The 72,089-nt window shown below is 42.1% G+C and overlaps 1 protein-coding gene across 1 annotated transcript; it reads left to right on the top strand.

The window, feature by feature from the left end:
• Nucleotides 1-1,519: 1,519 nt before the first annotated feature.
• cntn6 (contactin 6) lies at nucleotides 1,520-48,546 on the top strand (the record flags this gene model as incomplete). Its single annotated transcript, XM_080000432.1, is given in 23 exon segments — nucleotides 1,520-1,569; nucleotide 1,571; nucleotides 11,048-11,172; nucleotides 21,773-21,948; nucleotides 23,830-23,925; nucleotides 26,331-26,534; nucleotides 27,323-27,425; nucleotides 27,610-27,794; nucleotides 29,099-29,241; nucleotides 29,636-29,765; nucleotides 30,632-30,782; nucleotides 37,028-37,155; nucleotides 37,601-37,773; nucleotides 39,191-39,308; nucleotides 40,547-40,705; nucleotides 41,842-41,991; nucleotides 42,988-43,058; nucleotides 43,420-43,654; nucleotides 43,749-43,864; nucleotides 46,360-46,543; nucleotides 46,832-46,944; nucleotides 48,090-48,258; nucleotides 48,461-48,546. Coding segments are annotated over 23 exon segments (3,066 nt in total).
• Nucleotides 48,547-72,089: the final 23,543 nt, after the last annotated feature.

The raw sequence follows: 72,089 nt of genomic DNA on the forward strand, positions 1-72,089 counted from the left end.
CTCACCATGACAAATTCCTCGTACATGTAAATGCACCGAGCCGAACAAACTCATTTTGATTCTGATCAGAACAACCGAGTTTCTCACTGGAAGTGCATACTATTAGTAATGATGAAAGGTTCGGCTCTTTTTTGAGATTCGCTTCTTGGCGAGTCACTCAGTAAAGAGCTTAGTGTCGTTCAATTGGAACACTGACTCGCTCACCCCACTCTTTTGCTGGTTGACTCCCGAGTTGTTTGAAAAGATCAGTTCGATACGACCGAATCGTTCGCAAGTCTTATGTCACTTACTATTAGTAGGCCATAATAATAAGCACAGTTTGTGACGTTTTGTGACGTTTTTAGCGGTTAGCAGGATAGTAGTGTGTCGCGGGATTTAAATACTGTAGCAATATCCAAAGCTGGTCTCAATTTGTTTAAAATCCCTTTAAAGCGTCACTTCACGTGACTAATCGAGATGTTAATCGAGAGCCATATTTTCTCAAATACTAAAATGATAAATTGCTTTTGTTGTCCCGTGATGTCATAACCATCTCCTTTGCAGTGTAAAAAAACGTATTGCTTATTATTGTTTGCGTTGGGGAAGCCAGGTACAGCCACACCCTGTCATCGCTCAAGTTCGACACGCGCTAGTCTGGATCCCAGCCCCTCGTCTTAAAACACAACCATTTTGCATAATTGAAAAGAGCTCCGCGTTTGTTTCGTTGAGTTGATAAATTTACGGAGACAGCACTTATCTCGTCCCATCTTTCATCGTTCTTGGAAAGGGGGGGGGGGGGGGGCATACTGCACATACTGATTGATTCCTCTCTTTTGGGCTCAGTGTAATTCCATAGGCGGAGGGGATGGATGAATGAGTAATTTGTGCTCGTGCCTCCGCGTGCTTTGAGATCGTCCAAGCCGACGTCAATTTCATTTCATGACATTGTGCCATACAGTGAAGGAAAAAAAAAAATAATGATAAATACATCACAACACATCACCGTTTTCATTGGGACTGAATGTTGAACCAACATATTTAGAGGAAAGCTTAACATTGCCTTTGGCAGGAGCGCTGCGCTGTGTTCATCTGTTGCTGTAGGCCTCAAATCTCTGCGTGTGTGTGCCCCCCCCCCCCCACCCCACACACACACACACACCCTCCCTTGACTTGCTCCTGGGAGAAAATGTGTGTACACTAAATATCGGCTCCCTCAGATCGGCGATGAGGCCGGGCTCCAGCCCCAGGCACGGGAATCTCCGCCCTGCATTTTTGGATGAATGCATTTTTAATGGCTCACCAATTTCCCTCTCCGAGTTCCAGTCAGTTTTTTCTCCCTTCACACTCTCTCTCCTCACTGTAGGCAACCGAGCCACCTACCCACCCAATGTTCTCTCTCTCTTTCTTCCGCAGCCAAACCCTCCCCCCCCCCACCCCCCACACCCGAATTTACACCGAGATTTCCCAGGAAATATTCTCCACCGACTCCTTCGGCAACTCGGATGGGAAGAAAGAGAATCTTTGACCTTGAAAATTGAAGATGTTGCCATGGGAACTGTTAATCTTCCTGTCACTCAAAGAGTGCCTGGCTGGTAAGTCTCCTTTGATGACACACCTGATCTGCATACACACTCCACTTGGGGAAAACACATCACTCGCTTCCTCTACTCCTAGTTTTTGCAAAAATCCCATAAGGCCTTTCTCACAAACACACAAACAAACACGTTGAAAGACGCCGGAATAGAAAAATAACAGGAGACAGTGAGGTATTATCGCCATTAACTAGACCGGGGCTTCTCAACATGGGGGTCAGGGAGCCCCCAGAGGTCTTTCTAGGGTGTCCCCCAGAAAAATAATTAATATACTTCACTGTTGTTTAATTTAACTCCATTAGAAAATGTGCAATAATGACTGTGTTTTAACTCCCTATCCATAGTATAGACAGGTATTCCAAGTCCAACCCACTTTTTTAAATGACAAACCATCACAACCCAATTAACAATGGGCCTTACCATGAGCAGAGTAAATTTGTACCTACAATTGATATTCCTGAACATTTTTTCACTTACATAGTCATTTGAATGGGTACAATAAACCACGCTAAAATCACACGTTTGTTTAGTACTGGCTTAATTAATTCTGACAATAAAAGGATAAATAATTGATAAATGAGGCCTGGTAATTGCATTCTAGGGGTTTACTTGTTTTTGTTTTTTTTCTTATCATCACTAAAGCAAATGGTGTTTTATCACCAATCTTAACAGATTCTACCCTATGATTTCACAAAACATTTTGTGTATTAGCCTACTTCATAAATGGTATGGAGTAGGGTAGATAAAGTAGCCTGACATGAGTTCCTTCATGTGGCTTAAAGGTTTACTACAGTTAGAAATATAATTCTAAAAGACTAAGGATGTGTTGAATTTATTTTGGCAACCCAATTGAAATCTCCTTTTGTTTGAAAAACACCAGTCTGGCCAGTGAATTGCTCACCCAGCATATGTGGCCATAACAGCACCGAAAAATGCAGTTTCATGGGCTTAGATCACATCGTGAAATCATGAAAGATTATGAAAAGTGAAGCATGTTAACATGATAACGCAGTACTAAAGTAACAGTGTAACACATGTATTTCCTTATAGAACAGTGCTCAGACATTTACACCACTGTATATACTGTATGTATGACCGTATGTATACTGTATTTATGTGACAAATAATCTCTTGAACGTGGTTTTGGACTTGAACTTCATTGTGCCGCAGATGAAGAATAAGTGTGTTGGTCTGAATATCGTGTCTCATACATTTCCATAAAACTCCAACAACAACAATATCCGTTTTTATAAGCAACAGAGAATGAAAGTGACTACCTAGAGAAGTAGGTAGTGTGACCACATCCATATATTGTATATAAACATACTTCTAATGAGGCTTTCACCATGAAATAATCCCCACTTTTAACACTGTTTTGGCGCACAAGCTAAATTGTCATTTAATATAGTGACGTGACTGGCGGATGATCCGGTCATAGTAAACAAACCTTTGAAATGATTCCGGAGTCGGGAGTCAAATGCCAGACACACAGACAGGCATTCACTGAGAGTTTATCTTCTGATCACGAATGCAAAGTTATAATCAAACTAAATGAAATGAATGTGGAAAAGGATGAAGGCATTTGGCAGCATTCATATTGAATGTGACCGATTTACACTTTGCATTCCAACAACATTTTTACAGAATGAAATGATTCTTGGGAAAATTGAATGCACGACTCAGTGGAGAACCGATTATTCTGCGTCTTGTTCTACCGACTGAATTAAAAAAACATAGAGCGAAAATTGAACAAACCTTTTTGCGGCGTCACTCGTAAAGGTCAAAGGTCCAAAAAGGGACAAACTTATCATCGCTAACTGAAAAAATGGACTCATGATTCTCACTTTGGTTTGACATATTTTTGTTGCAAACACCATTATCATGGACACTACTGATTGTTTGAATCTTCTCTAAGATAGGGAAGACCGTGATTTTAATTGCAGTCAATTGCAACACCTCCAATATATTTATTTTCAGAAACCCAGAGAGGGATGAAAAGTGAGGCATTTCTGAATCCTCTTTAATGTCGACCCAAGAAAAGCACTTATCATTTAATCTCGGAAACCTTCCCATCAACACAGCTCACTGTAAAGCCGCTACAGCCGCTCTTAGAGTTAAGTTGTAGCAGTGGAAGAAGAACAGTAACTTCTTGTCATGCTCCTTGATTGCCTTTACATTTTATGAGCCAATTCTCTTGCTTTACACCCCTGTCGTACTCCATAACAAGCACCGCGGAAAACATTTCTGATAACTCCATTATCAGCAAATCTACGGTGAGGGAGGGACGTAAAAAAATAGAAATAACAGCAGTAATGGAGTGCAGCTGACAAATATTTGCACAGCTTCCGCACACCCTTGTTTGCGCGTGTATAGGCGGATGTCATCTTGATAAAGTTGGCTTGGCAGATATATCTTCAAATCAAGCCGTGACCATTTACAACTGGTGAGACGGATGTCTTTAAATTTATACAGTGTTCCGTGCCACAAGTCCCGACGTGCTGTTATTTATGCTTCTATTTCCATTGATTTAGCATTTCATGTCAAGTCAGCAGTTTAGTGGCAGGGGGTGAGCGGTTGGGAGACAGGTGGCGAGTTGGGGGGGGGGGGGGGGGGGGGGTTGCTTAAGCAACACTACAGCAACTCTTTTGGTATTTGGCACCACTACAGTTTGAGTGAAGTTTCACTTTAACACCACTGTCAAAAGACCCGGTCCGGTGTCCGAAAATTCTAATAGTTAATGTCACAAACACAGCTATAATGTACACCCAGGTTACAGTGCTCTTGCATGGACCTCTTCGCTTCCCCGAGCCGTGGGGCGAGAGAGCGCGGGGAGGGACGGGGCCCGTTGCTTTTGGTGTAGGTACAGTACCAGACGTGCTCGGCCTGGCAGATCGGCTCACTCTCGCGGGTCAGAGGGAGATACAAACTCCGTGGCGCAATGAAAGTGAGGGCCGGCGCGCAGTCGTTAGAACGGCAGCATTCGTTAACATGGGAGCGGAGGTGAAGCGCAGTAGTACGCAAATGCGTGACACAGTTTTCAAAGTGCAATAACTCTTTGACTGCAATACTCTCAAACCAACATTTGATTGACATATATGAAAGGCTTCATGTTACACTGACTTTGTTGAATATCAAAGGGGTTCCCAAACTCCACGTCCCTCTAGGGGTCCCCCTAGGAATAACAGGGGGTCGAGAACAAAACTTGTTGAGATGGTTGGAAGCAGGAAAATGGGCAAGCGTGAGGATCTGAGTGACTTTTATAAGGGCTAAATTGTGATGGCTAGACGACTGGGTCAGAGCATCTCCAAAACAACAGGTCTTGTGGGGTGTTCCTGTTATGCAGTGCTTAGTACCTACCAAAGGGGTCTAAGGAAGGACAACATGGACGTATAAGGCTCAGTGATGCACGTGGGGAGTGAAGGCTAACCCGTCTGGTCCGATCGCACAGAAGAGCTACTGTAGCACAAATTGTTGAAAAAGTTAATGCTGGCAATGACAGAAAGGTGTCAGAACACACAGTGCATCACAGCTTGCTGCGTATGGGGCGGCGTAGCCGCAGACCGGTCAGAGTGCCCATGCTGACCCCTGTCCACAACCGAAAGCACCTACAATGGGCACGTGAGCGTCAGAACTCTAATATGGAGCAATGGAAGAAGGTGGCCTTGTCTGATGAGTAAGTTTTCTTTTACATCATGTGGATGGCCACGTGCATGTGTGTCGTTTGCCTGGGGAAGCGATGACATCAGGATGCACTGGGGAATGTTCTGCTGGGAAACCTTGGGTCCGACCATTCAAGTTCAAATTCAAGAAATTATGTGTCACATACATATACATACGGTCATACATATGTGCAATGAAATGTCATGACAACCAGTGATTATGCACAATAAGCTCTATAAGCTCTAAAAATACAAAAAATACTAAAATGTGCATAACCGACACAAGGTGCTCGCGCAGGCGGCCACAATTGCAGTTCTGGGTTCTATAATTATATAATATAATTAATTGTCTGTGTTGTATTAAATATACATTTAAATCCTCCTCAATTAAACTAACCTTAACTTACCTCAAGTGCTTTCATGTGGATGTTACTTTGACAAGACACCACATACCTAAATAATGTAAGGCGGGTAGGAGCTGTTTTGGGACCAGAGGGACAGACACCATATTAGGCAGGTGGTTTTCATGTCATGACCGATCGGTATATACAGTATATCCATTATTCAGCTTGCATCTACATGGCTGCACCAAAAAACTTATTAAGTTTAAGTTTGCTGTGTTTGTGTGTGTTTGGTGTATTTGTGTGTATTAGAGGGTTATAATAAGTCCAGGTGTGGGAGGTTCACACGGAAACACTTTCCCCCTGCTGAAATAGCTCTGGCTATAAAAGGCTCATTAATTTGTTTAATTTAAAGGACACTGCCAGCCGAGTGGAGATGAAAGCAACTCCCCCTTCGAGGCCGAGGAGAAAAGAGGGTCCTCACCCGAGGCGAAGCTCTTTCTCTCCCCCTCTCCCTCCCTCTCTCCCGCTCTCATTAGAGTGATGATGGTGCTGATGATCAGGGAGGGAACGCTCTTTGTCCTAGTCAAGGTTAGAGACTTGTAAAAAAGCATCCCATATTCAAAGCTACGGAAAACAAGAAATAAAATAAAATTAAAACAAATTAACAGTCGCAGCCAGAAAAAAACTGATGCGGAGGAGGAGGTGGGACCCGTTATTGTCTATGTCTGTCTGTGTGTGTGTGTGTGTGTGTGTGTGTGTGTGTGTGTGTGCGCTCTTGCCTGCACTCGTGGGCATCTATCGAAGAAACGCTAGATTTCACAGGAGTAATTAGTGCAACATTGGTTAATTACTCCGGTGTATTGATATTTTGGTGGGGAGCGAAAGCAAAACAGCAAGCTTCGCTGGGCAGCCACGCCCATCTGTGCGTGTGGAAAGGAAAACCTGCAGAGGAATAAAAACAAACTAAAAAAATACTGCAATTACATTTTGTGATCAATTATATTTTTCACTCTCTCTGGTATATATGTTTTTTATTTTGAACTGTGAGACTCAACTACGCCAACATGTCAACGGCTAATAATAAAGTTGTTACGACCGGAGCTAGGAGGGACCCAAACGCACGACTCAGAGAGACGGGAGGCAGAAGGATGTTTATTAGACCACACGGTGGAGATGGCCGGGGGGACCCGGTTGGCTAGGGATGGAGCAGAGCAGGGCAGGGATGATGACGACCGGGAAGGAGGGGCCAGGATCCGGTTGGAAAGACGGGGAACTGGGCTGGATGGAGCGGGACGGACAGACTTGGTCGACAAGAGAGCAGGTTAGGGGAAGACGAAACAAGGAGACAAACCAGGAACTTGGAACAAGCCCTAGGACTAGGAACTATGAGCTAGGAACTAGGAACTAGGAACTGGCCGGTAGCAGTACAACTTGGGTTAGCTAATTTATGATCTGGCAATGAGTGACTGGGGAGCTGGAGAATAAATACTGTGTGGGTGACGAAGGTAATTGATCCCAGGTGTGTGAAATTGGCTTAAGGGAGGAGCCGCGGATGGGTCAAGAGTGGCCTCTTGTGGTGCTGGGCGGCCATGGGCCTAACAGTCCCCCCCCCTCTATGGACGCCCCTTGGCCAAGGGGACCAAGGGGCGTTCCTCCGGACTGTACCCCTCCCAGTCCATGAGGTACTGAAGGCCCCTCCCCCGGCTCTGCACATCCAGCAGGCGCCGCACTGTGTAGGCAGGGTGATCGTCAATGGTGCGGGGGGGTGGTGGGGCCTTGGCGGGGAGGGAAAGGGGGCTGGAGACCGCCGGCTTAAGCAGGGACACATGAAAGGTTGGGTGAACACAGAGGGAGGGAGGGAGGGAGGGAGGCGGAGACGTACGGCACAGGGGTTGATGATGGATACAATGGGGAAAGGACCAACATAACAGGGAGCGAGTTTTCGGCCACCAGAAGCGCTGTCGGACGATGGCCACGATGCGGGTGATCCCGGGATGGCAGCTGAGGCGGGAGGCATGGGCCCACTGCAAAACCTGGGAGTGTGCGGTGTCAGTGACAAACAGGCGGTTAGGGGGTCCGGTACCTGGGTTGGGCTGGTGTTTCTGTGCTCGGGTGACAAGAGACTCGATTTCCCAGGTGAGTGTGGCAGCAAGGCAAGGGGGTGGAAGGATGGGTTCTTGATCCCCAGCTTATTCCTCTGCCGTGAACATGCGGGACAGGGCGTCAGGCTTGGTGTTCTTGGTGCCTGGGCGGTAGGATAGACAGAAGTTAAACCGGCCGAAGAACAACGCCCATCTGGCCTGCCAGGAGTTGAGCCGCTTCGCTGTCCGGATATAGGCCAGGTTCTTATGATCTGTCCAGATGACGAAGGGGTGGTTTGCTCCCTCAAGCCAGTGGTGCCACTCCTCCAGGGCTAGTTTGACGGCCAGGACGCCATAGTTGCCTTTGGGTGGGGTGAGCCTGTGGGAGAGAAAGGCACAGGGGTGGAGCTTACCGTCGGTTGGAGAGCGCTGGGACAGTACCACTCCTATCCCTGTGTCTGAAGTGTCCACCTCTACCACGAACTGGCGGTTGGGGTCTGGCTGGGCCAAGACTGGGGCTGACAAAAAGCGGCTTTTGAGGTCAAGGAATGCGGCCTCGGCCGCGGGGGTCCATTTGAAACCTACTGCGGTGGAGGTAAGGGCTGAGAGCGGAGTGGCAATTAGGCTGAAGTTTCGGATGAAGCACCTGTAGAAGTTTGAAAAACCGAGGAAGCGTTGGAGTTTCTTCCTATCGTCTGGGGTTGGCCAATCCATCACGGCGGCCACCTTTTTGGGGTCCATCCCCAGCCTCCCTCGGCCAACGACGAACCCTAGGAAAGAAACGGACGGAACATGAAAGACACATTTCTCAGCCTTGATGAACAGATGGTTCTCCAGGAGCCGTTGCAGCACCAGGCGTACGTGTCTCTTGTGGTCGGAGAGGGATTGGGAAAAGATCAGGATGTCATCAAGGTACACAAAGACAAACAAATTGAGCATGTCCCGGAGGCCATCGTTAATCAGGGCCTGGAATACCGATGGGGCATTGGACAGGAGAAAGGCATTAACAGATATTCGAAGTGTCCGAGCGGGGTGTTTTAGGCAGTCTTCCATTCGTCCCCGTCGCGGATGCGGACCAGGTGGTAGGCGTTGCGGAGGTCAAGTTTGGTGAAGTGGGTGGCACCCCGGATGGTAACGAGTCCATCAGAGGCAAGGGTTTCTTGTTCTTGACCGTGATCTCATTGAGTCCCCTGAAGTCAATGCAGGGACAGAGGGTCTTGTCCGTCTTGGCTACAAAAAAGAACCCCGCGCCCAGCGGAGATGACGAGGGGCGAATGATGCCGGCGGCAAGAGAGTCGCGGATGTAGGTCTCCATGGACTCCTGTTCGGGCCGGGAGAGGTTATACAGGCAACTGCAGGGGAGGGGGGCACCTGGCAGGAAGTTGATTGTGCAGACGTAGGGGCGATGAGGTAGTAGGGACAGCGCGCCCTGCTTGCTGAAAACAGGGGCCAGGTCCAGATACTACGACGGAACAGAGGACAGGTCAGGGCTCTTGGGGGGGCGGGGTAGAGGCCGAGCGGCGATAGTGGGCATGGCAGTGCGTGCTCCAGGCGCTCACACTACCCGAGTGCCATCTGGGGGTTGTGGGTCCAGAGCCAGGGGTACCCCAGAACCTGGGGGTTCTGGGGGGAATGGATGAGGAAGAACCCAATAGACTCACGGGGGTTTCCGGAGAGTAGCAGCTCGAGGGGGGCCGTCTGGTGGGTAATCCGGGTCAGACGTGACCCGGTCAGTTCCTTGACCTCGAGCGGTGTGGGGAGAGGGACGGGTGTCAGCCCTAGCTGGCATTGCCAGTCCCAGGTCGAGAAAACTCTCATCCTCCCTGGAATCTAGGAGAGCCGAGGAAGAGAGTGTTATACCCCCCCACGAGAGGGTAGCCAGGAGCAGAGGACGGGAGAGAAGGTTGGAGCTGGAGCGGCCGGATAGTAACCCTACCGAGGAGTCGTCCTCTCCCTGCCGGACCGGGCAGGTGGCTCGGAGGTGTCCCGGACGGCCGCAATATAGACAGGCGCCGGTCTGTATGCGGCGGGCCTGCTCCTCAGGGGAGATCCAGAGCGACCGAGTTGCATGGGCTCGGCCTCGGAGTGAGTCGGGGGGCATTGGGGGCGCCCGAGAGTAGTTGGCGCCCAGGCGGGAGGCACGGGTGGAGAGACGGGGAACCGGGCTGGATGGAGCAGGACGGACAGACTTGGTCAACGAGAGGATGCAAGCAGGTTAGGGGAAGACGAAACAAGGAGACATAAACTAGGAACTTGGAACAAGCGCTAGGACTAGGAACTATGAGCTAGGAACTATGAACTAGGAACTTGGACCTAGGAACTGGCCCGTAGCAGTTCAACTTGGGTAAGCTAGTTGACGGTCTGGCAATGAGTGACTGGGGAGCTGGAGAATAAATACTGTGTGGGTGATAAAGGTAATTGATCCCAGGTGCATGAAAGTGGCCTAAGGGAGGAGCCGCGGATGGGTCAAGAGCGGCTTCTAGTGATGCTGGGAGGCCGTGGGCCTAACAAACAAAGACAAAGTGATGAAAACTTTGTCTTTTTTACGAGATTTGGTTCTTTGCAAATGACTCTGAAAAAATATTTGTTCAATTTGTCAGACTGCTCTTCGCTTTGATTCAGTCGGTGTAGCGATTCAGAAGAGTCGGTTCGTTCTGGGTTGTGAATGGAATTCTCACAAGAATGGTCATCATATTATATTATTATTATTTTTATTTGATTATCTCTGTCACTCTGTACGTATGTTCCTCAATTAAAATGTCCTTTGATTATCTCGACAACTGTTCATCCGATCTACTTCATACTTGCTGGTGTATTGCTGGGGACCCAAAAACATGCAGTGTTGAATTTGGTGCAATTTGGACACGTGACATGTTATATTAATAAACTTTCAATACACAACGAACAGCGAGCCAGCAGGGGGCGGGGCTTCAGGGCTCTGCGACTGAGTTACAAAGAGTGACTTTCCCCGGTGTATGACTTTAACAGGCATTTTCATCTTCCGTTGAGGAACACAGGACTGAATCATTGACATTTTGTTTGATTTGTCCAACTCTTGGTCGGTTTAATTCAGTCGATGTAACCAGTCAGAAGAGTCAGTTCATTCTGAGTTGTGAATGGAATTCACACAAGTATCATTTATTCCTGTCACATTGTGTGTAAGTGTCAATCCGTCACATTCAATATGAATTATGCTGAATGAAATGGCTGCAGTCATGAATGTCGCCGGAGTGACTCCAGACTATGTCATTTAAGAGATTTGTTCGCTATGACCGAATCGTTTGTGAGTTGTTCAAAACTAACACTTACTATTTATTGTTATGCATTTAATGTTGTTTTTTTTAGGGTCGTTGGTGTGGCCCCGCACCACGTCCAATGGCCTCCCCCACCAGGAGAACACCCGTCACGGCCCCGTCTTCGCCCAGGAGCCCAGCGACAGCGTGTTCCCACTCAGCTCCGACGACAACCAGGCGTTCATCAATTGCAAGGCCAAGGGAAACCCCCCGCCACGCTACAGGTGAGGGGCTCATTTTACACCCTTTATTTCCCCATTTTGACACATTTTCTTCGATTCTGACGCAATCTTAGAAATTGGATTTGGACTTTGTCTCTCTCTCTCTCTTTGCTTGCCAATTGCTTTTTCTGTCTCTCTCAATCCAAGTAAATTTCAATTCAAAGGGTATTATTGGCGTGGGGAATCATTAACCATAAATGATTTTCTTCTCTAAAATCATTAATGAAAATATTAAAGTGAAGTGCTCTTCTCCACTGTTGAGCGACTTATTAATCCACCATCTACGACCCCATCAGAGATACTCCACTCAAAAATGTGAAGAATTCACCACATTTTTCAATAACAAAATTATAGCTATCAGAATATTAGTGCCTCAACAACATTAGTGACTCAATATGCCTCAGCATCCAGAAATGAACCTACCCTCCAGTTCTCCAGTAAAATCACTGCTACTATGTCTTACTTTGTCCCTTTAGACATAAAAATAAAGGATATTGTTGTTCAGCTCCGGTCCTCCACCTGCTGCTTGGACACTCTCCATACCACCTCTTTTAAAACTGTTTTTATTTGCTTAGCACATGAGGTTTTAGAAATTATAAAAGGCTCTCTTCAATCAGGTATATTTCCTGCAGCATGTAAAACAGCTGTCATTAAACCACTCCTGAAGAAGAGCAATCTTGATGCAACAATAATTGCCAACTATAGGCCAATTTCCAACCTGCCATTCCTCAGCAAAATACTTGAAAAAACATCTGACATCAAACAGCCTTTTAGACATTTATCAATCTGGTTGATAAATGCCGAACTCACCATAGCACAGAAGCAGCACTTGTTAAAGTTGTGAATGATCTCCATAAAAACACCTGATTCTAAAAAACGATCTGTTCTTCTGCTACTTGATCTCAGTGCTACCTTTGACATTGTTGACCATCAGATTTTACTAGCGAGATTACAAAAATGGGTGGGCCTATCTTGCCCAGTTCTAAACTGGTTCAGAACCCACCTACAGGACAGGCAGTTCTTTGTGTCCATTGGAGATTTTGTCTCGAACAAAGTGGATATTATACAGTATGTGGAGTGCCCCAAGGTTCCATTCTTGAACCATTATTGTTTAATCTGTATATGCGTCCACTTGCACATATTATAAAGAAACACAAAATAAATTACCACAATTATGCAGATGATGCACAACTGTGCATATCTCTGTCTCCTGATGACCTACTCCCCATACACTCCCTCACTCAGTGTATTAATGATATTAATGTACTTTTTACAACTGAACAAAGATAAAACAGAAATACTCATCTTCAGCACGAAGGCTCAGAGAATTGCAGCTGCTCTCAGTTCTGTCTCTGGAGAGCAAAAATGAAGCCAGAAATCTTGGTTGAATGGTAGACGCCGATCTAAATTTCAAGAGTCATATCAATCACATCACAAATCTGCTTTCTACCATCTAAAAAACATTTCAAAATGAAGAGGCTTCCTGTCAAAAGCAGATTCTGAAAAATGAATCCATGCATTCATAACAAGTAGATTGGACTACTATAATGGCCTATTCAATGGCTTCCTGAAATCAGCTGTGCAGCAGCTAAAGTTAATCCAAAATGCGGCTGCATGCGTTCTACTGCACTAAAAAGTTTGGAAACATCACACCTGTTTGTAGATCTCGAACCAGTAAGAACTCTGAGGTCCACAGACAGTGGTCTTTTAACTCTTTTAACAACTCTAAAGCAGGGGAAGCTGCCTTCTGTATCTATGCCCCAAATAAATAGAACACCCTGCTGAGGGACCTGAGAGAGGTCCCCCACACTGGACTGTTTTTAAAGCAGGTTGAAAACCTTGCTGTTCAAAGCAGGTGTGGTGGTGGTGTGTGTGTATGTGTGTGTGTGTGTGTGTGTGTGTGTGTGTGTGTTCTGTATGTTGTGAGAATTCTGTGTGTGTTCTGTATGCTGTGGGATTTTCTTCATTCCTCACTGATATGGTTGCACAGACTTTTTATATTTTCTTTGATTGTATTTCCCTGTAAAGCGCATTGTGTCGCCCTGGTATGAAATACGCTTTTTAAATAAAGTGTGACTTGACTTCACTAATTATGAAATTATGAGGACGCAAAATATGTCCTGTGATGATCCCAAAGTCTTGTAAATGTTGATGTGAATTCAGGTGTGTGTGTCCTCTTAAACTATACATATGCACACACACACATACACACATTTAGGTAGTTCAGGTACATTCAGGCACAAGAGGGCGTCTCTGAACTTCCGGGTTATGAGTGGTGTGCGTTACTCTTTCCAGTTGTAGTTTGATGTATAAGGAGCATTGTGAGAAGACCTGGAGATAGCAATAGGGATCATGAGTGTTTTAAGGAGAAACGATTAACGGCAAGTGAAGAAAACGACTCTACATCGTTGTGTGCCTCGATGTGCTAATTCGTCGAGGTACAACTCAGAGATAACCTTCATCGGTTTCCAATCGATCCTGAAGTACGGGGCTTATTGGCTCATTCAGATCCATAGAGACAACTTCAATCCCACTCAAAATACTCACCTCTATAGTAGGCATTTCCAGACAGGTGATTTTGTTGTGACGACTGGGTGAAAGGGAAGACTCAACAAAGGAGCTGTACCTTCTCTGTTTGCCTGGAATGATTACACCACACCCGCACCACGACATCATTTTTGGGAACGTCGGCAGAGATGCCCTTCCCCGAACCTCTGACTCTGAGATGGGAGCGCAAAAAGCACCACATCATGATTACTGCATTATTTTCACGTGTGTGTGTGTGTGTGTGTGTGTATGTGTGTGAGAGAGAGAGAGAGAGACATTGTGTTAAGACCTGTATGTGTGTCTAGTCCCGTGTGTGTGTGTGTGTGTGTGTGTGTGTGTGTGTGTGTGTGTGTGTGTCAGTTTCTGTAACGTATAGTTAACAACCATAATCTAAAAAAAGTCTAAAGTGATTATCGTTGCATTCTTAGATTTGGGTCATACAAGCATTTCCAGGCCTTTTGGCAACTGGTGGAGCCTGCTGTAAAAACTGAGACGGTGCCCATCACCAGTGCCAATGCTGCCTCTGCCAACATCAATAAGCCAACTCAACGAAGAGCACCAGTAAGTTATACTAATCAGGGTCTCAAAAAACAAAATAAATTAAGGTCATGCCTACCACTGTGGACATGGTCTTATATAATCGGTCTCTGCTTTATAAAACAGAAAGATAACGACACGGTTGGAATATCTATCCAGGGGTGTTAAACTCGTGAAATCGGGGGCAGAATGTATAGAGGTTTCTGTTTGAAGCGTGCTTTATTACAGGTGAGCTGCTTGAAGTGATGAGCAAATTAGTGAAATCAGCTGTTCATCAGTTCAATCAGTGTTAAGGCAGAGTTGGAACAACAACCTACAGAGACTCGGCCCACAATGGAATACGTTTGACAGCCCTGATATATATCAAGGCAGTATATTTCATAATATTTTATATAATATATATATATAAATCTATATTAAAAACTATGAAATGTACTGCCTTGGTGTGTGTGTATGTATATATATATGTAGCCTGGTGAAATTTAAATAACACAGGACACAAAACTTTACTCAGGGATCTTTATTTCTCGACTACCCTCATAAGGAGAATAGTATTAAGGGAACTTCGAGTGTAAAATTTGGTTTAGAGTTCACAACACTTTCTCTATACAAACAATTTTACAACTTGAGTCACAAGGAGTCTCACTTCAAAATGTAGCTCACTTCTCAAACTGAACCTAAGTCAGTAACTCAGCTCAGTGCAACAATATGTGACCCACTGCACACTTAAGGTACATTTGGTAGCTTTGGAATTTTTTTTCCACATCATTTGGAAGTCATCTGTGTATTGCAGCCTGCAGCTATATTTATTATTTATTTATTTATTTATTTATTTATTTATTTATTTATTTTTTTGTTTATTTCTTTATCTATTTATTTATTTATTATCACATATTTAATATTTTCACAGTAACTTGCACCGACTGATGAATAGCTGCTGTTTCTGATGCACTTTTCTGTGGGCCTGCCTCTCAGGGATCTTGCCAACTGTTTTAGTATTCACCACACCACAGCCAGCAGAATCATTGCACCCTGGATGCACTTTCTGTACCATCTACTTGGTTCCATCCGCCTGTGGATACCACCAGAAGAACTCAAAGCTCACTTACCACCAGCGTTTATATCATTCCCTGACACACAAGTGGTGCTTGACTGGACAGAATTTATTTATGCAAAACTCCCTCTATGGGCAGAAATATGTGACTAGAAACTGAATTTGAATAATTTATATTTGATTTGAAATTGCTCAACTTGAATAATTGCATTAAAAACTGAATTTTTATTACATCATTTTAATTTGTATTGTTTCACTTGAATATCTGCATTAAAAAACGGAATCTGAACAGCATCATTTGAGATTTAATTAATTTGTTTGCAACGGAATTCCAATAAACCTGAAACTGAATGTAATATTATGAAATTTAATTAATTTGCTCTGAAACTGTATTTGATCCTCACTGAAAATTTCCTAATTCTCGCTATTCAAATTCAGTTCTTGCAATTCAAATTCAGTTTACTGAGACACACATCCAGGTCGTTGACGAAGAGCAATCGAGTGCAGATTCACAGAACTCCTTTTCAGCCAGGATACGTGATGCCCTGTGTGTGTGTGTGTGTGTGTGTGTGTGTGTGTGTGTGTGTGTGTGTGTGTGTGTGTGTGTGTGTGTGTGTGTGTGTGTATATGGGTGTGTGTGTGTGTCTGTGTGTGTGTGTGTGTGTGTGTGTGTGTATCCACAGCATGACAGAGCGGATCGGTTCATTTAACCGGTCGTCAGACCAGGACACGTCTGCCCCGGCTGCCTCAGTGTTTCACGGAGAGACTCACGGTGTCCATTGTCCATGTCCAACTATAGAGTTTATTGGTTTTATACTGTAGTGCTCACAGACTTACCATTAGGATTGGGCGATCATGCAAAGTTCCAATTGGTGAGGGGGGGTGTGCATGCTGCGCCCCTGCGTTGATCTGGTTGCGCTTCGCCTATCTCAGTCTCTCACCTATCTCCCAGTGCCAAAACTCATACTCAGTACATACACTCATACTCAGTACATACACCACACAATAGGCCTGGGGCATGCGGGATTGGTGGGGTGCGAGTCATGTGAGTGGGGATGTGGCGGGCGGCTGCCAGCTTGGCCGTAATTTTTTTCCCACTCATATTAGATAAGAACACATACACTCGCAGAAACAATACTACTCCGAACAACACTCCACCAGACCAGGGTCTGGCCGGCTGGGCTGGAGTCCTTGTGGCTTGCACCTGGTGGTTTATGGCGTGCTGCCACCTGCCGGGGCTGCGGAGAGCGCTGCCGGGTGCCTTCCAGGGCCCCTGGGGGCTGCATGCTGTTGTGGGTGTGGGTTGGGGTGTGGGGGGCGGCTGTCGGCCTTTGTTCTCGCTGCACTGTGTAGGGCCCATATCTAGCGGCCTGCTGGTATCGGCAGGGTGAGGGGGGCAAACATCAGGGTGGCCTGTGCCGGGCACACTCTGCTACTGGGATGGCACTCTGCTCGCCTGGGGAGTGGGCATTCGGGCAGTGTCGGTCTGATGGTGTGTGCCTGGCTCCTGGCCTGCGGGCCCGGGTTCTGTGGTTGCGACTGCCTCTTGTGCCCACACTTGGGGGTGGATTGTATGTGTGTGCCACGGGCTGGTGCTCCCTGGTACTGGGTTACACTCCTCCGGGCCAGGCGTGGGGGTTGCTTTGGGGTCCCAGGGGTCTTCTGTGGCTGCGGGGCGGGGTGCTCTGGGTTTTCCTTCAGCCGTGAGGTGTCTATGCGGCTGCGGAGCTCAGGGTTGGCTTTAGGGCTCTTTCCGCTGCTTTGAAGCCCACGACATAATACTGACCTTATACACCAGAACCAATTGGGATAAGTCCTGTACACTCACCGGTGGACACCTCACACACGCACACACGCACGCACGCACGCACGCACACACATACAGGCAGTCTCATCACACACACACACACACACACTCACCATCACACCTGCTTTGAACACACCCCAGCACCCTCCTGGTTGCATCCTTCTTATTTTCTCCCTCATTTACTGCCATAAACATGGTAAAATAGTTCTCCAAAGAGGGGGGTTGGTGGTGGTTCTGTATAACAAAAAACTGCTCTTGTCATCCTACAGGTCATCCACAGGACAGAGTTATTGCAGCAGTTCTTGATGATTAAAGAATGAATAAAGAGTTGCATTGCAGGTTGAGAACTTGAACTCCACTTGCAGACTAACTCTGTCCTAGATGCAATGGCAAAAATACTCTGTGTTGTATGACCAGCATGCTGACAGCACAGGTTAAAAAAAATAAAAAAAATAAGGTAATGTACGATGGCAAGTGTTTCCCCGTTACAGAAGTGCAGGATTTATTATTTACAAGTAAAGTATTTACACAAAAAGCATCCAGTTTTTACTAAATGAAGTCCCACAGCAAATGAAAGCAATGGTGAGACGGGTTTGTTTTTTCTCTGAAACAGGACGGAACGGGGCAGTCCCTGAACTCAGTTGTGTTTAAAAATTCTGTTATATACATGTAGGAAACAAACAAAAATAAAAAGATCTAAAATAAAAACACAGGCACAGGAGTCGTCAACGAATGCATACGATGCACCACTGTCTGGAGGAGAAATAAACAAAAATCCAATTGTCTGAATTAGGTTTACGTTTTTCATTTTCCGTTAAAAGTAAGAAACTAAGCAAACAAAATAAATCTAAATCTTTCTCTATGAGATTATATTAGATATTGCTATATTATGATCGCAAGTTTTGCATATAGAGCGGGTAAGTGAGATCCAATCACAAGCAGTTACTCAACAGCTCTGTGCGGAGAGGGCGAGAGCCTCTGCTCCCTCTCTCCTCTTCCCCTCTTCTCTCTCTCCCTCTCTCCCTCTTCCCCACTTCCCCGCTCGAACTCTTTCCCTCTCGCCCTCTCATCTTCCCCTCTCTCCCTTTCCCTCTCTTCCCCTCTCCCTCTTCCTATCTTCCCCTCTCTCCCTCTTCCCCTCTCTCCCTCTTCCCCACTCTCCCTCTCTCCCTCTTCCCCTCTCTCCTTCTCCCTCTTACCCTCGCTCCCTCTCTCCCTCTCTTCCTCTCTCTCCCTCTCTCCCTCTCTCCCTCTCCCTCTTCCCATCTCCCCCCCCCCCACCTTTTATGTGTTTGGGGTGTTGGGGAGGTGCTGTGCTCTGTCCAGGGTGATTCCCTCATTAGTCCCTAGTCTCAAAAAAATGTTGTTTTTTGTTTCCTGCATAATCAAGCTTCTGCTGTTGTGACATGATTTACTGCAAATAAAGGCACTTTCAATGTAAAAAAGTCTCCCTCTCCCTCTCTCCCTCTCTCCCTCTCCCTCTCTCCCCCACTCTCCCGCTCCCTCTTCCGCTCTCTCCCTCTTCCTCTCCCTTTCCCTCTCATCTACTTCCCCTCCCCCTCGTCCCCTCTCTCCCTCTCTCTCCCTCGTCCCCTCTCTCCCTCTCCCTCTTCCCCTCACTCCCTTGCTCCCTGTCTCCCTCTCCCTCTCTCCCTCTCTCCCTCTCCCTCTTTCCCTCTCTTCCTCTTCCCCTCCCACTCATCCCCTCTCCCCCTCGTCCCTTCTCTTCCTCGTCCGCTATCTCCCTCTTCCCCTCTATCCCCCCCTCTCTTTCCTCTCCGTTTCAGAACACTGCAAACTGCACTCGCACTGTTTCAATGCTGGGATTTTTCCTGGCGAAAATCTCACGTCATTAATGTCAATTGCAATCGATGGAGTCAATCGCCGAATGACGATTCAATCGTAAATCTGCCCAGGCCTACTTACCATAATTCTTGGCTTGTGCCAGCGTTGCTCCATCTCTGTACAACCCAGGAGTGGGGGAACAGCAGTGACATTCAGCTGAGAGTCTGTGTGCGGTCTGATACAGCAGTGCAACATTAAGGTTGCACCATGCTGTTCCAGCCGCACATAAACACTCTGCATCACTCATCTGCACAGTCCTCAAGGACAACCTTAAAAAAAAAAGGAGGTAAAGGTGTTGTCATGTCATGTTACAATCATACACCAATCAGCCACAACATTAAAACCACCACTTATAAACACCAATATTGTGTAGCTCCCCCTTGTTCGCCTGTGTGTTCCCCTACTGTGTGTCGGAACACACAGTGCATCGCAGCTTGCTGGGTATGGGGCTGCGTAGCCACAGACCGGTCAGAGTGCCCATGCTGACCCCTGTCCACCGCCGAAAGCACCTACAATGGGCACGTCAGCATCAGAACTGGACCATGTAGCAATGGAAGGCGGTGTCCTGGTCTGATGAATCATGTTTTCTTCTACATCATGTGGATGAAAGGGGTGAGGGTCCGATCTGGAATGTGCTGGAACAACAAGCCCGATCGATGGACAACTTGCAGGACTTAAAGGATCTGCTGCTAAGGTCTTGGTGCCGGATACCACAGGACACCTTCAAAGGTCTCGTGGAGTCCATGACTCAATGGGTGGCGCACGAGGGGGAGCAACACAATATTCAAGGTTATTAGTGGTGGTTTTAATGTTGTGGCTGATCGGTGTATGCACATACACGCCTTACACATGAAACCAGTCAACCATATTTCAGGTCAAAATTGGACTAAATGCCACTTCACGTGGGTCAGATTACTTTCTTTGGCGTGGTTTTAGGGACTTGTAAACATGTACATGCACGTGCACACACATTCAAAGAGCTCCTCCTCAGCTTCCACAAGAGCTTCTTTGGCCTAAATGCAGCAACGATCAATCAGCCAATCGAGCTGATCAGGCAACATGCTGCAAGCTTCAAACATAGGCCCTTGTAGAAAATTTGGGGGAAAGGTTGAAGTTGAAAAAGTTTCCATTTTTTCGCAGACATAAAATAAGTGTATTCAAACTGTAACTGTGCTGTTTATCAGGCATGTCCTGGCCAATAAAATATTTAATATATGAAACCACAAATCTACTCCCTACTCCTGGAGTCGAGTCCCAATAGGATGGATATATTTACCAGGAGGAAAATGAGGAGAGAAAAACAGATAAAAAAAATTAAAATGTCTGATTTGCCCAATTGCTCTATAAATATCTCCACTCCCATCGCCCTAGTCCCAATCTCATCTCACTGGCAGATTGGGGACGTTTGGAAGGGATATGTTTTTGTTTTTTTCAATACCCACAAATCTTCCCCCAGTCCCGTGTAAATACAGTATGTGCTGTTGAAAACCGGGCCGAATTTGTGCGTATTAGTCTGTCTGTCTGTGTGTGTATGTTAGCATGTGTTAAGCGTTCGGCTGAGCCGATTGTGATGTCAGATTGCCGCTCCCGCGTCTAAATTTATGGTTTAATTTGTAAATCACCCAATGGAGCTCTGAAAAGATCAGAGTTCTCTCTTGACTATGAAACTAATTTCCAGTTAGATTCCGGTCATTAGTTAAAACCCATCAAAACAATGGACGGTCGCAGAGATGTGGACTCAAGTCACGTTTTTTGAGGACTTGCAACTTGACTTAACAGAAAATGAATGACTTGAGACTCGTCTTGGAAGTTAAACACTCGACTTGACTTGAGACATGATGATTCAAATGACTTGTTTGTTTAGATTTTGTGTTTTCAGTTTAAATATTATATTAAATATAAAAATTTAAATGTTCATATTACAAGTCTGATGTTACCCGGTGCCAGCACACACTGGGAATAGCATTGTTGTGATTGGCAGGGGCGATTCCAGGATTTTTTTAAATGACGTGCTACAGGGGGGACCAAGAACCAGTCAGGGGGAGCCTGACGGGTTCTGACTGTTTTTATTTGAGCTGGTCCGCTGCGGAGCTGGTCCACAGTGAGTGCGGTGGGTGGGGTGTATACCACCCCGTGCGACCCCTTTAGCCACTTTCAGACAATTCTCCATAAAAGGTTTTAATTAAAGATACATTATAATTTGTACAGTAGTTAAACAAGCAATATTATATTGATTAAGTATATATTAAGAAATAGGCTTAGGTTATTAGGTCAGGTTATCTGTTTTTGTTTGATTATATTTAACTGAATATCAAAAATGATAATACAAATTCAATTCATTGTCAAACTTTTTGAACAGATTTGATAGATTGGCCAATAATATCATTTTTACACAGGTACTAATACCTTGTCTTCTCTCTTTATAAAGAGCGGAGGGACTGCAGTGTCCGAGAAAAAAAGAGTGACTTGACTTGGGACTTGACTTGCCTTAACTTAGGATTCAACTTGACTTGACATAACCTTTAACTTCCCTTGACTTGACTTTCCCAAGGAAAAATGACTCGGGACTTGCTTTGGACTTGGACAAAATTACTTGAGACTCACTGGCGACTTTGATAAGAGGGACTTGGTCACATGTCTGGATGGTCGTCTAATGAGTCTAGACGAGTCCCAGTAGGAACAGAAATGAAAAATGAATGTTTTTTGCAGAACCCCCTTTTTCGCTAAGAAGACAAGCCATCAAAATAAACCCCAACAGATTCATTTTTCTTTTTATATTGTTTAGTTGTCTTTTCATCATGGTGTTCTTCCAGGTGGAAGGTAGGTGGCCAAGACGTGGATCCGGAGCTGGATCCCAGCTACAGCCTGGTGGAGGGCAACCTGCTGATTGCCAGTCCCCACGCCACCAAGCATGGAGGAGTGTACCAGTGCACGGCCACCAACGCCTTGGGCACCGTGGTCAGCAGGGAGGCCAGGGTGCAGTTCGCCTGTGAGTGGAAGCTCAGTAGATAGATACATAGATAGATAGACAGATAGATAGATAGATAGATAGATAGATAGATAGATAGATAGATAGATAGATAGATAGATAGATAGATAGACAGATAGATAGATAGATAGATAGATAGATAGATAGATAGATAGATAGATAGATAGATAGATAGATAGATAGATAGATAGATAGATAGATAGATAGATAGATAGATAGATAGATAGATAGATAGATACATAGATAGATAGATAGATAGATAGATAGATAGATAGATAGATAGATAGATAGATAGATAGATAGATAGGGTAATATATAAAATCCTAATGATAAACAATCAATATGAATGTAAAAATGTACAAAACAAAAGCAAAAAAATAAACACAAAATATAAACAAGAAAAACATTATAACAAGCCTATATACAGAAAATTACTAGAATATTGGAAAAAGGAAAATATAATAAGGCTTGATGAGAAATGGCTTTATGGGGAAAAATAAAGGATTCAAAGAAAAAATAAAAAATAAACAGTTATGGGGCAGCACATGTACTACCAGTGGGGATAAAGCGAAGAAAATCTATATCAAATTATTTTTTTCATGATTTAGTGAAATGGAAAATGTGCCAAAAAAAAAGAACAGAGTTTATTGAGCTAAAAATCAAATAGGCAGAAAAATCGGGAAATACAGAAAATAGCAGAACAGTCCAGAAGTCCAGATTTTGCCGGCATATTAATGCTTAATGGGGCTAAATGACCAAAAATCTAAATAACAAAAATAATCATTCAATCAATCAGTCAATCAAATCAGGTTATAGGGAATATGTGTTATAACTGTTGGAAATTCTAAATTAACCAAAAAACGTAAAGATGGTCAGAAAATATAATCAATTACTGCAATTGGGAAAAATGGAGCATAATGTTGGTCAATGTAGCTTATTTCATATATCAAAAAAGAAAAAATATTTCACAATATCTTATACTTTCTCCTTTGGATGATGTCAACATCATATCAAAGGAAGTTTCTGGTATAAATTAGAACTGTTTTTGTGCATCATTAAGCTCCTTATTTCTGGAATTTACACATTTGGATTCAATCATTCCTTATTTTTTTCAAATTTTTATCAACTTTAAATGTATTTTTACCTCGTTAAGCTACATAAAGCCTTTTGAAATTGATTTCTGCTCATTACTGATTCTGGAATATCTTTTTGATGGTTTATTGGACACGTGGCGCTGTTTATCTTTGTGTGCTTTGGTTTTCTTTTTTTTGAAAGGGCACTTATTTTAATGCTTGAATATTAATGTCAGGGTTAGGGGTTAACCCTTACCCAAAATATCAAAGCAGTAATTTCATTTTTTTTTTTGCAATCCCTATCTATGTATATGTTACGTATTTATGCCGGTTACGCAAAATTGTCCAAATTTTCCCCTTTATGTCGCCCCATTTGTGAACTCTAGTGGATCAGGCCAACACATGATTTTCTGATTTGTCCCTTGATTCGTTTTTTCTTTTTCATCAACTTAAGCCCGTGAAATTATTTATTTTATTTTATCACCCGCTGATATTTACTTGATCCCTCCCGGGATGCCGGTTGGTATTTCCAGAGCGCTTTTACCCCTTTCCCTTCCCCAGCATTTAATTAAAAGATGAAAAGTTCTCCCGTCCACCTCGAGGTATATGTTTGTGATATTTAAAGGGGGAGGGATGGAATGGGATGAGACTGGGTGAGGGAGCTTTGCCTTCCAGAGGAACGGCAACGGAAAAAGGGACAAAACTTGGACATACAGTAGTTAAATTGATGTGTGGGGTTTTTTTTTGTGATGGGGTTCCCCATCACCCCCATTACAACTTCTTTGTGTCTTTCTCGTCTCTCATGTAGTTCTGCAGAACTTCAGCAGCAAGGCCCGTAAAACGGTGTCGGTCCGGGAGGGGCAGGCCGTTGTTCTGCTGTGTGGCCCGCCACCCCATAACGGAGGTATAGTCCCTTTCTACCTCTCCTTCCTTAACCTTCCCTCCCCTTCGCTTCATGTCTTCTTTTTGTGCCGTAGATTCCCGAAATCGTTCCTCTTGCTCTCTCCCCTTAAGACCGGTTCTCCTTTCCTTGATGGACCGCCCTCATGCTTCGCGGCGAAGCTCTTGTTTCAAACGCCCACTCTCGCCCTCGTCCGCCTCCTCTCCTTCATCTGTCAACTCTCTGAAAACCTGTCCAAGCCCCGTCCATCCCTACACATCTACGGTATAGGCACTAGAAATCCTCTGCAATGTTTAACCTTGAGTGCTCACTTTTTTAAATTTTTCGCCACCACGCTGTCAGCCATAAAGTCTCCACCACTTCACTTCTTCCCCTTCAACTGCCATCTCTCTCCCGGTGTGGGCGGGTTATCTGTAGGTAGTAAAAAAGCCTGCACATGGCTGGCTGGCGCAAGAAATGGGGGTGGGGTTGGGGGGTTGGGGCGGGGGGGCATTTATTCTGTGGCACAGGCTCGTGTGTCTGCGCGGCGCTGATTAGCCAGACCCTCAAAGTGGTCGCCCCTATTCCCCCGTTTCCCCTGTTACCCCCGCCGCTGCAATTTCACGCCATGCCATTTTCTATTCCTCCGAACTCAAAAAAGATGTGTCCACTTTTGAGCAATTTTGCCTCTGCTACCACAATACAGCGATAGGAAAACAGAAAGAAACATGCCTTGGCACTTGCTGTCTCTGGGCAAGACGTTGCCAACCCCCTTGAAATTCACCTGGAGATCAACCTCGCGCTTAAAGGCTTATAGGCGACGTTGATCAGGTCTTCAGGTGTATTTCAAAGAGATTGGAAACAGGTCAAATACCATAGAAACAACGGGCTCTGGCAGTGGAAACGTTTCCGAGTGATCAATAAGGAAAGTACGGTTTCTAAGGGACAAGTCCTGCGAATCTCTACCAATCTGAGGACACGGAGTCACACATGTGCTGCCAAGAGACCCGGGGATACCTGGTGCCACATGTCCTGTGTTTAGCCTGCACGGGATGGCTGCTGAGTCATAAACACATGCACGCACGCACGCACGCACGCACGCATCCACACACACACACACACACACACACACACACACACACACACACACACACACACACACACACACACACACAGACACCTGCCTCACCAGGCCAATTTGACAAGCTAATCACTCTCTGTCTGCTGCTTTTTTTTCATATTTGTGTTCTGTGTGTTTTAGTGTATCTGTGTCCCCATCACTACCCTCTCTGTAAGGCATCATGTAGCAAAAACCCATATTTGTGTGTGTGTGTGTGTGTGTGTGTGTGTGTGTGTGTGTGTGTGTGTGTGTGTGTCCACCAGTACCCTCTCTGTTGGGTGTCCTCACCAAGTATACAAAAAATATTTTTTTGTGTGCATGTATGTGTTTGTGTGTGTCCTCACCAGCAATGTCTTAGTCAAGTGTCCTCACCATGCAGACCCCATGACAATGGACCCCATGACTTTCTCTTCTTCTCTCTCACACGCACACACCCACACATACGCGCACACCAACACCTGGCCAATTCACGAAGGCCTTGCGTAAAAACACCCGCCTTACGTCGCAGCCTCTGCAGAGAACACTCAAAATGAGCAGAAAAAACTTTTACATGTTTGCAAATTGATGATGCAAACTGTCATTCACTGAAACCTTGAACTTCAGGGTGATCCACAAACTTTGAGAAATGCTTCGAAAAAGCAGTCCTCCAAGTACTCTAAAGAATTATGTGCCTCACTCACTCATGTATTTTCATCAACCATTGTAGGAGTGGAAATATATTGTTGTTAGAAATCAAAATGTTTAATAAATTATTACTTTTCACAACACTCCAAAATTTCAGCTTTTATTGATTTCAGTGGAGCTCACGTCTTCACCGCGGGTTCAGCACTCGTCCTTGCTCCCCTGTAATTTGAACGATGGTCCAAATATGCCTCCCTCATGGCTCGGTTATGGTCTGGATTTGTGTCCCACCACAGCAAAAGTGAAGGGCAGTGGTAATGGTTTATGCGACCGGGTGAAGGTCTGATTTCCCCGTGCAGAACCATTTTCCTAAACCGTCTCCCGGTCGTTTGATGTTTTCTCCCCTGTTTGTGGCATTATGTCTCCTTATATGTATTCGCAAAATGAAACAGAACACCCCCATCCAATTTTCTTTTCTATTAATACCTGCATCCCTCAGCGACAGATCTATTCCTATTTTTTTTTTTTTCCGCGCTGTGCAGATTTGGGAATGTCATTTGAAGGAATATCTATCTCTCCACACCCACAGATCTCTCTCTCTCTCTCTCTCTCGCTCTCTCTCTCTCTCTCTCTCTCTCCATCTGGTATACCGGATTTGCTTATGATGTTTTTTTTTTTTTCTGCACAGAGATCAAATATTCCTGGGTTTTCAACGGACAGCCAGGCTTCCTGCAACAGGACACCCGGCGCTTTATCTCCCAGCGGACGGGGAACCTGTACATCGCCAAAGTGGAGGCCTCGGACGCCGGCAACTACACATGCGTGCTGCGGAACGCCGTGACCAACGGCACGGCGCTCAGCTCCCCGACACCCGTGGTCCTCAGGAGGGACGGTGAGGACCCTCTCCGTCCACAGGTCCTCCTCTTGGGGACCTCTTCAGGGTTTATTGTCCTCACATCCGTCTCTACTGTGCAGAGCTATCTTGGCGAAGTGCACCCTCCGTCTGCTTGGAGGCACACATTTACATATCTTGAATTACCGCTATGCACACACACACACTCACTGCCACACACAACCCTTATCGCAGCCGGTAATGTGAACCACTTAAGGTTTGAGGCCGAAGCAGATCTGGACCCTTCTCATCCGCGAAGACGAAAAGCGCAATTCACATCCTGCTTCCGACACAAATTACGCGGGGGGGGCCATTAAGTTATTATACTTTGTTAATGAAATTAAAGGGGCCCCTTTAATCTGCAGTTAGTCAGTCGGTGGTTAGAAATAAAGAGGCAGACAGACGCTGGTTTTTACTTGTACAAGGGTCGAGTCAGAGATGTGCTCTCGAGCAGCTCTCTGAGTCGAAGAGTTTATTTTAGGGAGTCAGAAATAATATACAGTCACCTCCACCTCACAGGTACAGAGAATAATTGGTCAGGTCAAGATAAGGCAAGCTTTGAGGATGGGGCAAGCTTTTTGGCAGGAACCCAAGGGAGAACACAATTTTAAAGGTATGTGAAAGAATTAACAATGTGTCCTGGAATAAAGGTATGTGACTGGGGCTACATGAAGTTGTGTTCTTCATTATCTGTGTGCATATGTGATTACATGGATTTATATATATTGTCACAACTTTAACCTGCTGCTGTTACTAACCATGTGCTTTACCTCTGGTCCGTGACGCAGCTGTGATGGGCGAGTACGAGCCCAAGATCGAGGTCCAGTTCCCCGAAACCCTCCGCGTCTCCAAAGGTTCCTCCGTGAAGCTGGAATGCTTCGCCTTGGGAAAGTAAGTGTCACAGCCACGTCGCATCTGTTAAAGCCGGCCGGGAGCCGTCTAGCGTCAGCGCCCAGCGGCCCAAAACAGATTGACAAATCTGGCAGCCCAACCCCTTAATAAGTGTGAGCCGAAGCGTGCGGCCAGCGTGACCATTCCTACCCACCCCCACCCTCACGCTCGTGACCTTCCGCAGCCCCGTGCCTTCAATCTCGTGGAGGAGGGCTGATGGGAATCCGCTGCCCGGCAAGATCAAAATCAACCACTCCAACGGGGTTCTGGAGATTCCCTATTTCCGCCCGGAGGACGAGGGGCTGTACGAGTGCGTCGCCGAGAACAGCCGAGGGAGAAACGTGGCCAAGGGCCGTCTCATATTCCACAGTAAGAGAAGTACTTTTTTTTTTCCACTGTTTCCTTCAAACTTATCGAGCGCCAGTTTCTAATACCTTTTCACAGCGTTTGTAAAGGTTGAAATGTTTGTCGCACATGATATGGCATCATAGAATACACAGTATGTGTGTGCATATGGGTTTGTTCTGTGACCCTTCCCTTGAATTGGTAAGAAAGAGCAGCAGTGATGAAAGGTTTGGCTCTTTTTTGGAGTGACTAGTTAGTTTGAGTCTTTGTTTGTTTGATTCAGTCCGTGTCACAGTTGGAAATGAAGTTCTGTCTTCAGTTAGAAGTGAAGTCCTCAGTCATTGAAATGATTTGTTCGCTACGGATGAATTGTTGACGAGTGTCGCATCACTCAAGAGAACCACTGTGTTGACATTGTGGTAAACAATCTCATGTATTCAGGAAGGGTGAGAAACTGAACATGCTAAAAAGTCCTGAGGACAAAACTAAGTAAGTTTTTTCTTAAAACAAGTCACTTTTTTATTTTGGTACAGAAATAATCTGGGAAATGAATTTGGCAAATTAAGTTAAGTCAGGACCTCAAAGCCCAAATTCATATTGAATTTAAAATGGTATATACATATATATGTATATTTTTACTTGGATATATAGATATATACAATACAATATATATACAATATAAATATATATATATATATATATATAAGTAACAATATACATAAATACCATGTGTATACCATTTTAAGTTCAATATATATATGTATATACATGCATAGATTTGTATATATATATATATATATATATATATATATATATATATATATATATATATATATATATATATATATATATTTGTACAGCCAGTGTGTCATTATCACAAAATACATGCATTGATACGTCAAATGAGAAATGCTAAATAGGATGTTGGCCTGAACTCTTGCATTGCGGTTTCTATGTTGCGCCACAAGATGTCACCACTAGCTAGTGTTAGCATTAGCATGGAGGTGCCTTGAAACAAGGGCCGTGAATAGGGACTGGGAGAAGTGGTTGCTCATGACAACAATCATTAGTAACAGCCGTCATTATTTAGAAATAGCTGACTGCTGGTTGTGATAATTTACCAATCAGAATCAAGTACTATATAGTAAACATTAAGTATCCCAATTAAATGACTGAATGTGGTAATCCAGTGGTCTATGTAACTAATTAGAAATATTTTCACGTAGTTTTGTATTATTCAGTAGCAGATAATATTTGATATGTACATTATGTGTGGGTTTGGCTTAATTTTGGCTTTTTAATTTTCCCTGTGTTTGCTCCATCCCCAGATGTTGAACATCTGCAGTGGCTCCACACACTGAGAGACGCCCATATTGCTATCGAGGCTAATCTGCGGTGGGAATGCCGGGCCAGTGGGAAGCCAAAGCCCACGTACAGATGGCTGAAAAATGGCGAGCCCCTGGCACCAGGGGTGAGCATGACCAACCAGCATTAAGACCAGCCTCCTGGACAAAGCTACCAATTTTTTTTTTAAAACAGAAATAGCAACTGTGCCCGTCCCTGCCGACCTCTTTCCGCATTTCCAATTAAAGACGGCAAATGGAATATTTCAAATAAGCGCTCGAAACATATCGAGAACCTAAAGGATAAACGCAACGAAAGGAAACTGCAAACGGCCGCCACCCACCTCAATTAGGCTCTGAGGTTTTGAAAGGGGTTGTAATTCATTCAGTTTCAATAGATAGGTCTTCAAACTTCCATATGTGTTTCAGTTCCGATTTCCCGGAACCGCGAATGAAACCGTTGAATCAAATTCGCGATCCCATGTCAATCAAAACATAACAAAAAAAAAGAATCATTTGCAGGGACGGCTGCGTGTGGAGGGCGGAACGTTGTCCCTATCCGGCGTCGCCCTGGTGGACTCTGGGATGTACCAGTGCCTGGCATCGAATGAAAACGGAGCCATCTATGCAAGTGCCGAGCTGAAGGTTGCGGGTGAGCAACAACACTCTCCTCTGACAATGAGACGTGGTATGTGTCACTGGAAATTTAGTACTTCCTGTTGCGGAAATTTTAAGAAAAAACAAGCAGGACAAACAAAAACAGGCATTCTGAACACCCGGTGTTTATTCAGGATGCGCTGATACTGTTACAGATTTGTGGAACTCCATTTCAGGTACAATGGTGATATTTCCAAGTGTGCTGGTTCTTTTTTTATTACTTTTTTATTTTTTCACTTTTGTAGATTCGAAGTGGTTATCCATCAGATCCTCCTCGCCTCTTTGACTGTCAAATAATTTTTGTGAATGTTCCTTCTTCTGATGGAGTGATTTTAGTTTTTTCTTGGTCACTTGAGGTGGTGGAGGTTTTATTTCATCCGAAGGTGTTCTTTTTCATGGACGTTCATCCATATCGAACAGTTTACTGACCACGACTATTCACCCCGGCAGACCCCACCACCAAGGATGAAAACAGCACATAAAGGAACACATGCGTAACTCAAAGACATGGATGAGTAACTGTTTCTCAGAAAGTGGCAGCTGAAAAACAGTGTCAAATATGGCATTTTAGAAAGAAAAAAACCTTACGGATTACCACTATAACGTTCCAAAAATTAACCCGTCATGAGGACCTTGTTAGATACGTGTTGGCAGTGTCAGCACAGCCCTAATTATTTTGGTCATCTGCAATATTGTCTCACGCTGAAGAGGCAAAATGTGCGTTTTGTGATGAAATACACGTTCACCCTAATCGGGCTGTAACTGCAAGCTATGCTTGCAGTTACAGCCGTCAGCCAGCTCTTCCCCTGGCACAAAAGATATCCTGAAAAAAACAAATTTGGGCTTTTGTTTGTTTCTCAGCTCTGCCGCCTGACTTCTCCAAGAGCCCGGTGAAGAAGTCCACCCTGGTCCAACGCGGGGGCGAGGCAGTGATGGAGTGTCGGCCCCACGCGTCTCCCAAGGCCACCGTGTCCTGGCGGAAGGGCGGTGAACTCCTGAAGGACGTTACGAGGTTGGGGGCGCCACACGCATCACTGCTCACGCCGTTGATGGCGTGCGTTAAAAAAGGGGGGGGCTTCCTCTTGTGGCGGCAGCTCATCTCCGGGGGCTCATTGTTATTTATGTCTCCTCCTCAAGGGGACTTTGGAAGTCACAGCAACCCCTGGTCGTGAAGCCCATTTCTTGGAGCGGAGTTTCCGACGGTAGCTTTCGTGATAAAAAGGCATTAAAGCAGCAGACGATGTCCGCAACAGTTTGACTGCTCTTTCCAGGGTGGAATCGCAACTTTTGTGACACCAATAATGTCTGAAAAATGTCTAAGATATTTGACTACTGCCCTTCTGCTGGACCTTGGACCCTTGGCTACAACACAGACCATCCCATGTCATGATTTATACCTTGTCTAATCTTAGGCAGCGGCCATAAACCTAGATAATGTGTGGGATGCCTGTCCTTGGGGGCTGTGCAGTTACTGCAGTCTCAACATGAGTATGAACACACACATATATACTGTATATATATATATATATATATATATATATATATATATATATATATATATATATATAATGCTTAATATGCAATATTTCCTGTAACTAATTACAAATATTACAATTTTTATTTTGTTTTGTATTAAGTAACAGATTACATTACTATTCCTGAATAAGAACACTATTATTGGTATGTAGGTAGGTAACGACTGCATATAAGTATTCCTTACACATCAAAATAAATTTCAATCAAGTGTTTGTTCAACAAATTAGAAACATTTTAATTTTAATGTAGTTTTGTATTCAGTAACAGATACAATTTCTTTATGTGATTATGACCTGCTGTGAATATAAATAGATAGGTAGATAGATAGATAGATAGGTAGGTAGGTAGGTAGGTATGTATACTTTATGTGCCATCATTCAGAAAATACAGTATGCTATTATTTAAAATATCTGCAATAGATAATCCATAAATCTGAAGTCACCTTCAGACACCTTAATCTTGTCCTCACCACTTGATATACAGTTCTGTAGTCTTGTAACCAACCACAGTTGGCAATCTCCATGAAAAATACATTTGCTTTAAAAGACCAAAAACCTTTACTTTTCCACATTTAATGCTAAAGGTGCTACAACAAGCAGCAGCAGCAACACAAACACCCTGGACGAGCAGGGCTGTTAAGATTCCTACTACCTACCTGTTAAGATTAACACAACACAATGATGAAGGAAGTACCAGGAAGTACATTTGTTTAAATGAGGGAAAGCAGTGAAGCCGCTGGCCACATTTCAACGTGCATGGTAGATGATAGGAACACCTGCCATCCATTTCTCCCCCCACCCCACCAGTAGCAGAGGTTGGAAGAAATAGTGCTGTCACTTGTGCTGATGGGTTTTCCATTAAGCCTATTAGGCCTAATGGCATAATAGTGAGGCTCTGAGATGTGTGTGTGTGTGTGTGTGTTTGTGTGTGTGTGTGTGTGTGTGTGTGTGTGTGTGTGTGTGTGTGTTTGTGGTTTGTGTGTGTACTCAAACCGACTTAATTTGAGTCCCAGAGAGTTTATTACACATATCAGAATTGGCCAATGTGGCTACTGGGGACGCGGCCATGGGTAGATGGTGTCGGGGATGGTGCGGGACAGAAGAGGGCTTTACTGTCCTTAAGGTGCTTGGTTTAGTGCAGCTTAAAGTAAATTCTCTGGCTCCAATTCATTGGCCACACATCTAAGGCATTTAATATCCTTAAAGGTGTGACTTAACCTAAATTCACTAGAGGTCACTTACTGTATACTGGGGTTCAAAGAACTCAGCCTGCTGCACTGGTTCTGAAGAAGCATTTTGAGCCCAGCACAGAGTTGAGCCACCTTGAATCTAAGGGCTCAAGGCATCCTGTTGGGGGAAGTCATTAGACCTCTAAAGGGCTCCAATTATGGTACTATAACATAATATTTAGTGTCATATCATATAATAGGTATATTGTGTACATGTGTACTTTAATTAGCCACTGATTTTTCTCAAGGTCACTGGCAACTCCAATGATGTGCCATTGAGAATGGAAATTATAGATGGAAATATGTTTACCACTGAATTAAATATGGTTGTTTATGTTTTGGATTCTAATGGCGTGGGTTCTATTATTTTTTGGGGATAGATAGATAGGGGTGTTACAGCAGCACACACATGGCCTAGGTGACAAAAAATATACCTTCAAGAAATAAATGTATCGTATCATTCACTATTATCTTAACCCCATAGAAAGCCACTTGTATTATTGTTACAGCTTCCTACGCAAAGAACAATGTGTTATGTGCATAGGTATAAAAAAGGTATAAAAAAAAAGTATATTTTATTTTGTTCTAACGGGATTAGGAAGGTTAGGTTGGGAGGACCCTCAAACCGAAATGTGAAAAGTGATACGAACTGTACAAACTGAACAGAATGCCTTTTTCCAGCCCAAGCTACAGACAGATTGATAGGTTGCTTTTCCCCACGGGTCGTTCATGGGGAAAAATAAAGGATAAGTGATCACACGGGCGTGTGCATCGGGACGGGAATAGAAAGCTGCAGCATGATCTGGGTGTGCTTCTCCTATCCCTCCCAGTGCTGGAATTCAAAATCAGTACATCCACCATACCATAGGCCTAGGGTTTGCAGGACGGGTGAGCTATGTGGGGAGGGATGTGGCAGGCGGCTGCAATGTTGCCCGTCATGCTCCTGCCTAGGCTTGCGTCAGGACTGTCCTGCAATTTTATATAACTCACACCAGCATAGAACACATGGACACTTAGACAAATCCTAATCCAAACAACACACCACCAGCCCAGGGTCTGGGGAGCAGGAGGGGTGCGAGTGACTTGGATTCGATATGCTTGGATGGCTCGCACCCCCGACACCCTGCAATTTTAACTGTATACCCAAACAGCACACATTGTTGCTCCATTGGTGTGGGTGTTGGCTGGCGGGCGACCGGGTAGGCCCTCTTCTGGCTGTGTTCGGGTCCTGGCGGCTTGCCCCTGGTGCTGGGTGGTTTCTGGCCTGCTGTGATCGGGCGGGCCTTCAGGGAGCACCGCCGTTCCAGGGCCCCTTACTGTCTGTTGACCATCGTGGATGCGGGTTGTGGTGCGGGACGCGCGGTCCGGAAATAGTGGAGGGCCGAACATCTGGCTGTTGGTGGGGCTCAGTTTGCCGCCGGTGGGTTGATGTTGGGGTGCACCGTGCCATGCGCACGGTGCACCCCAACATCATACCCTCATGGGTGAGTGGGGCATCTTGCAGGTTGCCGTATGGTGGGCCTCATCTTTGCGCCGGTCATTAGTGGGGGGGGGGCCTGGCAGGGTGTCAGTCTGTCAGTAGCCGAACTCGGCTCCAGGACTGTGGCACGTGCCTGGAGCCCGCAGCCCGGGTTCTGCGCTTGTGAGTGCGTCTCATGACGGCACATGGGGGTGGGTTGAATGTGTGCGCCGGAAGGGTCACTTTGTGCTCTCTGGGAGTGGTTTATGCCACTCAGGGTCATGCGTGGATGTTGCTCCCGCCTTCCCTGTGGGTTTAGGGGTTTTCTGTGGCTGAGGTGCACTATGCTCGGAGCTTTCTTGAGGTTGTGGCGTGTCTATGTGACTGTGGTACTCATGCGGTACACCAGAACTAATTGGGACAAGTCCTGTTCATTCATCCGGGGACATCTTACACACACACACACACACACACACACACACACACACACACAGGTGAACTCATCACAGGTACACACACATAACCAGTATCTGCCTCAAATACTGTACATCCCAGAACACCCTCCTGATTACATCCTTCTCCCTTTCTCCTTTACTGCCATAGCTATCACAGGAAGAGGCCACGCACTGTAATTGCTGTTCCAATTATTGTTAAATTAATCATGTTTTGTCAAATACAGTACATGTTGTCGTCTGATGTCTCTAAGTTAATGGTTTTCTCAGTACATACTGTTGGTTGGGGATATGTTTATCCGTCTCACCCGTGGTGATTCTCCCTCCCCCTCTTAGAGTAATAATGATGATAAGCTGTTTAGAAATCAAAACATGGTAAGATCGTTATCCAAAGAGGCTGATTGGTGGCAGTTCTGTGTAACAATAAAAGCTGTGCTCTTGTCATCCACAGGACAGAGTTATTGCAATTTGAACTCCACTTGCAGATTTACTCTGTCTTGAATGCAATGGCACACAAATACTCTGTGTTGTATGCCAAGCCTGCTGACAGCACAGGTAGAAAAAAATAAAAAATAAAATAAAGCTCCTGCAGGTAGATATAGCCAGTGCTCGAAGTGGGTCGGTACTCACTGGTACGCAATACCGGCATTTCTACGTTTTCCGCTTTGCCGTCCTGTCGGTACTCTGTTCTGCCCTCTCAAGTGAACAAATGAAGTGGACATATTGTAAAATCATCATATTTCATTGAGTCAAAGTCCATTTATTTTTTAATTATAAGAATTATTAGCTTTGGGTTGTTATGATGTCATTGACCATATATGGACCTGGACGGGGATTTCTTTAGGTTTGTGGGCATCTGTGTTTTTGCTTTCTATTTCTATTTGGTCGAAACACCTTTTTTTTATGTTTCTATTTGTTTTACAGCTCATTGCCCCACAGGTCATGTTCCCAGCGCACCTCCATCACTCAGAGTTTGATATTTTTGTCAATAAATCAGCGCAAAGCACCCCCCCGTGTCAGACATGCTCTCTTGCTCTCCGCTCGGCCCGGGTGAATACATATTTATTCATCGAAATTGTTTGATTTCCGAGCTGGCTCGCTCACAGTGTATTGTTTTTTTTTTATGTATCTATTTTTTTCTGTTTGATTTAGCCAAACCCAAAAGGTCACTGAAAAGTGAAATGCCACGTACCATCGCTTATGATGTGTTGAGGGAAAATATATAAAATGTGTGAATTGTGCCAGCAAACTTTCTGGAATTTGGAGGGATCCCAAGAGTTGTATTTTGTTTTATTATGATGATAATCTTCTTATATATTTATATCTCAGTTTAGTTTCTCATCCGTATTTCAGCAAAATGGATTCTTCGAAAAAACTGCGAAATGATGAATTGTTCTCCAGAAATCGTTTTCCCCAATCTGTTCTATTCTTCTTTTCAGTCATTCCTCTCTCTCTCTCTCTCTCTCTCTCTCTCTTTCTAGGACTTATTTATATCCCCCACCCCCCGAACTGTGAGAGTTCTGCGAGGTTATTACTTTTCAGAAAAAGGGCTTTTTGGCTTGTTGATACTATCTACATACTATATGCTGTGGATTGATAAGATTCCACTGGATCTCTCTCTCTCTCTCGCTCTCTCTCTCTCTCTCTCTCTCCCCTCTCTCCTTTTTCTCTTTATTTTAACAAACGTTTCTAGCTTCCCGTGATGCGGTCATCCCAGTTCTGCCTCAGCTAAGATAATTGCTATCTACAATAATAATGTGCATTGCGACTATAAGACTTTTGAGCTCTTTATTCAGAAATTTGAAATAAAAAGGGACACTTTTTTAATTTCATAAGAAAGCTTCTCAGATAGTTGGAAAAAAAAGAAGAAAAAAACAGGGACTGTGAGAAAGTAATTAATTTAATCCCTGTCGTCGTTTCCTTCAGGTAAAAAAAACAAAGAACACCCACAGAACAGTGCCGCACATTTTTTTTCATTCATTGAACAATGCAATAGCACCATGCAATGTAATAAACTGTGCTATAGTATAATATGATATAATTGAAATGATAAAACTCCATAATAACACTGTAATTAGTTTGTCTAAACCATCCATTATTAACAATGTCCATACTGATGTACATATTATTATTATTATTATTATTATTATTATTATTATTATTATTATTATTATTGTTATTGTTATTATTACTGTGTTATTCATCATGTAGAAAAATATCCAACTTTATCCATTTATTTATTTATATTTAAATTATATATATAGTGTGTTTGTGTGTGTGTGTGTGTGTGTGTGTGTGTGTGTGTGTGGGTGTGTGTGGGTGTGTGTGGGTGTGTGGAATGTAATATTTATTTATATTTGCATTTAAATATACAAATATTAATATAAATATGAATTATATTATGTGATATACCGTTGACAAATTAGGACAAAATGGCAAAAAAGGACAAAACAGAAGACGTCTGATGAATGATAAAATGTAATGCAATGTTATCCATACCATGACAAATTCCTTTTACTCTATATGAAAATGCACTTGGCCCAATATATAGATTCTGACTCACATTTTCTGAATTTCGGAAGATGGACGATTACGGAGGACGGCACCCTGCGTGTGGCAAATGTCAACCAGGGCGACGGCGGCCGCTACACCTGCGTGGCCCGGAACCCCTTTGGCACGTCCAGCAGCAGCGGCGCGCTGGTCGTAAAAGGTACTCTAGGTTTTCACAAGCCTTTTTTAAAACAGAGTTGAAATGTTTGTTTAAGGGTTGGGAGGGGGGTGTTCAGCAGCCCAAGCATGAAATTGATCATGAAATACATAACCGTTTTATGTTCCCCTCCGCTTTGACAGAAGTATAAGTCATCCGCAGTTTTGTCAGCCGTGAGTTATCGAGCACGCTGCCGAGTTAGGGGCCAAAGGGGAGAGGGGAGCCATTTTAGTTCAGGGAAGGGAATCTTTTTGTCCCTAACATTTAATAATCGAAAAAGAGTTTGGCAGGTTGATGTATACATTTTAAGTATAAATAGACGTAGAGCTAAAAGTTGAAATTTTTACTTGATCTAATCACAATCCAACCTTATAAGTTTCTTTATTCGACCGGATTGATTGGTTTAATTTGAAGACCGTTAACCCAATTTTGTCCTTTTTCGCAATAGAACCGACCCGAATCGTGGTGCCACCCTTGAGTCTGGACGCCACTGTGGGGCAGAGCATCGTGTTGCCGTGCAAAGTGTCCAGCGATCCCACTCTGGAGCCTGACTTCAAGTGGTTCTTCAACGGAAAAGCCATCGATTTCATTAGGAAGGACCATTTTGAAATGATCGGAGGGGTATGTATAGTATGAGTCACGACTCTCCCGGGATGCTGAGAAAAGCCATTCAACCGATCTAGTGTTAACGCTGAATTTGCTGAATATTTCTCGATCATAGCCACATCAGAAGTACCTTTACGGTCATGAGTGCCCTATTGCACTACGTATTGTATGTTCCTCCCAAAACTGGATGTATTTAATTCTGTTTCCCATCACTCAGGTTTGACTCAGGGTGTTGGAAAAATAAGATTTAGGTAAAAAAATAACAGTTTTTCTTCAAATGAGGCAAATGGGGAGCAATAGTGAACATAACACTAAAATGAGCTGGTGGGGTGTCCCAGCTTGGATAATCAAGCCCCTTCTTGCCAAGTGCTTGCCAAAATGTAATGTGTGCATTAGGAGTCTGTTTCCACACACATACCCTACAGCTGTGGAACAACGCTAGCACGCCCTCCTCATCCGATCCACCACTCGCTCTCCATTGCTGTCGTAGTCCACTGGAAACCTGAAAATTTCTCACACGGCTAAATTACAAGAAGCAGGCGAGTCTTCTAGCTCCTGTGTGTCCGACTTATTTGCGACTGTCAGTTGCACAATTAGCTTCATCTAAGCTTAGCATGTTGCAAACGGCTTTCGGGTGTTTGGTTCGGCAGCTTAAGGTTTTCCGGATGGAACTCGCACTTGTGAAATTTGGTTCCACATTATGTTCGCACATAGGCTACCGCTTATTCTCTGTACGACTGCATGGTTCCTCAAATGGTTTTCTTTATAAAAACAAGATGTGTCTTGAAAAAAGTATTTTTTCCCAAAATTAGTCTGGAAAAAGCGTGGGTCGTCTTTTAATCAGGGTCAACCGATATTCGGGTCAATACCGTACATCTTATTGTTTGCCTATTCTATTTTTTCTTTCTTCCTCCAGACAAAATTTAGCAAATTGTTCCTGAATTGTTCTTGAGTACACACTGTACTCACAACGAGCAGCTCTCAAACCCCGAGAAGCTTTCTACAAGGGCTCCGCTATGCCTGGACTGCACGACTAGCTTTGCTCCTTTAAAAATGGACGAAAGCGCCCAGAGTCAATTTAGATACAATGCCAATGCATCAATGTGATCAATGTGATTGAAAATGCCTGATTTTCTGATTTTCATTTCCCCATGGACATCGTGCAAAGAGGTGTTTCTCCAAACCACTGCTATGATTCGCTTTTCTCTTTGTTCTCAAAGTAAACTTTTTGCGACAAGAGGCAGTGAGGCTCATGGAAAGTGTCGGGTGATTAAGGGTACAATAAATATACTTATATACTTTATTCGCTCGTAGACCATGATGCTTGATTAATCCATGCCAGTCAATCCACAGATACTCAATGGCCGCTACTATTTGCCGCTAATTTTCCAATCTTACTGATTGCACTTTCCAATATGTATTATATCACTAGGGATCTGCAGGTGACCTGATGGTTCGGAACATTCAGCTGAAGCATTCTGGGAAGTATGTGTGCATGGTACACACTGCCGTGGACAGTGTGTCAGCAGCAGCCGACCTGATTGTCAAAGGTATGGCCTTCACTTATACGTATGTAGGTTTAACTCTATCTAATACATTATCATTTCTTAACATTATTGTATACAGGAAGAGGAAAGTTTGGAAGTTTTCTTTTTTCTTTTACATTCATGTTTCGAGGGATTATGACGCACGCCTCTCGCAGCTGTCAGATGAAAACGTACGTGGCAAAATGTCATTTTCTTTGCGGGATTTGAGAAAAACGGCTTTGAAGCTTTAAAAGGCATTCGAATGAAACTTTTGGAAAGAGACAGCCAATGTGTTTATGGAGCAACACAGTAAACAGTTTTGAAGAAGTTTTCTTTATGGGTGGTTTAATATTCTTACACGCACATCACTTATTAATTACTTGTACATACTAAAGAGTAAATCACATTTATCAGAGCATTACATGATGCAGACATTTCAGATGTTTCACCACTCTAAACTGTCTTGTGGGAAATAGTATTCCCTGGTGGTTGGTATGACATGAAGTTGATGTTTGTCCCAGGATTTCTTGGATAGCAGCTTGTAGTACTGCAAAGCCCCGAGTCAGCCCTGGCATGTTGTCGACCAGATATCCAGATTGTGTCTTGATGAGACAGACGGATCACGGTGGCACCTGGCATCCCCACGCGCGTCCAGATATGCCTATCATTTGGGACATTTTGGGAAATGTCCTCATGTGTAGCTTGTTGGCAACACGAAACATCACGTTCGAGCAAATAGAAAGCGAAGACCCAGACTCGCTGTTTCGCCATCCGAGCGAGCGTAGCGTAGCTACATGCCGTTGACACACACTTTTGTTTAACGTGCACGCTACGCTAAACACACAAACACATTAGCGAAGTGTGACCGGATCTTCACTTCCTCTCGGATGCCTTTACAGCCACTTTTAATGCTGCATCTGAATCGGGCTTTAAGCGCTCCAAGTTACATACAGTAGTTGTAACATTCAGTCATTCATAGTTTGGCTGTCTCCTCGACTTAGCACTATACTTACTTATTATATTGCCCTCGGCTTTACTATTTTGTGCATTGCTTTATCACTTATCTCCTCAAAAGAAACCCTCTATTTTCCCCCCACCAACTGCGATTCGATGTATCTTAAGCTGAGTTATGAAGCAGTAAAAAATATATATTGGGGTCACCTGTGCATTTAACAAAGCCTTATTGATTGCTTTTGTCTCCGCTGTTATGGTATTGTAAAGCTGATCGAGGTGTCTTTCCTTTTCTCTGCTGGATCTGCCAGGGCCCCCGGGCGCACCGGAGGATGTGGTTGTGAGTGAGATTACCGACACTACTGTCCAGCTCTCCTGGGGGTCCGGGCTGGACAACCACAGCCCTGTCACCGTATACACGGTGCAGGCCCAGACCCCCTTCTCCATAGGCTGGCAGAACGTCAAAACAGGTAGTGTACAAACTACCATCATCAATAATGTGAACAGGATAGTGTCATCCCCTACTCTTGATCCTGTTATTATTATTATTATGATCATTATTATGACATTGATGATAATAATAATAATAAAAAATAATAATAAAAGTAATAGCCCATGGGCCCAAGGTGTATCAAATTTATTAAAGTGGATTTTCTTTTATCTATATTATTTTAATCATATTCTAAAAATTGTGATTCCTAATTGAGGGGCGAATTCACAAAGAATGAATTGCGGCCGCTATTAACACCATGAATTGCGTATTTTGCACCAAGAACACATTAGGCAGGACATTGGCTGAGAGAAGAACAAAAATGGCTCTGTGGACGCGGCACGGGCATTTTTTATTTCGTTCAATTAGGAAACGCAGGAAAAAAAATAAATCTATAATAAAAAACAAAGTTTTTATTTATTTTGCACCAGCTCTCTGAAGATGATCGTGCACCTCTTTTTATTTATTTATTTATTTGGTCTCCACGCAGTTACCACCAGCTCTCTGCAGACGGTAGTAATTTCACTCTAACTGCGTGTGGCTACAGTATTAATGCCGGTGTTTGTGAATTGGACGTATTTGCACCAATTTTGCACCAAATGAATGCATAATACCTAATTAAAATATGTGCAAATTGCACTGGTGCACCGAGATGCGATTTGCGGGACAGTGCAGTTAGCGGAGCATGTCCCTGTTGTGGGTACTTTGTGAATGAGATGCTTGTTTTTTCTGTTATTTGTGCTGGTTAAGCGGCTGGTTAAGCTGGGCCATGCTTTTGTGAATTCGCCACTCTATTTGGTCACAGACCCATCTCTTAATTACTCTAAATGTTGCCATAGATGTTATGTAATAAAGTGACAGGTTTATCAAGTTATCCACTGACATGTCGTAACGAGTACATTTACACTGGGACATCATAGCTTTCATTTATTAAAGAATAATTACAATACATGGTAAAATGTAGATTAAAAAATGAATAGTATATATGTACAGATTCAGAATGCTCTTCTTACAGGTCTTTCATGTAATCCTATGTGATATGTTATTTATATTTTGTTCATTATTGGGGAAAAAATTAAGACAAAAATATTTAAATTCTGAATTCTTTAATCCTAGTTCCTGATTCTGTGCCTGGACAGATGTTGCATGCAACGGTGAAAGATTTGAACCCCTGGATGGATTATGAATTCAGGGTTGTGGCAATCAACAGCATCGGTGTGGGAGAGCCCAGCGTGCCATCCAAATACATTCGCACCAAAGCAGCAGGTAACCCTCTCCCCAGGAAAAAAAACAATTATGTCTGACTAGTTTCATTTTGACCACTGTCTGTAAAACCCACGGTCAATATCAACAATAAATCCTTCCGTTATCGAGCATTTCTAATCACTAACCAACTTAATTAAAGAATACATCAGCGGAGCTTCTGGCAGGGACAGTGGTTAATGACTTTTTCATCGAGGTGGACAAAATTGGACAATTCATGTATTCAGGTATTTGACAACGTCTCCCTGCCGGAATAAAAAAAAAAGTAACGTGACCAAACAGGGTCATACTGGCGGGACCCTTAATCCAAGCTCTTAAAGCGTTAAAGCACTCGCGCCTTAAAGCCCCCTTACAGTACACGCACACACGTACTGTAAGGGTAAAGTAAAATAAAATAGCCTACTTCTAAAATAAAAACATCCTTTTTTTTTTTTTTTTTTTTTTCGGGATGGGGCAAGGGGACGCACAGCGGAGCGCAGTTCACGGCGCCCCATCGCTGGCACGCCAATGGGATGGGCCCTAGCGCCTACTTGGCCGTTGCAGCTGCAACGGTTGCACTGTCGGTACTTGGGCTACTGTGCCCCTGTCTATGTCAGCCCTTCATGATTAATTTAATGTCTTCATCAACAGAAAATGTGAAATATGAACATCCACACGAAGCATAATGCCACGGTATTAAACTGTCTTATTTTGAGAGGTTCAGCCCGTGCAGCTCCCTCCCGCTGGTTCTAATCACACGGGAGCAGGGTTCCCCCGATGGGATTCGTGCTCGGGGCTGTTTGCTGCTATCACCTGTCAGTGACCATATCCATGGGGTGGTAATACCTCCTCTGCTGTTTCACTAGCCCCAGAACCTGGCTGTGGAAAAAGTCGAGTGGAAATTGTGGAAACTGTTAGGTGCGATAGTTTAAGGGCTAACTTTCCTTTGCACCTGACCTCACACGATGAACGATCCAACCAAATTGAACGATCATATTTTCTATGCTCTCACCCATCCAGCTCCTGAAGTGGTGCCACTTAACGTGAGCGGCGGTAGGGGCAACAGAGGAGAACTTGTTATCTTATGGGAGGTAAGAGGATCACGGATATATTTAAATACTAGGTCTCCACATTTCAAATATTTTGCCAACAGTGGGGTTTTTTGGCAGAATGATCGCGTTAGCACGGCCTTAACTAATAGGGATTTAATCGAAGGCGTGGCCCTCTTTGATTTGCCACTTGCTGACTCTGGCTGTCGAGTTCATCAAAGTCAAGATAGTTAGTGCGGAAGTGTAGTAAGTGCAGAAATCCAGAATTACATTTCAATTGATGTTTTATGGCTGCGAATTATGCAGCCAATTATGGAGAATTACATTAATGTCTTTCGTAAACAAAAGTATCTTGTAAATTAGATCACGTCAAAAATGATAATCTGACTTGTCTCTGGTCAAGCCCATCCCGGAGGAGCAGCAGAACGGGGAAGACTTCGGGTACGTGGTGGCGTTCCGGCCACTCGGCACCAGCCCGTGGATCCTGGCGGTGCTGGCGTCTCCGGACGCCTCCCGATACGTTTACAGAGACGACAGCGTCTCACCCCTCTCCCAGTTCGAGGTGAAGGTGTGTGCCTACAACGGCATCGGCGAGGGACCCTTCAGCCGCATTGTCAGGGTGTTTTCGGCGGAAGAGGGTAAAAGCAATTCAAAGTCATCTATTATGTTGTTGTTAAAAATGGAAATAGGCAGCGGCATTCGTCACTGATTGTGTACGCTGTGACTCTCTAGAGCCCTTGGAGGCTCCGTCGAGAGTGCGGGCGTGGAGTACGTCGGCTTCTGAGATTGAGGTGCACTGGGAACCCGTTTCTCCTGGGTCCGCCCGCGAGAGGATCACTGGTTATGAGGTATGGAGGAACACCAACCAACCAGCAATAAAAAAAAAAAACATAACGATAAAATAATTATCCCAGAAAGGAAAATCTGCTCAATGATGAAGACATTAATCCCAAATGTAACTGGCGGTATAAGTGCGTTTGATTGCGGGTGTGGAATTATGTGAAAAATGTGTCTGGTGCTACGGCGACAGATTCCTCACAGTATGATCCGCGGGACAGACTCGGGGGGGGTTGTCTGTTTGCAGTCGTTCCAGTTTCAGAAGCAGGCCAATACCTGGGGAGGCCTTAGAAAGCAGAAGAAAAGAAGAACTGTGAACATCAATACCCACTACAACCGACTCCTCCCGTGCACTCGAATATGGATGTAGGGAACCTCGGAGAAAAACACTAGTCTCTTTTTTATTTTTCCTGTGTTATTTTATGGAACAAGAAAGTCTTAAGTTGCCTGACCTTGTTAGAAATGCTCTGGGGTGTCACTAGTGTCTTGTGACAGTTGCTCAGAATTGTATTACTATGAGCATGTAAGCAGGAAAAGCTACTTTTTAGGAAAACCCTATTACGGTAAGGCTGATTTAAATTGACGCTAACAATATAAGCAACTCTCCAAAGGGATATTTCTATTCAGCCACCGTCTTCCAAAATACAAAACAAAATACATTGAGATCTGAAATTATATGTTGGACAATATTGAATCTTTAGAAGACTTTAGTCTTAAACAGGTACACACAAGACAACTACAGCATTTATATAAGCTTTACTCTATTATCCTTTGTCACTTTCAGTCTCTTTTGTAAGAGGGACCTGAGGACAACTTAAATATCTAATCACAAACGATACAATTACATGTTAGAGCCATTGTTATAGGTTACAGATTTAAATCTTTAAAATCCAGAAGAATGAGTGACTTATAGAGCACAGTGCCAAAAAACAGTCTTCCCTCAGTCAGTATTAATGCAAGGAATTTTTGGAGCTTACCAGTCCTGTGATATGGTGTCATGATTATTAGATTTGAACTCAATTAAAGATGTAAGATATTGAGGGGATAGATATCTAGATAGAATATAGATGGGTACTAAGTCCTTATCAACACAGATATGCAGATTGTAGATGTTAATGATGGCCGTATAAGTTTTTATATAACTCAGAATGATGAGTCAGTCATTTTAATGAGTTGAAAACCACAATGGTAATAATGTGACAGACATTATAGTCTATTATATGGTATTCTATTGATATTGTAGCAAGCCAGGGCTTCTTCAAGCAAGAGGCAGGAGATTTGTTTTCTCCCCCAAAAGTGATCTTTATTACTCAAAGTGCTCAGCATTTTAACCCCCACACTGTTATCACGGCAGGCAGGTTACTCACGGCACACACTGGTGCAACAATCTTAACACATAAAAGTAATAACAATCTATCATAACACATGTAACATGGCTAACTAACACTTACAACGGCATAACAATTAACATTACTCTAACTAGGAACACATAAAACAATCCCCTTCCCCGACAACCCCAAAACACAATAAACAAAGCATGCTGTGATACGTCCGCCCCACCTCTATTCCCCAACACGCTACAATACGGTTTAACGGGAAACATGTTTTTGTCAGTGTGAAAATACATATCCAACATTATACAACATTTTTAGTTTATGGGCGGCGTGTTCCCATTTAGTTACGAAGAACAGTCTGCAATTCAGCCAAATTCCATGGTATTCCTCAAATTGTACGATTACATTTACATCACTATTAAGAGCATAGATGGGAGTGGGCTGGGATCGATATTTTCAGAGTTTAAAATACATTTCAAGATGAATTAAAGATGCATTGGGGGACATCAAGGCAGACTGTAATATGGAGAAGGCCTGATATGGGATACAAGTTGGTGTCACCGGCATAGAGGAGGATATTACAATGCTTTATTGAAAAGGGAAATGTCATTAAAATATAAATTACATTTAAATAAGAGACATCCAATGCTGTATTTGACATTTTTAAACAATCCAAACATAAGCAACCACACATTTCCAGAGAAAGAACAGTCACTGTTTGTTGTCTACATGACATTATCTGCAGAATGCTGGCCTGTAATTCAGTGTTTATTATACGTGAGAAACGTTTGTGTACACAGGGTGAAGTCTTTTAAGGTTTTTTTTTTAATGGGGTTTAATTAAAACATAATTAAAACAGATTTTCCATTAATCCCTGATTATTATTTAATTAATCCAGGTATAGTACTATGTACGTGCCACATTTAGCATTTACTGTGTGTGTCAATTTCGACGAAATCATTCTGAAATGAAAAAAAAAAAGTACTTTCAAAAAACCAGTACCCAAGGTCAGATCGGCTGTGGATGTACAAACTCGACATTCAAAGAAAAATATTAAATAAAAAGGGAAGTTACGCAAACTTCGCTTTGAGCTATGCAGTATATCACCAAAAGGAGCGTAATGGAGATTGCTGCGATATTGTAAAAGTAACCCCATCCCCTCCTCGGCGTAGGTCCTTTGTTGGGAAGAGGGGACGCAGGCGGACAAAGCGGCCATTGTGAGGTTCACAGATACCGAAGTGGTTCTGATCCCCGGCCTGAAAGCCGACACAGCGTACCTTATCTCTGTCCGGGCCCGAAACAGCGCCGGGCTCGGCCCCCACAGTGCCGCTTTGAACATCACCACCAAGAAGCCACGTGAGTCCTCTCTCTGGACGAGAGACGGTTTTGATGGTTTCAGCAGTCGAACCAATGCATCCACCCAACTACTTTATGGTTGTCGGGGGTAGAGTTGCAGTAGTTTATGCCGTAATGTTGTAAATGCTCCATGCCATCTCTGCCTTTCTGTGTTGGGTCCTTGGAGGTTAAACGTATGTCGTACTAAAAGCTACTATCAGGGGGTGACAATTGAATTGATTGTGATTTCACGGCTTCACTATATTCATTCTGTGTGTTTGTCATTAACTCCATTACAACGCTTTTCAGCTCCGAGTCGGCCTCCGGGCAATATCGAGTGGAACTTGACCAATTCCAAGATCTTTTTAAATTGGGAAAATGTCAAGGCAATGGAAAACGAATCTGAGGTGACGGGCTATAAGGTGAGTTTGTCTGACTAAAAGTAAAGGGGCCGTAAGAGTGAGGGGAATACAATCCAGCTTTGGCCGCTGTCGTCTCAATTAATAGCTGCATCGCTGCGGTGGACAGACACAATGTGGAGCGCAGCACTCCTGTGTCAGATTATGGATTTGCCCCTTGTCTGGCCTTTCAAAATTAATAGATCTGTTCCAGGTGATAAAATGAAAAACATCACAGGCCAGAGGGAATTCGGCTTATCCCTTCCAACCAGTTAAAACAATAAACCGTATTAGTTCCACTTTGAATCCAGAGCAAGCTCGTTTCATTTTGAATTATTATTCTCCTCTCATGAATATATTTTGTCAATTTGCAAGATGGTATAGTATCATGACATTATGACTTAGCATTCTCCTCAAACTCTGAGGGAAAGTATTACTTATGTGAAAAATACAAAAACATATTTCCTGTTTCACATCCTGTGCGGTGTCACGTGTGAACATACCTGGAAATAGTGATGCAAGACAACTGATTTATTGGGAGCGAACAATTATTTTTAAATGACTAAGGAGTTTGGAGTCCGCCCGCAAAAGGGTCATACGTTTGTTATGTTTGTGTGAGGGTGAAAAAAAGGTATATAGTGTAATTCATATTAAATGTGACAGATGGACACTTTGCATTGCACGAAAAAAAAAAAAAGATGATCCAAGTAAATGAAAGAATGACAGAATTAAATGATTCTAGGGAGAATACCATTCACAACTTGCCACTGGAAGTCCTCCCTCACTCACCGTGCATTAAATCAACAGAATCAAACAAAGAGTCGGGAAACCAACTTGTCAAGAACCAAATCTCAAAAATGAGACAAACCTTTTATCACGACCTAGGAAAGTATTTGTATATAAGTATATAATGATGGTTTTCTTACCTGAGCGTGTTCATTTGAATTATTAGAATTTGTAGAGTCGGGGGAACCTCTTTCCCCAATCTGCTCTATTCTTCCTTTCAGTCATTCCTCCCTCCTCTCTCTCTCTCTCTCTCTCTCTCTCTCTCTCTCTCTCTCTCTCTCTCTCTCTCTCTCTCTCTCTCTCTCTCTCTCTCTCTCTCTCTCTCTCTCTCTCTCTCTCTCTCTCTCTCTCTCTCTCTCTCTCTCTCTCTCTCTCCCTCCTAGGTGGTGTACCGTGCGAACTGGCAAGGTAGAATCAGTGTGCTAAAAACCAACAAGACCAGTGTGGAACTGCAAGTGCCATCCGAAGAGGACTATCTGATCGAGATCAGAGTTCTGACTGACGGAGGTGATGGTGGAAGCAGCGGCCCCATCCGAATACCAAAGATGTCCAGTAAGATTACAGTGTTTTTTATGAATATTTTGTTGTTGCTTGATGCTTGCTATCAATACATGCTTGGTTGAACAAGTACTTTGAATGAATAAATATATTACTTTTGAAAATGCTGTTGTCACTAGTGTTTTTTTCTATATTATATTTTATTGGATATTAGTTATATATATTAGTATATTAAATACTTTTTTCCTCTTCCCAGGTCTTAACTCTAAAGGAAATGTCTGTCCGGACTCGAGAAAGATTTGCTGCTTTATGTTTTTAATACTCTTGACCACGACTTTGTAGATTTTAAAGAATTTCTACTTTGTTCTGTTTATTAGCGTGCAACATTTATTAACTACAGTGTCCGATTATTGCGTCCAGAATCAGAGACGATACCATCCTAACCAGTCATATTTCTATCAATATCCGTCTGGATTGTTACTTATAACAGTTGGTGACATTTAATAAAACAAATATGTGACCTTCTACATACATTAGGGTCATTTGGTCATTTTTTTGCATCATTTGAAAGTGGAGAATCAGAGCTTCCAAACAAGATGTCACTTGTGCAAATCAAGTAAATTATTTTAAAGCTATGACTTGTTAATGACAAGGGTGTGATCCTGAGATAATCACCTCCAAAGTTTTACATTCACCAGGTTCATTCATTCAGCTCCTAGAATGCAAATGGGGGCGGACAAAGAAAGCCTCATGGCTAATTAACATAATGCTGAATGGGCCAATCACAAACAGCTAACCAACACACAACTAATTTTGTTTTGAAAAAATATTTTATTTAACAATAACAATATACATGTTTTATAAAAGTGGAATTATTTTGGAGTTTAAAAGTACGGACAACACAACCGTATGTAGAGTCCATCAATGTTATGAGTCTCAGAAAATCTGAAATCTGAAAATCTATCACCAACCTCAAAGGACTTCATCACGTCATCGACTTCTTCCGTTGTAACAACAACGGAATTGTCGGTCTCCCCCGGTGGTTCTTGAAAATATTCAGTTTCATCGTCACATTAAGTTTGAAATCCGCTGTTTGAAATGTTCTCCAAGTTCGGAGTAATATCAGATTCAGCAGCGCTGTTGTTCTCCGCGTCGCTGTCAGAGAACTGACTATCATCGCGGAAAATGAAATCCAGTACGTTCTGCTAACACTGACTTGGATCTATCGCACTGGTCAGATTAATGTCCGAAATAGGATTCAGAGCTTCCGCCACTTCCGCCACTTCCGCCACTTCAGCCACTTCAGCCACTTCTCCATATCTTTATGGATTACGCTTCGCGTAATCCATAAAGATATGGAGAAGAGTTTTTACAGACAAGTGAGACCGAAACAACCCCGTGCTGCACTTTAACCGTCTGTTTACGGAAGTGACGTAGGTGCGTTGATGCGAAGGGTTCTTCTTCTTCGCCGTTTCACAACAGTGGCTCTGTGTGTGTAAAAGTAGTACAATTTAAAGGTTGAATTCTATCAAAACGGTTTCACATTGTGGCTTCACATCACATGGAATATGGATGAATGATCTTCACCTGGACACTTACTTTAAAGGAAACAATCGATCGGCGTTATTCAGTGCTGTTCCGCGTCTAAGTGAACTGCGTTTCCCCAAGTAATCTAACGGGAATATTTAACTCCATGGTTTAACATTTTTCTACTATTTATAAATCAAACTCGGTTTTGAAAATACATTGAGAGATAAAAAAAAAAACACAAAGGAACACAATTCTGGAAAAATATATTTTTCCTTCAATAAAGGTTTTTTCAACTTATTTGGCTGCTCCTGGCGATTTAAGAAATGCGCTAGGTGGCGGCCTTTGCTGTGGTGTGTCACATATTTCCATCCATATTTACAGGATGACTATCGTTCTGTATGCATGCGTTTGATATACTAGAATCCAAGATGATTTTTTTTAACTTTTGATCCAAAATTTGCTTTTTTTTAACCTGCTTAAACTTTTCAACTTTCTCGGCCTATCAAATTGATACTTTACACAAATGTCAAATGTTACTCATGGCTGCAGCACGATGCGTTTTGGGGGTCTAGACATAGATATAAGTCAATTTAACCGATCCTCTCGCCCATTCCTTTGCACCAAATAATTAGCGTGTTTTGGTTGATGTCTACATGTTTATATCTGCTGATCAGATACATCAACAACACTTTGAAAAATTAACAAGATGGGAACTAAGTCCCAGAGCAAAAGTTATATGTATCCTCAAGCTACTTTTCCTCAAAAGTTATTAATACGCTTGAAATTTGCCAATTTCTCTGTAAACGTATGCATTTGGGATTCTTGCTGCTACAGGGCAGGCTTATCAAATGTGTGCATGTATGAGTGTGTGTATTATTATTTGTGCCTGTCGTGTCTAGATAGGGAAAATAAGTGCAGGCATATCAATGAAATAGTACAATTTAGACAAGGAATGAAAATGTACTTTTATGTCATTATAATTGTAAAAAGAAAATCACTGATGAAACAAATGTTCGGAGTGGAGATCACTCAAAGTTTATATTTGTACTGTGTGTGTGGGGGGGGCGGGGTTGGTTTATCAAGATTAAAATAAAAAAAATAAAACAGCTCCCCACCTACAGCCCAGTGTTCCTGAAGGGAATATCTGAGGGATTCATTTCCTTAATTAAATGAATTTACAAATTAATTTTTAAATGTATTATTTAAAAATGTCACTAGTTATTGCCAAAATGTGCAGTTGTTATTGTCAAAAAGAGGCATATTAAGTTAAAGACTGAGTTTCACTGCTTGCAGTTAAAGATGCACAACGGTTGTTGTTGTTGTTGTTGTTGTTGTTGTTGTTGCTGTTGTTGTTGTTATAATTATTATTATTATTATTATTATTATTATTATTATTATTATTATTATTATTATTGTTGTTAATATTCATTCGACAACTTTCTGTGTTTTATATTGCATTTAGTTTTTTGTTTTGGACATATTCATATTTTATGTAGTAAGTAAACAAATGCTTTTTTATTTTTACAATGTTTTCTATATACAGTACATTTTGTGCCTTCTTTATGTTGTTATTTTACATTATACATTTTGTCACTTACTCTTAAGTACTGAAACATAATTTAGAAATAATGTTTCTACTTGGCTTTATGATTTTTTAAATGTCTTTACTGTAAAACATGCATCCTTTGTCTATATTGTAAAACAATAATAATTTTTCTTTAATACTTTTTAATTGGATGTATTTTTGTTTGTCAAATCAATGGTATCAGTAATAGATTGATACATGATACATAATGTGCTTTAGCAGCGTTTATATTGCTTTGAAATTCATTTCTGCAAAAAAACAATGTTTATTTCTATAGATAAATGAAATTCCCCTCCCTCTTATTTGTGATTAAGGTACATTGCTGTATTTTGTTGCTTTCAAACCTTAATACCGTTGTATTGCTCAATAGAAAATCTCTGTGAGATGCCTCAATAAAGATTCACATTGAAACCCTTTGAATTAACAATTCAGTTTGCTTTGTTACTCTCAGAAACCGTACAAGAAAACCATTGTAAAATGCAAATAAGCAAATGTAAAATCCAGAGTGATTCAGCCCAGAGGACTCGTAGCGAAGGCAAGCTTATTTGTTTAGAACATACCATATACAAGGGCAATTCCAAGTTCTTTATATAAGGCATAAAATTCCCATATGAAAAGGAATCAAAGCAGATAAGACAAGTGCAATTTAAACCATAGAAACACTTAAACATGGAAGGACTGTAACCCGCACCCACTTAGGTTCTTAGGACACAAACCCACTTTGGTCTTTAGGATTTGAACCCACTATGGTTGCTGGGACTATCAGCCACTGTGGTTGCCGGGATTCAAACCCACTTTGGTGGTTTGGATTCTAACCCAACTAGAAAGTCGGTAGGACTGTTACGACACACGTAGGGATTCAAACCTAAAAACAAGAGGAAAAGACAGATAAAAAGGCCAAAGTTAAAAATGTACAACTTAAAACATGCTTATTATTCACTGAAAAGCAATTGCTAATTTAAATGTTGTGAGCCTAGATTTCAAAGCTTCTGACATCAATCTTCTTCGTTCTTCCCAGAAAATACAATATTCCCAAGAAAGGAACATATTACATGTCAATTTTCACAATGAAATCTCAATTTTTAAAAATCCAGCATATATACTATACGTATATGCATACATACAGTATATTTGCATATAAAATATTATATATTGAATAATACATAGAGAATTATATAAATAAATATACTGTACATATTCGTCATAGACAATCACAATATTCACACAATTCACAGTATTATTACAGTGACTCCCAGACAAAATAAATCAAATCAGTAAATCGAATTCTCTTTAAAATAACAAAAATCAGCAAATATCAACCAGTATATTTGACTAATAGAGTATAAGGAGCAAGACAATAGGGGTTGGAGTTGGAACATTCAATCTAAACAGGATTATTGTTCATAAATCTGTCACTTAACCAAATGCAAAATGTATTTTTTAGATGGCTGATTGCCTTATTTTGGTAGTGATATAGCATAATATTCTGAGAGCTATAATAATTATTAATCAAAGTCATGTCTATAACCAGGAAGTCGATATCAGTTTGTGCGGATCTTGGGTTCAGCCAATTAAACGTGCAATAGATTAGCTGGGTTATCCACGGCATTAATCTGTCATTGGAAGATATACTGTAATTAGTCAAGATATGACTCTACTCAGAGCTCGCTGGAAATTTGTCTGATCTTGTCTAAATCAGTATTTAATAATGTCATTTATCCTCTGTAAAGATGTTCAAGGCATGCCTTATGCATCATTGGCTGGTGGACAATGCAAGCAAACATTATGTTCAACATGAAGATGAATCTCAAAGGCACAGAGATAGTTATGACAACCTTGGTGCCCTAAAAGAGTTCTAGGGGCTCCATTTGCTACAGACTCCATTAGAGATATGTATCAGTACATACTTGTTTGCTCTGACTGTAGACGTAGACTTTGACTTAGGCTACGTTGACGCTGCAGGCCAAAGTGGCCCAAAAGCCGTTTTTTTTTTCTCATACAGTGTGTGACTCAGATCTCTTTTTTTTTTCATGACAATGTATACAGCACAAATCAGATGGAATCTGATCTTTTCAATTCAGAATTAGGCCACTTTCATACGTGGTCCTAAATCGGATACAGTTCCGATTTTTTGCAGTGCGACGTCAGTCAAATCGGATTTCCTGCGACTTTTACGTCACTCTAGAACAGGGGTTCCCAAGGGACCGGACTGCAGTGCGCAAAATGTTCACGGGCCAGGGACGCAAAAAAAATAAGTACTCCTGAGTTTCGTGAATAAACTCGTGATTCCACCCCAACTTTGGGACCAGCAGGCAGAGGGAGGCGCACCACTGTCTCCCCCACCCCAGCACGCGGCCCTCCACCGTTAAGCAGTGTACACAGCGTGGGGAGGCAAAATAACTAATAGATATATAAATAAAATTTTGTGTTTGTGTGTGTGTGTGTGTGTGTGTGTGTGTGTGTGTGTGTGTGTGTGTGTGTGTGTGTGTGTGTGTGTGTGTGTGTGTGTGTGTGTGTCCTCTGAGGGAGCGATCGTGGCGCAATTTGTGCACATTGTGTTTTAATTTGACTACATTTTCTTCTTGAACAGAACAAAAAAGCACCGTGCCTCTGTCGCTGTCTTGAGCCGAGGTACCCGTGTACCCACCCGCCTGACAACCACTGTGCCTGCCATGTTTACCTCCGTGCGACAGGGTGCTGCGTGTGACGTCTTTGTTGCTTCTGTACGTGCTGGTCAGTTCAGGACCATGACCCCGTTGACACTGGAATGTGATGTTGGCCACATTTAAAAACAATGTGAACAGCCAAACAAAAACAAAAAAATCGGATCTGAGCCGAGTTGAGCACAGAGGCTTGCAGCGTGAACGTAGCCTTACAGCTTAGACAGCTCTGTTTTTAATTCCGATTTTTAGTAGAGCTCATGTTGACACAGACTGAGATGGATTGCTAGCTAGCAACTGCAAGATATGGGCCTGTACTGTACATGTTACACACCATCCACAAAGAAGCAGGCAATGACGCAAAGAGCAACACAAGGGCTGTTTCTTGCATTCTTTGACAGCAAAATGGGTCGTCCAGTGAACAACCTCAACTAATGAAGCAATCAATTTTGAGGACATCAGGCCAACCCGGAACATGGAAACAGGCAACTCTAGGCCACTACATTTGGACAAATCGACAGTTTTGGAAATATTCTCATCACATTGGGCTCCGGTACTACCCCGTGATAAGCATAAGCCGTTCATAACTTTATAGAGGGCTTGAAACAATCTTGTACCTGTTCCTTGTAACGGGCCTTACTGTTTAACTTACAAGACCTAAAGCCTAACTCAACAACATCAAACTTTGACAGAGTTATCCGGTTTTCTGTTCCCAAAACTAACTGTCAACCTTTTTTTTCTTTTTTCTGCCATGTAGCATAGTGCTGCTTCATTGCTTGTAACTATTAATACTAAGCTTAGACGCAGAAGGGGAGACAGGGCCCTAATTTGCGGGCATTCTAAGCGTATAGGGCACCCATGCTCTGCAAGAAGCATATACGTTTCTATGGAGTTATAAGCCTCAATGAGTTGGAGTTCTCTCCTCGCCTGGGGAGCAAATATAGACTTTACATTGGCATGATCTTCAAAGTAATAAAAATGCTTTCCACTGGGCTTTGAAAGTGCCATTTACCTGTAGGATGAAGGATATTGCGGAAATGTGTTGCTGTATTACCCACCCAATGTCACGAAATGAGCGCAATTTGTCAACATTTTCCAACGTACCCATTTTCCCACGTTCCAACGCCCATTCGCACATAATCCGCATTGCATCCGCTTGAAGATTATTCTCGCAATTTCGGGAGCTGGCCTTGATCAGGTTAACAAGTGCACATGTTAGATGCATTTTTAGCAACGAGGCTCGATGAGTCTCGCAACCGTCATTCCTGCTCTGCAAAAACATTTTTAAAGCTGCACTGTTCTCTTTGACTTTAAGCCAGCTGTCCTGGAACAGCAAAAAAAAAAAAGAATTCCAACTTAAATATGTAAAGCAATTGGAAGAACCAGAGCTTGACTTGCCTGCTTGCAGCTAATCCTGTATTCAGGGGGAAATCTCTTGAGAACCTGCATTCAAGGAACGGCTTCCATACCTTTTGCCTGGCTCACAAAATGTCACGCTGCCTTGAATTTTCCCCCACCGTTCATTATTGTGGGATGACACCTCACGTGTGACGAGTGCTACCAAGCAAGTCGAGATGTGAGGCCAGTTATCGATATTTTATCAATGTTTCACACCCTTGGAAAGATCAAATATCGGGGAGGGGGGGGGACACCGGATTCGTACAGTCGTTTTTAGAGACATGATTTCTTGTTCACATTGGAGAAGGTGGGGACGGCGGTGATTGGTTGTGGTGGTGGTGGTGGTGGTGGTGGTGGTGCAGAGGGGGGCGAGGGGGGTATGTTAGCTGACAATATTTTCCAGCATTGTCTAGGTGGAGGCAGCGAGATATGTCAAGAAAGTGACAGCGTGTGGACCTGAGCTGAGCGCCAAAGCCGGGATAAAGTGATGTGATGGACAGAAGATTGGCTGAGAATTAAAGACTATGAGCCCCACTCTCTCTCCATCTCTCTCTCTCTCTCTCTCTCTCTCTCTCTCTCTCTCTCTCTCTCTCTCTCTCTCTCTCTCTCTCTCTCTCTCTCTCTCCAAGAAGCACAGGACAGCTGACAGGCAGCTCTGGCGAAAAGACTGTTCTCAGTTTCAGGGGGGGGGGGGGGGGGGGGACTCGCTGCAAAGAGGGTGGCGGCTCAAAGCTCGGACTGACACAAATACTGGAGACGTCGCCGCCGCCGCCGTCCTGCCAAGGCGTCTGGTGTTTGCAACCCCCATATTGTCTTAGGTTGTCGCTGTGTTTTCCACATCGAAAAACAAGTCCAAATGAACTAGTCGCTTGTTTAGAGATGCAAGCTTTTAATTTGGGTTTATGAAATACAAGCGATGGCACTGAAAGGGAGCGATTCAGCGTCCCGTGTATTTAGCTCTCAATCACTGATCATAGATAGATAGATAGATAGATAGATAGATAGATAGATAGATAGATGAATAGATAGATAGATAGATGAACAGATAGATAGATAGAGAGATAGATAGATAGATAGATAGATAGATAGATAGATAGATAGATAGATAGATAGATAGATAGATAGATAGATAGATAGATAGATAGATAGATAGATAGATAGATAGATAGATAGATAGATAGATAGATAGATAGATAGATAGATAGACAGAGTGTGTAACACTCACAAGATAGTGTAACAACAGCTCAAATCAAAACATAAATTCATTCATCATGCATCAGGCAATAATAATAAAATAAAAAAATGGAATAATACATACAATTTAAGAATGGACTTAAAACAAAAGATACAATAAATCAAAAAAATATATATATGATTAATCACAATTATTTTAATTATTAATGAATTATAAATAATTGTAATTGTTTGACATATTTATTGTTTGACATACAGTATTTATGTATATATATATATATAGTATATATACACACTGTGCATATACATATCCATCTATCTATCTATCTATCTATCTATCTATCTATCTATCTATATATCTATCTATATATATAGATAGATATATAGTGGAAAATCTTTTTTCTCCCTCTCCAAACTGACAAATGGACATTTTTTGACAGGCAGCACACAACCTAAGCATCGCATCGCAGCTGAGTAACTGCTTGGAAGACTGCCAGAAACCTCAAGTCTTTTCTTCTATCTTTCAAACATAAGATGGCACGCTATGGTATTTAAATGCCACTTACTTACCTCCCCAACAGTTTTACGAGACCACCTCAACTGTCTTCTTTGCTGTGTCACAAAAAGATAGTTGTAGTCAAATAAAAAAATGTGAAGGTTTGAGGAGTGGGATCTTTACCATTTGTCTGCACAATACTGTTGAAGAGAAACTCTCCTTGAGCGGATTGGACCAGTAGCTGATGACTAACAAGACAAGAGTCCTGTATGTTTTAATGAGTAGATACAGTACGACGCATAGTTTGCGGAGCTAGTTCCTTCAGACAACCTCACGGCGCCACATGCTCCAACGTCATTATGGCCTGGCCAATTTTAGCAGCCAATCCTCCTCCTTAGCAGCCTGCTCTAGATTTTTTTGTTAAAAAAAAAAAAATCCCATATTTATTTACAGTAACTGTCACTTTATAAGAAACAGCCATTCAATTTATTTATCATGTTTTGCGTTCCTCTACATGCTGTCTCCATTGTTCCTGGCGGGGTCCGCCTTTCCCAGCGAAGGTGAAAAGACCAGGCACAAAAAGCATTTACGGTCAATTTACAGTAATGAAGCAGTGTAGCTAGCTGTGGTCAGTACAATGCTGATATGCATGAGACTTTGGAGAAAAGTCTGGAATTCTGGGACTAAGTTTAGTATTATCCAACCAACACAGCCTTTTTTAAGGATTGCCACTTTGACAAAGCGAACCTGGAATCATGGATCGGTTGGAATTTCTTTAACACATGACCATTGACATATCGTGATTAGACAGTTTTGACACCATGTCTTATGCCTCCATATCAAGCTTTTTCGATTTTCCTATTCAAACCTGAACTCTGAAGAGGGATGTTAATGACTTCAGAGACCTGTTCCCCTCTCCTAGGCCGACATGGCATCCTTTCCCGCGGAAAACGCAAACCGCTCTGTATGAATAAACACTCCTCGGTTCATTCCTTTCGCCAATTTCCTTTTCCTTTTCCATGTCTGTTATCAAGAACAATACCAGGGAGAAAGTTACCTGCGGTCTTGACTTCACACTTTGGATTTCATATGCATAATTTTGATGGCCCCGGGGCCCAAGCGGCTTGGCTGCTGCTCTCTCCTCTCTCTTTCTCTGTCTTTTCCTGCCAGAGCGCTGCCAGGTGAGCTGATTATTGGCTTCTCTGTTAATGCAGCTGATTGGCTGCAGCAACACAGGGGGGCGGGGTTTCAAGACCCGGAGAAACGGCAAACTTCAGCATTTGACACCTTTCCAAATTTTATTCCAGATTTCTGAGATCGATTTGGGCGAGTTGAATTTGAAGAAACAAAAATGGAGTGTGAGGAGTGGATGAATGCCATTGGTTGCTTTTTATTTACTGGTAGAAGGGAAAAAATATATACTTGTTATACTGGTAAATTTCTAGATTATTTCAAATAAGAACACATAAAAAGAGACATCAAAAATGAAAATGTATTCTGTCATTTGTCAACTGAAGGCATTTTTACATTTTTTCTTAGGATTATTACTTATGTATCTATCTTTCTATTATGTAGCAGCCAATTAAATTTTATTTTATGTATTATTATTATAATCCTATTTATTATTTTTGTTGTTATTATTATTATTATAATTATTGATATTGTTTCGGGAAAATTCTTCAAATTTTGAAATCTGAAACTAGTTGAAACAGAAGAACGGCAGAAGCTGCGAACACGGTTAACATCTTGTTTGAGCCTGTATGTCAGAAACATGTCGTGGTTTAAGTTTCATCCAAATCGATCCACATACGGAGCAGAAATTAATAAAAAAACAACCAACGTTGAGTCGAGTCAATTCGAATGTACGACTTAGTTGGCGTTCAAGATTCAGTGAGCCGTCCGAAAGTTACAGATGCCGAAGAATAGCCGAAAATCATAGACAATAGAGGAGCCATTGTCCAAAAATCCAGTCCAGTATATTATAATAATAATAATAATAATAATAAAAAATAAAATAATAATAATAATAATAATTATTATTATTATTATTATTATTATTATTTTGTTACTTTTTCAATGTTATTATTAGTTAGTAGTATTTGAATGTTCTGCTGTGTATTTATGGACCTACTGTGGTACTGTGGACCTAAGGTTCTTTATATTTGAGTTGTTTCTTTATACATTTACATTTTTGCATATCCAGAATATAATACTGGTATTATTGATGATTTGGTACAAAACCTCAATAAAATCTTTCCGGGAAAAAAACAAAACATTTGTATGATCATGATGGTCTAAAAAATCATACATTCTAGCTACGAACCAGCCCCTGACGGTAGAGGTGAACGTGAAGGTGCTCCAGCAGGTGTTATCAGAGAGAAGCAGAGCGTGTGCAGTACTTGTTCCGGTCACGAAGTGGAGAGTGAGATCGGGAAAAGGCATCTCCACGTTGACCTGAAGAAGCAGATTAAAAAAGTCAAATAATGTCCAATATGTTCCCCTTCCTGACTATAGATTAAGTTAGCCCAGGTGGATTTTAGAGGTGATTTTAAGACACTGCCATTTTGGCATATAATATTACCTGTACCTGCCCAGATATTTAAATGGAAAATAATGTCCAAATTATAGGTGGACAATCATAGGTTTCATAAGTTTGCAGGTCCAGCTAATTAGAACGAGTGTCTTTTTCTGAGCAAACCCAGGATTGTCACGTGCCTTAGATGATGGCGATTCCACGTTCATCTCCCCATTGGAGTCCCTCTACACTCCTAATGTAGTTCCCACCACCCACACACACATGCACACACACTCTATTGTGATGTTTGAATCCCGACTGGGCCTGTTTAACATTACCCTGGTGTTTTATCCTGCATATGCAGGAGTTGCTACACTCCTGAAGGGCATGTACTACCACACTGTCGAGGACCGTATTATTCAGGGCAATAGGCCAAGCTGCGAGTACCAGCGGACTTAACCCCCCTTGCAGCCCTGACCGCCCTACTCCTACTTACAGTCTGTCAAAAAAAACTTTGATTACAGCACCTAACACCTTAATGCTTTTAACAGTTGTCTCTCCAGGTGTTGCTGTTTCTTCCCCATCGACGAAATATGTTATGTGAGTCGACTTCTGGTCGCCGTATACCTTCAGTGTCATAATTATCCTTAATCCTTCCCCCTCCTTGCAGCCCTTTTCCTTTTAATGCTACCACTTAGTTGGTCCTATGAACTCCTTCACTATTCGTCGATTCTGTAGGGGAAATTGTACAACGTTCCATCATCTCCACCTGTAACTGCAGCCAATCTTTAGACACTCCAGTTATTTGATGACTTAAGCTTAATGGTCTTTGAAATGTGTTCCAGTTCCATAATGATCTCCAGAAAGCCTCCTCTGGTAAGTTCTGCATGTGGTTCCAGAGTCAAGTGTAGAGTAAGTTAATAATGATCATGATTCAAGTGCTCTATATCCATGCTGGAAAAGCTTGAGTTATGTCTATCAAGTCCACAGGTCCAGGTCGACAGTTTTTGTCCTATTACATGGAAAACGCCTTCACTTTAACATTTTAATAGGCCAATTGGATGAAATTGGGTTGTATCATGTACAGAATCTATCCTTTGGGAGTGAAAAGACGTCTTGCCCTGGGAAAGAAAAACATACGTCTTCCCTAATAACTCCATTAGCTGTTAGAGAAACACATATAGGACGGGGCTTGTTAGACAATTACTGGAATTTCAAGTAAGGGAAGGTTTCCCTTACTTGCATGCACATGTGTGAGGTGGTCTCCCAGCGGTTGAACAAAGACGAAGGTAGATTCAAAGAAAAAAGACATTTAAGCATTCAGCATGAACCATACAATTGAATAATTTTGACTTAAGACATTGTAATAATATTTTTAATAACATTGTATTACCTGAATTTCCCCTACAGGTGATCAGTAAATTACTATAGTATCCTATTTTATCTTGTAATAATTTAGTAATAACATATATATATATATATATATAGCTTTTGATGTGGTTGGTTCAATTTTAATTGACAGAGACGCCTCTATTGGTCTGAATCAGAATGCCTGCCAGTGGTTTCCCAACTATCTCACAAATAAAACCCAATGTATTGCTGCTGACTCTATTCAATCTACTTTGTTGGAGGCCGGTGCAGGTGTGCTGCACGGTTCAATTTTGGGTCCTTTTCTTTTCACATTGTATATTAATGATTTTGTCTCTTTTGATTATGAAGGTACTACGCTGATGACACTGTGCTGTGTTCATCTGCTCCTACACTGGAGGAGTGTTAGAGGAGGAGTGTTATATATTTTGAAGAAAGCTTTTTATTCGATCCAGCTTCAACCTGAAGACCTCTATTTTTGCACATTAGATGTTGCTGAAATTGTGAATTGTTTTTAGAAATAAATTGTGCTTTTAGCATGAAAACAGGAATATTTTTAGCACAGTCCACTATTCCTGTCAATACTTGACAATTGCAACATTAACTGTATGCACGCTGCCTCTACCTGAAACAGCTTGACACTGTTTATCACTCAGCACGTTTAATTACTGGTGATCATTTTAGAATGGATCATCGCCACCTTTATCGGGAGGTGGGATGGCCGTCCCTGGCAGCTAGGAGAATGCAGCATTTACTCCTGTTTGTTTACAAAGCTTTCATACACAAGCTACCAAACTACCTTACTTATTTCCGGACTAGATCTCGGGAATGGTTGGTTCTTGAGGTCACTCAAGTTAAAACCGAGCTGGGAAAAACTGTTTTCCAAATGTTTTCCTATGCTCCAAAAGCTTGGAATGACTTTCAAAAGACTTGCAGATTTGATGCCTTAGTCCCTTTTGGCAGATTGAAGAACCTTTAGGGTGATTTTGATGTGGGACTCTGCAAATACTTTAGTTAAGTTTTATTTTTGTTGTTGTGTTTGTTGATTGCTGATGTTGTTGATGTATTTAAGGTCTTTTGGATTTTTTTTTTAATGTATGATCACTGTAACTAGGGCAAAATCGAAAATGAGACCTCAAAGGGTTTCCCTGTACAAAAAAAAAAAAAAAAAAAAAAAAAAAATATATATATATATATATATATATATATATATATATATATATATATATATATATATTACGCTCACTGACTCGCAACAGATTTGCCCCCCAAAAAAAACAATCAGGAGGGAAAGGAGTGACAGCAAAGAAAAAGGAAGTGGGCCGATTTGAAATTTCATGGAGGTAAGTGACAGGGCATGAGGAAATGACCATATGAAAATAAAACATGAAAACACATATAGATACTGGGAAATCAGAAAGGATGCATGACTTTATATATATATATATATATATATATATATATACATGTTTATATATATACTGTATATATACACTTACCGGCCACATTATTTGGTTCACCTGTTCAATTGCTTGTTAACACAAATAGCTAATCAGCCAGTCACATGGCAGCAACTCATTGCATTTAGGCATGTAGACATGGTGGGGATGACTTGCTGAAGTTCAAACCAAGCATCAGAATGGGGAAGTAAGGGGATTTAAGTAACTTTGAATGTGGCATGGTTGTTGGTGCCAGACAAGCTGGTCTGAGTATTTCAGAAACTGCTGAGCTACTTTACAGAGAATGGTCCGAAAAGAGAAAATATCCAGTGAGCGGCAGTTGTGTGGAGAAAAATGCCTTGTTGATGTCAGAGGAGAATGGGCAGACTGGTTCGAGACAATAGAAAGACAATAGTAACTCAAATAACCACTCGTTACAACCAAGGTATGCAGAATACCATCTCTGAACGCACAACACGTTGAACCTTGCAGCAGATGGGCTACAGCAGCAGAAGACCACACCGGGTGCCACTCCTGTTAGCTAAGAACAGGAAACTGAGGCTACAGTTCGCACAGGCCCACCAAAATGGACAATAGCTGATTGGAAAAATGTTGCGTGGTCTGATGAGTCTCTAGTTTAGCTGCGACATTTGGATTATAGGGTCAGAATTTGTCGTAAACAACATGAAAGCATGGATCCATCCTGCCTTGTATCAAGGTTCAGGCTGGTGGTGGTGGTGTAATGGTGTGGGGGATATTTACTTGGCACACCTTGGGCCCCTTAGTACTAATTGAGCGTTGTTTAAATTCCACAGCATATTTGAGTATTGTTGCTGACCATGTCCATCCCTTTATGAGCACAGTGTACCCATCTTCTGATGGCTACTTCCAGCAGGATAATGCACCATGTCACAAAGCTCAAATCATCTCAAACTGGTTTCTTGAACATGACAATGAGTTCACTGTACTCCAATGGCCTCCAGTCACCAGATCTCAATCCAATAGAGCACCTTTGGGATGTGGTGGAACGGGAGATTCGCATCATGAATGTGCAGCCGACAAATCTGCAACAACTGTGTGATGCTATCACGTCAATATGGACCAAAATCTCTGAGGAATGTTTCCAACACCTTGTTGAATCTATGCCACGAAGAATTAAGGCAGTTCTGAAGGCAAAAGGGGGTCCAATCCGGTACTAGCAAGGTGTAACTAATAATGTGGCCGGTGAGTATAAACTGTATATACGTATATATATATATATATATATATATATATATATATATATATATATATATATATATATATATATATATATATATATATACTTGGCCAAAATGGCAAAAAGCAGCCAGGTGCATTCTCCACTCCCCAGCACTTGCAAAAACACTGTAAAACCATATGGTTTAACTTGACCTTCATCAAGCCACTTTAGCACATTGCTTGCATTCAATATTTCAGTATCTATATAGAGCAGTTCAGGCCTCCTTATCTTTTATCACCTGTCAAGCAACCTCTAACATTTCAGTACCTTAATGCACATACTCCATTAGCCTTGGAGCCCCCTGGGTCCTGGATCCTGCTTTGTCCATCAGGAACATTTGTTCCCATTGAGAGTTATCGATCAGGGAAGCATATGTTTACATTTGTACATTTCATCATTGGGACTATTTAAGGGGTCTGGTGTTATTTTATATCCAAAGCAGAACTCAACAAATCACTCAAAAACTTACTAGCATTATGGACTTCTCAGTTCTCTTCCAGATGAGTTCTAAAAAACTTGTTTCATCTGATTTAAGCGGATACGGGTTTAAATGCAAAACTACCAAATTGGATTCCAGAATATCTAGTTTGTCAGACTCAGAATAATTTATGTATACAAGTACATTTACATACACATGGAATTTGTTGTGGTAAGAATCGGTGCATTGGTGTACAATTACCTATGAAAAAAAGCGTAGTAGTTTAAGAAAAATACTCCAACATCCAAAAATAGCCCAATAAAAAATAAAAATAAATTTAATTTGTACAAAACATAGCCTTATATACAAACATATACAGATTATACAAAATGCAATTTGATGCAATGGATATGTTTATTTTAATTTAAAGGCAATAGCTGGCAGTACAGTTTGAAGTATGACTGTGGGTATGAATATAAATACAGATGGATATATGCACAGGAGACAAATATATTTACAATAATAAATGCGTGAATGACAATGCATGAGTTTGAATTATTACGTTATTACTGAATTATCACTATATTACGACCAGTGTTGGGGGTAATGTGCTACAAAGTAACGCGTTACAGATTACTTTTGTGTTGTAATGAGTAACGTACCACGTTAGTTTTGAAATTCAAGTAATTAGTCATTTAGTTACCTTTTCAAATAAGCCATCTGTTAATGTTAGAATGTATTTCCCTGTTCTATTGGGTGCCACAAAAAAATAAGAAAAAAATCCTGACGCAATCGCACCACAGTTTCAATTTCCAAAATATTGGTGCCGGTCCACGTGTCCTGTAAGATTTCAATGTTCCTGACAGATGGAAGAAATTACTGTCAAATATGTTTTTATTGAGCTTAAAAACAATTGACAGGCAGGTTATTTAAAGAATTACATCATCAAGGCATGTCGAATTATAATATTGTTTTATTGAAAAGAAGGCCGTTTTTGCTTATACATTATATTCCAAATAGAAAAAAGTCCCCTCAATAGAATAACAAATAAATAAATAAATAATAAAGTTTGTGGTGTTGCCCGTCTTTACATGCACGTCTCCTCAACATGTTTAAGAAAATGGATATTTGCCATCTGCTTTGGCAGGAGTAGACGTACAATAGGCTTAGCGCCCTCTTGACAATTTAACCTTAACAACATGCGCAAGGAATCGGGGTTTCAATTTTTGGTAACGCAAAAGTACTCTAACGAATTACTTTTCTCAGTAGGTAACACTGTAACATTAAGAGTTACTTTGTAATGGCAGTAATCTTGTACTGTAACAAATAACTTCTAAAAGTAACGTTACCCAAAACTCATTATTACTATGTTATCAAGAAGGGAAATAGAGAAAGCGGCACATGGACTTACTTTTGGTGGAGATCTCAATAGCGCTCCGATCTCATGGGGATATAAGCAACCTTGAAAACATCCATTTTGCACCTGGAGGTCTTTGTGTAAGTGTAGCCACCAACCCCCCCTTTTTTTTTTTGCAGGTCCCTGACCATATGGCGAACATAAACAAGCAAAATATACTCTTTAAACCACTGGGGAGCACGTAGGAAGCTGGTTTTGAGCCGTGTTCATTAGCCCTAAATGAACTCTGAAGGTGAAAGGTAACAGCCCAGTGAAGTGAAGTACTGCACATTATTTCTACGCCAGCCCAACTTTGCGGCTCAGCAAGGATGCGATACCTGTGTCATCTTGTCGCGCACAACCATTTTTTTTTTCTAATAATAGATCTAAAAACCTAGTCTGTTCTTTCTGCTGCTCCTCAGAGAAAATTGAGTAATTGAGTGAAACAAGGCAACCGCTTAATGATAAGTTTTGGGGGATTTTTTTTTTCATGGCTTGGCAACTAGCTCATTATTGTTGTTGGCACAAGGTTGTCGGTAAGAGCTGGGTGTAAATACGGATCTGATTTGATCAACTTATTCCAGTTTCCCAGTTCATTTGTATCAATCCCCCCCCCCCCCCCGCCGGTTCCTGTGGGGAAATAATGTACCGCCGGAAAAATTTGCGCTGAATGGCCAGTACAGTACATTTCGGTGGCTGCGACCTCAATTAATGTCGCCGTCTACTACATGTCCCATAGGAGGCGGCCTTCCTTGGCGGGAATCATACCAAAACCAGAAAACTACCGGCCAATTAGATTTTTTTGACACAATTTTTTCGCCCCTGATTCAAATCTTTTAGGGGGTGTTTTTCCCCCACTGAGCGAGCAGATACAGTGAGTGAGTACTTAGATATTAGCTATTAGATATTATTTTTCTGTTAACTGGACCGTTAAAGACTTTGTGTTGGGGAGCACATAAATCCCTTAATGGGCCTTCCGAGACTCCCCAAAATGCTTATTTTGTGGCGTAATGAGCCTGCCACCCTTGACCTTAAAGGGACTTATTAAGCGGGTGATTCACGATTACTCTACTGATATAAGCAGCAAAAAAAAAAACATTTCTCGGGTTTTTGTTTTTACATTTGAAAGTTCCCCTTTCAAGTCAACTATGCCCATTGCACCCGAACACATCAAGTGTACACACACCTACGCACACTCCGAAGATGGATTATTATTTTTTTTTCTGTGGCGATGACTCTTCCACGAATCATGAATTTGAAACTAAACCATACTTTAACAAGCTTGCTTAAGGGAACGCAATGAAAACCAGACCAGATCCAGAATTAGCTCACCGTTGTCTGCGGATGTGTTTGTGATATCTTCTTTTACACGCCCGGGTGCAACCAAACCAGTTCGGTTCCAATAATTTTCGGTTACAATAATTTGGGATCACTGATCAGATTTTCAGTTTGGATTTATTCGCGACTTTGTTGAAACAAAATCAGATACAAACATTGCAATTGTCAAATTTCAAAAGTAAATCTGATCTCGCTTTGAGCAGCAACTATGTGGTGGTTTTGCCTTCCACAAGGCGCAGAGACACAGATGATGGGGTTGAAGACACAGTTTATTGTAGAGAGTGGGCTAAGTGGAATAAGCCCAGAAGCAGATAGACATGTGTCATGATGGGCTCCTCTCCTGAGTGAGTGTGGGGATGGGGGTTTTAACTGTTGCTCGTTAGACCAACCAACGAGCAACAGGTACGCAGCCACTCTGATCCTGGGCCCCAATTACCTAGACCCAGGACAGGTGTGGCTGCTCAAACCACACCAGCCCCACACCACATACTGTTAGGTTTGGTTGGTATCAAGTAAGGTATCCTAGCATTTTTATCTGTACATGCAGCGGCCGGACGTTAATTTATCCCAATTTTTTGCAAAGCTCTAAACATCGATTTATCTTCTCAAGAACAGGGATATACCTCTCTCGGGATTTTTATGGGAGTCCTCAAATTTACCAAAGGTGGTTGTCTACCCGTGTCACTCAAACGTTTTTATCCCCATGAGTTCAAGGAGCACAGCATCGATATTTATGATGGTTATTTGCCATATTTAATGTATTTTTGCAAATAAGCATGCATGTCCCAACCCGTAAAACTACATTACATTACATTTAGCAGACGCTTTTATCCAAAGCGACTTACAATTGTTCAAACACCGACGGACGCAGCCATCAGGAGCAATTAGGGGTTAAGTGTCTTGCTCAAGGACACTACAGCATGCTAGCAGGAGGAGCCTGGGATCGAACCAGCAACCTTTAGATTGCTAGACCACCAGCTCTACCACCTGAGCTACCATCCCCTATGTTGGTAAATTGACGATGGAAACAAAGCAAAAGGCCTCCTCTAACGTCTTTGACTGACAGATGTTCCTCGGAGGCATCCATCTCCAGCAGGCAGGCGCTCTGTGATCAGGGGAGCCCAGCATTCCCGGCTTGATGATGATGGATGATGCCAATGGGGGATAGGGGAGTTGGTGGGTGGCGGAGGGAGTAGTGGGGGGCTTACCTCGTGAATCACACAAAAAGACATGTGACGCTGAAAAATGGCTTGACCAAAACTTGATTGAATAGTCGGGGATTAGCCTCATCATCAGGCATATCATCACAGCCATCACCATCTTGGTTTTCCCTTCAACGTCAGAGGGTGGAACCAGGATCTGATGGCTGTTGCTGCTGATGCTGGGTGGGGGGTTTCATGTCCCAACAACCTGGAAAGGTGGCGGTGGAACGCCCATTGCTTTTTGTTCACAGGAGCTGTCTCGATTCTCAACCTCACACCCCGGAGCAGATACAATCCTCCCCCCAGCAATAGCGATCAGTCATCTGCAAACGGTAGAAAAATGCTATTCAAGCATCACTGAGCAAATTCATCGAGAGCCAAGTCCAAAAAGTCGACCAGGGCTATAACGTTTGGATTTGAGATGCCGCCCCACCCTCTCCCTCAATAGAAGCGGAGGCCCCTTTGTTTCCTGTGGTGATAAAAGGTGAGTTGGTCTTGTGTCACCGCCAGATCTTTTGACTCAAGTTGAAGCTTTTAAACACAAGCTAAGACGGCTGCTTTCTTATTCAAAACTTGGCAAGGCAAGGAGAGGGAGCGGTTGTGACTAGTGATGCAAGGCCTGCAAATGATTCCTCCATCAAAAGAGTTTTTACTGAGCCACTCATGAGGAGCCAAATCTCCAAAAAGAGACAATCTTTTCATCACTAGCTGTGACACTAGATGCCTCTGAACAAGGCTCTAAGACTATCTTAAATGCCATTAAATGCCAACATTATATAATGCATGAAACTAGCTTAAAGTGCTGTATATTTTGCCATGGATTTGAACCTCTTATAGCATATCTGCATTAATTTATTAGATGGACCTGTAAATCAATAAAAAATAATATTTCATAATCTCATGCTCAGAAAAGCACTCCCTGTGGAATGGTTGTGTGTCACAGAGGCACTAGAGCAGGTTAATAACACTAATGATGGGGTCTATTCCATTGAGGTGTTAATTCACAAGTACGGTCTATAGCTCGCTGATTCCATGATGAATAGTACATGTGTCATTATCCTGCTGTAGCAGCTCTGTGAAAAGTGTCCATTCAGTGACTTACTGAATGGACACAATACTAAAAATCCAGGGCACTAATTAGCAAGGACTGATTCAGACTTTCATGGTCAAACAAAGCTCTTTTTAAGGAAAACTCCACTGCATGGTCTGTAACAATGCATTATGTAATAGCGCCGCATTTTGGAATAACTTGCCGAAATTCAATTAATTTGACCTTATGGCATGTCACCATAACTAACATCTTTTAACATGTTGTTTGTTATTTAACAAACAAGATGTTGTCTATTATCAGCATCTTGAACCCCTCAACATCTTGAATGTGATATGTCATTTTCTAATAACCTATTACATGGAAATTACAGTAGCTGCTACGTATTGTAAGGGTTTCAACTTTTTATGATGAATGATGTTTTCAATGAATACATTGTTAACACACCAGCATTGTTGTATTTTGCTGTCTTGATAATATTTCATTAGAAGGCTCACATAGACAAAAAGCAAATTACACTTATGTATAAATTATTCCAGCAATGTTGTTATATTACGAACATAGTTATTAAATAATGCATTTTATTATTACATAGCAACACAAAATGTTCTAACCCCAGTGCAATACATAAAAACCACTGTATTGTGTAACAAGCACAGCAATTTGTAATAACCACTGCAATCTATCCGCTTCTATCTTCTATCTATAATTCTCGGATTCGCTGTCTGTCTATGTGTATGTCCTTAGATTATCTCGACAACCATTCATCCGATCTACTTCACATTTGCTGGGTGTATTGCTATGTAATAGGTTATTACTAAATTGCATAATAATTGTAAAGATCCATTTGTATTGAAACCAGTTATTACAAAATGTGGTGTTATTATATGATGTTCTGAAATCTGCTTCATGTCATACGGAAACAGATGCCTCGACATATTGGGGGTTTTGTACGTTCTGGCTCAAACACAATGTGGTGATTCATTCCCTTATGGTTAGAATGTATAAATTGTCTGCAGGGAAACAGCCGCTGCCAGACATTGTGTACAAGCGGGCAGGAGGAAATACCTTCTAGAAAACATTGGTGCCAGGGAGGAGAACACCACTCTCTTCTCTCTGCGCTGCATTTTCATAAATAATAGTGCCATTGGTTTTATATTATTGTTAAATACTGTCTATCTGTAGTGCAGTGATTCTCAACCTTTTTAATATAAAGGACCCTACATTTAATATGCACATTTGATAGGATTTTGTCTCTGGGAAGATTGTAACTGTAACATACGATTCGGCCCAAATGTGCATTCCTGCCTATGTGATAGCTACAGATGCAACTACACTGTGAAACTATGATTAAAACACTCATAATCGTCCAAATGGTGACGTTTGACTATTTACTGTTTGGCTGGGGACCCCCTGGAACCTCCTGATGGACACCAAGGGGTTCTCAGGACCCCACGTTCAGAACCACCCGTCTCAGTGTTCAATTGGGTGGTGATCATGTGACTATTGAGCCACACCCTTCAATACTTTTTGCTAATGCCCATATTTTATAGAGGCATTTTAACTGGCCTAGCCTGTGTTTCCCACCAGTTTGTCACAGATTTTAATTTATTTATTTTATTTAGCTTTTCATGCGATTTCAGCATGTTTCTTTTTTCCTTGTTTTCATTTCATTGGACTTATGTATTTATTTTGCAGTTTGTTTTACCTTTATTTTTAAAATGAATCGTTAAACTTGCTGTTGCTGTTGGAAAAAATAAGTAAAATATTAATCATAAAAAAAACATACTACATCTGAGTAGCTTCGATCAACTTAAGTATGTCTGACAGGATTATTCTTTTTTTCGTCTTCTTTATTCTTACTGAATATACAGTATATCACTCCTCACTCACTTTGGACTTTTGTTCGGTTGTACAAACGACTATTGAAACATAAGCCGTATTAAAATCTAACATTAAGTAAAACAAAACAGCACAAACAATTGCTTCTGAGAGTGTTTTCTTTCCAACCAGCCATAGCCTTCAAACAGATGTTGATAAAAACAAGCTCAACAAGAAGCTCGCACTATCAGGGCATATTTCGTTAGTTATTGCCTATCATTAAACGTTACCTTTTCAGACTAGCCTTTTAAACGCTGTGTTAAACACAAAGACAAAGACAGCTCACGACGAGCCAAATTGGACAAATTGTGTTTCTGCGGTTAAAAATTAAGATCAGTTTTGTGTAATTGGCAGTGTTGGCTTCTTGTTTGTATGAGTACAGTTATTATAATTACTGTTGGAATAATAAAAATGTGTCTGAAAATAGCCGGAGACTTCCTACTAAATATTGGCCCATTTGGTCGGTTAAGTTGGGGGGGCATCAATCCTTAAATTTAGTGCTCCCCTTCTAATTATCCATAAGCTCATTCTGCCAAGTGTCACTAAGTCAAGGATTTCGAGTGACGAGCATAGCCTCCATATTTAGGCTAAAGCACATCAGCACAAAATGTGTGCGACTGGGTGAGATCTGAGTTTTGGAAGGAGTATTGATAAAGATGATTTAAACATGGTACATGAACATGAACACCACTCCTCTTTTTTTTTAAATGATCAACAGAATATTTGAAAATAATTGACAGATAAATAATCTGCAAAATAATAGACAGATTTCATTAAATATGCAAACTCGCTTCATTTCCTCTGACTGTCAGAATGTGAATTGTTGATTGTCGATTGTTTATTGAAAAAAATGTTTTGGTTTATTATATTTTGCCATATTTGTCTTGTTTCTATTTTTAGGTTTATTTTTCTTGATAATTGTGTAATTCTTAACTTTGGGTAATCCTTTTATTGTTAGGTTTATTGTGTATTGCCAAAATGATCCTGTTTCTTGTTTATTTTCGGGTTCATTTTTTTGTTTTATTATTTAATGTATATTGGCACTTTTTTCTATTTATATATTTTATTTTTCTATTTATATTTCACAGCAGTAAACCAAAAGTTACATAAAATTGCAATTTCTTCTCATCCCTACTGGTCACATTTTGCCACACGG

The sequence above is a fragment of the Zeus faber genome, assembly GCF_960531495.2.
Source record: "Zeus faber genome assembly, chromosome: 5".
NCBI lineage: Eukaryota > Metazoa > Chordata > Actinopteri > Zeiformes > Zeidae > Zeus > Zeus faber.